This window comes from Nannobrachium achirus (genome assembly GCF_963921795.1).
Source record: "Nannobrachium achirus genome assembly, chromosome: 9".
Taxonomy (NCBI): domain Eukaryota; kingdom Metazoa; phylum Chordata; class Actinopteri; order Myctophiformes; family Myctophidae; genus Nannobrachium; species Nannobrachium achirus.
This window is the reverse complement of record NC_137818.1, coordinates 39,059,498-39,131,586: the sequence shown is the minus strand read 5'-3', so window position 1 is coordinate 39,131,586 and position 72,089 is coordinate 39,059,498. Positions and strand designations below refer to the sequence as shown.

The 72,089-nt window shown below is 41.1% G+C and overlaps 5 protein-coding genes and 1 pseudogene across 9 annotated transcripts in view; 5 read left to right on the top strand and 1 right to left on the bottom strand.

Annotated features, from left to right (window-relative positions):
• pkig (protein kinase (cAMP-dependent, catalytic) inhibitor gamma) overlaps positions 1-7,236 on the top strand; it is a 28,244-nt gene extending 21,008 nt beyond the window's left edge. For 3 of the 4 annotated variants that reach the window (XM_080733465.1, XM_080733464.1, XM_080733466.1), the window contains exons 2-3: positions 5,108-5,292; positions 7,101-7,236. In XM_080733465.1, the coding sequence (XP_080589591.1) occupies positions 5,136-5,292; positions 7,101-7,180 (237 nt within the window). In that variant the 5' untranslated portion in view covers positions 5,108-5,135 and the 3' untranslated portion in view covers positions 7,181-7,236. The other variant, XM_080733467.1, reaches the window with a different exon arrangement.
• Positions 7,237-9,497: 2,261 nt separating this feature from the next.
• Positions 9,498-29,763, bottom strand: ada (adenosine deaminase). The gene is made up of 11 exons (XM_080733253.1): positions 29,545-29,763; positions 23,795-23,856; positions 18,205-18,327; positions 16,604-16,747; positions 16,267-16,382; positions 14,608-14,732; positions 13,458-13,529; positions 12,762-12,863; positions 12,286-12,353; positions 11,400-11,529; positions 9,498-9,934 (listed from the first exon to the last, which is right to left on the bottom strand). The coding sequence occupies exons 1-11, from the start codon at positions 29,707-29,709 to the stop codon at positions 9,830-9,832; spliced, it is 1,212 nt and encodes a 403-aa protein (XP_080589379.1). The 5' UTR covers positions 29,710-29,763; the 3' UTR covers positions 9,498-9,829.
• A 17,343-nt stretch (positions 29,764-47,106) lies between these two features.
• Positions 47,107-52,253, top strand: ccn5 (cellular communication network factor 5). The gene is made up of 5 exons (XM_080733045.1): positions 47,107-47,208; positions 48,524-48,740; positions 49,693-49,941; positions 51,346-51,602; positions 51,708-52,253. The coding sequence occupies exons 1-5, from the start codon at positions 47,146-47,148 to the stop codon at positions 51,993-51,995; spliced, it is 1,074 nt and encodes a 357-aa protein (XP_080589171.1). The 5' UTR covers positions 47,107-47,145; the 3' UTR covers positions 51,996-52,253.
• An 8,058-nt stretch (positions 52,254-60,311) lies between these two features.
• On the top strand, positions 60,312-61,313 carry LOC308290836 (P2Y purinoceptor 1-like; the record flags this gene model as incomplete). Its single annotated transcript, XM_080732748.1, has 1 exon — positions 60,312-61,313. The coding sequence occupies one exon, from the start codon at positions 60,312-60,314 to the stop codon at positions 61,311-61,313; it is 1,002 nt and encodes a 333-aa protein (XP_080588874.1).
• A 2,804-nt stretch (positions 61,314-64,117) lies between these two features.
• LOC308290835 (P2Y purinoceptor 1-like) lies at positions 64,118-65,096 on the top strand (annotated as a pseudogene). Its single transcript has one exon. The product of its transcript is annotated as a P2Y purinoceptor 1-like (transcript).
• A 4,008-nt stretch (positions 65,097-69,104) lies between these two features.
• On the top strand, positions 69,105-70,115 carry LOC308290834 (P2Y purinoceptor 1-like; the record flags this gene model as incomplete). Its single annotated transcript, XM_080732747.1, has 1 exon — positions 69,105-70,115. One exon carries the CDS (start codon positions 69,105-69,107, stop codon positions 70,113-70,115), a length of 1,011 nt encoding a protein of 336 aa, XP_080588873.1.
• Positions 70,116-72,089: the final 1,974 nt, after the last annotated feature.

Here is a 72,089-nt window from a genome sequence, read left to right as displayed (position 1 = left end):
TGTGATCGGGTCCCTGCTTCATCTCTCTCTCAACTAAAGGGGTCCTTGAGCTGAAAACGTTGAAGACCCCTGAATTAAGGTTATTCATTGCTTTTCCTCTCAACAATAAACAAATGTCAGCATGCAATTTGACCAGTGACTTTCTTGACAGAAGGTCACTAGCGTCTCTCTCCCATGTCACTTTACATCTTAATTTGCATGCGTAAACAACCTGCCTCATGCCCTCAGTGCAACACAAACAAGTTCATTACCGTGCAGATGTTTGCTCTTACAAGGACTAACATGGTTTTAGCAAGTGGCATCATTAAACCCTTCCCTCCGCAGCTGAGACCAGGCAGAAGAGTGCATTCAGACGGAGTCTAGGGTAAACACATGGTGAAGAGAGGAGAACTTAACTCATACAGTGCCAAACGACTTTTAGATCAACTTTCTCACTATGGACTTCCCTGCCAGACGACTTAAATCGACTTTTACTTAGAAAAAAAAAAAAAAAAAATGTTTGGACCCCATTAAATCTAGTAAACATGATTTTAATCGCGATTTTGCATGTTCCACCCCCATACAACCCCATCTTTCATACAGGATAGCCATCTTTGCTTACATAACATGTAAAACATAATGGCTATTATCTCAAGAATGCCTGAACGGATTTCCAATCTGTTTTTTTTGTTTGAAAGCTGTGAACAGCCTGCACAAACATGGTGCATGATCTGTGCATGGGCGTGCATGATCTGTGCACTATAAATTACATGGAAGTCTATGGAGAGGGCTGGCAGGGAGAACCCAAAGAAGGCATATTTAATTGGCAGTAACTGAGTTAACACCATCATCATCATTATCACCATCCCTCCATGGAAACCTGTTAATGATCTCATGGAAGGATCTGATCCACTTGCACGGGCAAGCCAACTAATTAAACAGGAGAATGGCAATTAGATAAAGCACCCATAATAAGCAACATAACAACTGGGCCACTGGTATGGAGCAAGTGGAGCATAATATGGCACACAGCGTCCCTGCTGAAGTAGACAGGCTGTGCTACTGTACTGTATGTGCTGTGATGTTTGTTTCTCATTGTTAGTCTGAGGTGGAAACAGAAACTTGGTCCATGGCGTAATTAGACAGGCTGGCAGTAGGAGAAGGTTTTACTTGTTTGAGCATGCATGTTCTGATCTGGACATTGGAAAATGTAGGCCTGACTTTGTTGCTTTTGGTGCTGTACACGTTATGAATGATGAAACTGGGCCTCCCACACCACAGTGACTTGGCTTACTAATGGGTTTACAGAGTAGCAATCTAAAGTAGGCCTAGAATCCAACCAAATATAAATATAATCTGCAGAGACTGTATTCAGGAATACAGTGCAGTGCTTGTTTTGTGGTCGGGACATTCAGGGAAACTATTAGCTCAGGGCTTGACATTTCCTGAGGCAGCGCTTTTACCTAGAGATGTTTGTAAGGCTGTATGCAGGCCAATAAGGTTTTCATATTCTCCAACAGTGACAGTACAGCTGCATTGCCTAACCCCCCCTATCAGTGAATGACCCTGGGCACTTCCTCTTCAGCATGGTGTGCTCAAACATAACAGAGAGAGAGAGGGAAACAATTGTGGGATCTTTATAGTTTATGATAGCATTTAGCCTTATGATACTGGTGGAATGGTTTGGGAACCGACTGGCCCTGGGGTCACTGTGTCATTTATTTATTTATATATTCAAATAATAAAAAAATGTTTTAACGTTCTTATACCGATAAATAAGAATGCAAACGGAACACAATCAATTGATTGATCATTAGAATAAACATGATGGTCAGATCAGTCTGACCACTTAGCACGGCAGTTAACACAAGATTTTCAAGCAGGTACTGGTCCAGAAAAGGTTGAGAACCACTGCTCTATCGTTTTGCTTCTCTCCTATTGTTTCTTTCAAGTTGAGGGGACATTGTTTATCAGTAGATGTATTTTGTTTAGCCCAATCTGGCTAGCCATCGTCAAAGAAAAGGAAAAAACAGCACCCTCTCTGTTTTGTTCCTTTTCATTTGCGTAGCATCAGAGAATCTGTTCTTGAGAGATAATGTTTAGCCTAAATTGGCGTTAGATGCCGTTCTCATGCTCCACAGACACGGGGTAATTAAATTGAACTGAACACTCCAGATTTTAATGTTGTGAACCTGTGCCGGGCCACGAAGGAGATCTTCAGGGTTCATCTGTGATGACGTATGTGCAGGACAGCTGCGCAGCGCAGCGGAGTCTGATAATATTATTGGCTGGAAACATACAGTAGTTCTTTTCATGTACTTTTTTTTTTCTCCAGTCACTTGTTTCTTCATGAACTTTTCCTCTTCCTTTAATGTATTATTATTTAACTTTATTTTATTTAGTTTCTTAATCACTTTGTTTTCTTCTCTGGACCAGCTTTTCAGTTTTTTTGTTTTTGTTGCACTTCCTCTTTTCTCAGGCCAGCTGTATAGACTTACACTGTAAAATCCTGAATGTTCATTTAACACTCAAATGGACCTTTTTTACAGTCCGTTTTGGTTCCATTTGTACCCTCTCTGAGGTTAAACTAACTCTCAGGATTGTACTGTGCAGTGGTTGGCAGGATCCATGACCCAGTTAAATATGGACTGAGAAACAGGAAGAAGAGGAGGAATGAATAGCTAATGGAAGCTGGATATGCTCGTCGCTGGGGCTCCCTCTGGCTCCCCTCCTCTACTAGGCCTTTGAAAGCTTTAAAGCCAGTTCCCTGTGGCTCTCTATTGACCAGTCCACCTCCTCCCTGCGCCCTTTTGCACTGCAAGTTACCTTTTGTGACGGACCTGACCAACTGGTCAAAGTAGGGAAGAGACTATGTGAGTCTCAGGAGCAGATTCTTTTTTTTTTTTTTTTTCCTGTTGTAATTAGGACGGCCAATTAGCACAGATGTCAGCAGGGCCATTAGTCCCTGCGTAGAAATAGAAATGGTAATTGCGACCAGCCTCGGTCGGTATATATGTTCCTTTTTTTCTTCATTAATTCACTCGTCAACAGTGGGCTCCTGAGGTGCTGAAGTGGCCCATTCTGTGTGCGTTTCACGTTCAGCTGCCTTTATAAAAGGGAAGGAGAAAGATAATGGACAACTTCAGTTGTCTATATAAAAGTAATAATATAAGTAAGCCTTGCCAAGCCATTGAGGCCCATAGGGCAATCTCCTGTTTCTGTAGCGTGAGGCAGCTTGATGTACAAGTACACCCCCTGGACATGACACAGTATGTCACAGGGACTTACCACAATCCAACCCTTGATGCTGCGTGCCTCCCTGAGGCACAGGGTCCCATTTTACAGAGTCTTTGGTATGACCCGGCCAGGGATTGAACCCCAACCTCCCAGTCTCAGGGCGGACAGCCAGACACTCTAACCACAAGGCCACTGAGCAGTTGTCTATATACCGGTACTAGTCCATATTTAGACAACATAACTTACTTTATTATATCATTATATGGAATTTACTTAAAATGAGAAGCCATTACAGAGTGACTGTAAATGTAGCTAAATGGAATTGCACAATTATGACATCACTAGTGAGGAAGTCGTTTTTTTGGAGCTGTGTGAAGCACAGGCTCCCTATACGTGGCCGTGTGGGTCTGTCTGTGTGTCTGTGTGTCTGTCTGTCTGTCTGTCTGTGTGTGTGTCTGTATGTAGCCTGAACTTCCTAAACTTCGGCACGCCACTAGTCCCACAGTTTTGCCACCACACACTCGCGCCATATGTCAAATCGACCGGCTTACTCGGGAATCGTGGGCTATTACTTTTCTAAGAGAAAGGTTCTATAGTTTAATTGATATTAATTTATTAGTGAATTAATTTTCCCCATTGACTTATAATGGGAATCGCAAAAACTCACATTCAATTATTTGTCTCTCGCAAACCATAGGGGCTAGAGTTTCAAGACTTGGAGAGGAGGTTCATAATGATTTCAAGGATTAAATAAAAAATAATTGTGTCATTTGGCCGCATGGTGGCGCCATAACACCCCACTTTACGTTTTGGCCTGTAACTCTTGAACCGTAGGTCGGAAAATTAAAAATATTTTTTCCCTGGATTCCTTGGGTCATGACGCATCTCCCCATATAGGCCACGCCCATTTGCGCCATGATAGATTTTCCGCCATCTTGAATTTTCTCCAAAACACACTTTTTGCTCCTTTTCCTACATATTTTCTTCAAATGTCACAAAAATCGGTACACATGATCCACACACACACACACACACACACACACACACACACACACACACGCGCGCACACACACACACACACACACACACACACACACACACACACACACACACACACACACACACACACACACACACACACACACACACACAGCTCCACTTCACACGGGTGTGATTTTTTTTGTTTTACTTAACATTAACAAAAAAAAATAGCTGTACTTCACTGTATTGAGTGACATACCTGTTCTTCGCAGAAGTTGTACATTTCTAGCATTCAAAACCAGCTCCACAATGCCTTGGAAGCCTTTCTAACTGTGAAATTAAAATTATATTGATGATGTTGTGTTTTTGTTCATGACCATCATACGATGTTTTGGTGCTCCAAAAATCTACAAGCTCAGTTAACTCACAACATGTAGCTTGTAGAACGTGATGTGAGCTCATATACTGTAACGGTTGCCACGCAGTGTTGATTGCTCCCAAGATAGTGATGCACTAGGGACTAGGCCATTGTAGGGAAGACAGCCCAGATGATTTTATTAGGGAGAGTGTTTTTTGCAGGTCGTTCATTCCGAGTGTATCAAAGGGTGCGTTCGGAAATGCGCACCGGGTGTGTGCTCAGTGTAGTGAGTGCAGTAACCTCAGTAAAACTATGCCTAAACCTAACCCTAACCCCTAAACCTAACCTTAACCCTAACCCTAACCTCAGTAAAACTATGCCTAAACCTAACCCTAACCTCAGTAACCATGACGCGGGTGATTATCTAACACACCAGGGTGCGCATTTCCGAACGCACCCTTTGATACACTCGGACTGAACGACCAGCAAAAAATACTCTCCCGATTTTATTATTGTTTATTTTGTAACAACCACCCTCCTCCTCTCTGTCAGGTGTAATGAGAGCGCTGGTCATGGACAGATGATGGACGTAGAGACGTCATACTCGGACTTCATCAACTGTGATCGCACGGGCCGCAGGAACGCTGTGCCCGACATCGGAGGGGAGCAGGCCGCACCGGCCGGAAGCACCAGTGAACTGACCAAAGACTTGGCAGAGATGGACCTGAAAGCTGCAGGTGGGCATTTCAAATTATATATAAGCTTGGCTAATGTGACCCTGGGCGACCTGGACAGACGCAAACGGACTAAGCCAGTAGGAGTGGTTGGCTCCGCACCGCTCCAAAAAGGTCAGGGCGCTGTCAAGTGTCTTGCTCAGGGGGGACACTTAGCCTGGGCAAGGTGATGGTTGAACCGATGACCTTAAGATTCCCAGACAGCGTGACACTCAACTGACAGTGAGGCTTTTACATTGTGCCAACAGGTGTATTGTGCCTACAGCAACACCTTGAGCAATACAGATGAGTATAACCTACTATGGATTGTTGTAATGATTCGTAACAGAACTCGTGATAGACATTGCTTCCCCTGCTGGGCTTTATCACCCAGTACCTCTTCTGCCATTCTCTTTTGTTTTAGAGTTTGGAACAGAAAGGCTTCAATACAGCTCAGTGGAGGGAAGTAAGCATTTCCCATCGTGGTCATTGGGTCTATTAGATTCTTCTGCTTTTTCTTGATTTTGAAGTTTCCCAAAACAAAAATTAGCTTATTTTAATGCAATAAATCTAGTTGATAAGAAATACTGTTTCAGTGATGTCATGTTGCGTTGCTGGAGGAAGTTGAAGTTCCTTCCTCAGGATTCTCATGTAGTCAGATTTATAGCCTGCTGTGAGGCATTGTCAAACCATCTTGATTGTGTGTGTGCATGTGCAGGGGTGTCGCACCAGATTCTGGGCCCTGGGTACAAGGATTCACTGCGTTATTTTGTACTTTAACTATTGACAAATAGCAGATATACGAGCTCACAGCGCGGCACCGAGTGACGTGCTGCAAGCTTGTAGATCTGCTATTTTTGAAAAATCGTGAAAATGTATTTGAAGGTTTTTTGAAAAACCTGTTTCTATGTCAGTGGTGCTCAAACCCTTTCATGTGAAGGACCCCGAAAATTATGTGTATTTGGCCACGGACCCCGATCTCAAAATATTTAGTTCCAGGGACCCCCAGAAGCAGAGTTACAAATGTTTGCTTAAAAAATACATATATTCAAAGATTTGCACACATTTTCACGTGTGGATGCGTGTCTGTGTCCCATCATGTGCTCAGATTATCCGATAGAATGAGGTGTTCACAGATACAATAAAACTCCTGTCCTGCTCACAGATGCATCGGCGTTGCCCTGATAATATCAAAAATGTAATTTTTTACATTTAGGATTTTTAATCTGGATTATTATCTCACTACTGTCTCAGGGACACTGGAGTCGAGTGCAACCACAATATTACAAGGAGACAGACACGAAATGAATGAGTGGACTTTTGATGATTGATGATTTAAAACACAATTTAAAAACATATGTAGTGTGGGGCAAGGTTTAAGTTTAGAATTATATTTATGTTTTGGTTAGGGCTAGGCAAGTAGTGGTGAAGGTTAAGGTTTGGATTAGAGATGAGGTAGTATCATTTTGACTCATTGGAAAAAAGAGGAAGCTGCTGCATTTAAACATTTGCTCATAGAAATGACTGCACTTCTCCTTGAGAGAATAAGGTACTCCTTAAAAAATAGAGAAGCACAATTTGATAAGGTTTGGCTGCATGCCGTTACCTGAGTAGAAGGACCTAAAGATTAGGACAACAACAATATTGGAAACCGACTGTCTATCCTAATGCACGTAAATGGTTTTCTTATTTCTATGGAACGCCTCAGTTTTATTTATTTTATTTATTATTATTTTTTTTTTAAAGAGGTAATAATTTAGGAAAATCAGGTGTCTTTTTGTATGTATTTTGTATGCTCAGTGATTGACAGGTTTCCTGCGTTTCTCCTCCAGGTGTGTCCGGGGGCTCGCCCCCCCCTGAGGGCGAGGTATCTACCAGCCCAGAGGCCCCGGCGAATGGAGACCCCTCCTAAACACCCTCCGCAGATGGGAGGGGGAGAATGAAAGAGGGTGCGTGGGGGGAGGGCGGGGGGAAAAGAGGAGGAGAGAGAGTGAAAGTAGGAAGGACTGGAGAAAAGGGAACGAGAAAGAGAGAAAGAATCTATTGGTTGTCCCTGAGCAGACACGCTCTTCCCACAGGCCCCTCTTCATGCCATGGCGAGGACACCTTCTCTCTGTATATGGAGCCTTGTTGGCCCAAATGCATGCTTCTCTTAATCAGAACAGATAGTAATGACAGGAAGAAAATGGAGTGGAACTGACAATGGAGAAGCTGCTCTTTTACTCTGGTAGTGATTTGTATCTCTTGGCGTGACGAGAAAGCACAGGAACTCTGGATTTAGCTTCTCTGGAGCCTGACTGGTGTGGAACAATATACATTTATATATATACACACACACAACGTTGTTCCAGCCTAATATGGAAGTCCATCTAAGGAGAGCGTTACATAACCACCGGTTTGTCATTTTCTTTGACGTATGTATGTTTTGTGACCCTCATTAATTTTCATCATTTACTCTTCTTTGTATAATTCTTTTTCATTTTTAGCCCTTTTCATTTTTCAAGTATCCAGTATAGTTGCAATGGAGTCTCTACGGTATGGAGGTCATATTTATTGCAAAATGTTCAGTGATAACTTTGTAATAGGAATTTTCTTTGTGTAATAAATCGCATTCGTTGCATTTAATGTTGTAAGGTGTATATGTTTGCACAAGGGAACTTAACCACTTAAACCCTATATACATTGTTTACCAGGGTCCTCCAGGCGAATGTATTTGGTCCCGTCCTTTTTTCCTTCTATATACCAAATCCTTTCATTGAAAATACCAGATCTACAGGCTAACAATGTGACACGTTGCAAGCTTGTAGATCTCCTATTTTTGCCGTATGTGTACCTTTGCAGAATGTTGGCCTATTATGACAAGCCCAGAATAGGGAGAATAGGGTTCATGTGGTTAATTAAGATTTCTATCAGGTTTGAAAACCTTAAACCATATTCGCGTTTATTATAACCCTAGAACTGGTTGGTCCTCGGCAGAGATTAATGAGAATGTAGCACAGAGTGGTGCAGGAGCCATAAATATTATTGAATGCCACTTTTGTGTACATTAGGGTGGCTACAGGAAGCCAGTGTTTACATTCCCATCTAGAATGCCCTCCTGTTCACATTTATTTCCATATCCAATAAAGAAACAGAACATGTCAAGACTTTATTTATTTTTGAATCTGAAAAAAAAACAACTAAACATAGAAGGGTCTCTGCATGTGCCGAGCTTCAGATGGTGTCCAGTTCAAGAGCCCCCATGAGGTTATTGTGGTCTAATGTCATGAGGTACTGTAGTTATATATGTAGTTATATATGGCAAAGAGGAATAATAGTTTTCATACACCAAAGGATGTGCTGGATCATTTTCAGTTACATTTTAAAAACTTTGCATCAATAGAATTGCATTCATTAATCATTCCCATACCATTATGATGAACTGTACAACCAATTCAACTCACTTTCCTCCTTTTGAGGTAATAGTTGTATGCCACCTAGTGTTCATACTCAGAACAACAAATAAGAGGCATGGGGTTAAGGATGTATGTTAGTATGACTTATTTGGGCAACCGGAAGAGGTTACACACTAGCCTACAATGTGTTTTCCCCACAGGCCAAGTATTTTCTTTTTTTTTTAAATCATGCACAATAATAAATCAAACTTCACCAAATTCTACAGTATGAAGTACACACCCTTCATCAGAGAAGTTAAGAGATGATATGATTTAAATTCAAGAAGGACAAGATTGAATTAGTTATGACAAGGATGCTTGACAATTAAGCCTCGCCCCAAATGATCTATGGTCTTGAATAAAAAGGATGTTACTACTGTGTTATATCACATGTTGCTGCACCAGTAAACTAGCGTAGCAGGTAAGCATCATAGTCATATAGCATATTAACTCAATGTCTGATGAGAAGGAAATGCTAATGGAAAGATAGTAAGTCACTTACTATAAGTGCCCGATGGGGTAGTGACAGCATGGTGAGGGAAGATTGAATGGTACTCTGGCTAGGGATGAGGAGAGAGTCTGCAAATGAGGTTGAGTCTGAAGAGATGGCTTGTCAGACTGTGATGGGTAACTGAAGATGAGGTCATTCCACAGCTTTGGAGCCAGGAGGGAAAGGGGTTTTGGCCTTCTGGAGCGATGGCCAGTTTATTGTATGAAATGGAGCCTTGCAGAGCTTGTACATCTAATAATTTTGAATATCCACAGCTAAAAATCTAAAATGACACCCAGTTTTAATAGGTTAAGACTATGATGACTTTTTATTGTTTAGTTAAGACCATGATATAGCTTTATAAACTCCTCAGTAAACAAAAGTAGTATCAAAAAAATATATCAACACTGCTAAACACAAGCATTTTATAAATATGTACTGTAGATGTTGTCCCAACAGTCAGTTCAGTTCAGTACAGAGATGTACAGTGCTGGTTCTGCAGAGCATATAAAGGCTGGTGATGTTTATGTGTGTTTTCAAAGGAGGGAGACATTCCTATGTGTCTGGTGGGGGTGGAGGAGGTACGGTTGGTTCCTGTGATGACTTGCATTGCTCCCTCATGACTTCAGTGTTCCTATCAGAAGGCAGTGCTCTGCACCATCCCGTAGGCCTCGTACAGCTGGTTGAGGAGATCCTTCTTCTCTTTCTCAGGCAAGAAGCTGGACTGAGCCGAACAGATATTCTACAAGACATGATGAGTAGAATTTAGACACTTACACTGTCAATGCCCCTGGTGGATGAATTTGTTAATGCTCTATACCAGGAGTTCTCAAACCTTTTTGGGCCGTGACCGCCAAAATAAACATATTTGAACTGGGGACCCCCCACCCTGACAAGCACTTGGAATTGTAGGTATTACATTTAATGTGACTCGGTTCCGCAGATAAATATTGTGAAAATAGCAGATCTACATGCTCACAACGCCTTGTGAGCAGCATGTAGATTGGCTATTTTCACAATGTTCACCTCTTGCTTACTTAATATTGGCCAGTCCTGTCGAATATTCGACTATTCGAATACTTTGAGGTCGAATAATTCGAATACAAAAAATCACTATTCACACACACACACACACACACACACACACACACACACACACACACACACACACACACACACACGCATAGAAATAGAAATAGTAGTCATAGGTAGACCAAGCACCTATTCAGTAAAAACTATAAAAATCCAAAACATAAAAAAATGCATACATACTGTACATGTATGGTCATTGAGGGGAGGAAAGTGCTACGGTAAGTGCTATGGGCTAAGGTGGAGTCTGAAGAGGTGAGACCACGGTAGAAGCTAGGGAGTGGGTCTGCAGTTCTGTTTTACATTTTGTGTGCTGCTGCGTGTGATTCAAGGTGTATCCTGTGTCCAGCAAATTAACAAGAGCCTGTGACCCAGACTTTACCAAGCATGTATGTATGTATGTATGCAGGGTTGAATTAGTCTTGGGTCGGGCGCCCCCGCCGCCCCATATCTTACTGAGCAGCAGGGGTCTCGCCTCGCACTCAAACGGACATGCATTGATCGCAAAACCCCCAAGTTCAGACCTCGCCAACGCTTAGTGTCACAACAGGGTGTTTTAACAAAGAAACACGCCTATATGCATATCAATAGCATGTATGTATGTATGTATGTATGTATGTATGTATGAAGCCCTGCTTCATCATACAAGACTGTCATACAAAACTAGTGAAAACAAGCACACAATGCCTCTGCTGTTTTCACTAGTTTAGTACAATTTATAGATGATAAATACTAAATGAACGGTTTTGGACATATAAGGTTTCCACCCGACAACGACGATATGTTATAAATATAAGGTGCTGGGAGTGAAAATTATAACGTAGGGGTGCCTCGGATAAAAAAAAATATTTATGGGGTGCCCTGAGACAAAAAGGTTTGGGAACCCCTGATGCACAGTATGTGCTGTTAAAGTGTCTCAATTAGGTCTTTAGTGGCACCTGATGTAGTCCAGTTTTTCTCTCACTGGTGCTAATGTTCGTCTGTTTGTGCTTATTTCATTGTATGCTATTGTTTATTTTTTATTGCATTGTTTGCTATTTGTTTTTAACTTGTACAACACTTTGGTTGACTTGTCAAGTTTAATGTGCTATATAAATACATTTGGCTTGAGGTCTCACCAGTCTTTTGAATTCCTCCTCAGTAAATCCCATGTATTTGTGTACAGTGTTGTAGTCTAGGTTCAAGGTCGAGTTGAAGATCAGGGGGTCATCCGTGTTCAGGGAGTAATTGGCCTTGTCTTTTCTGAACCTGCACACACAATATAAGCAAATGAAACAAACAAACAAACAATAAAAGTGGAAACTCTAAATGAAAGACTTGTATACATTGTACCAGTAAGACTCCCTAATCGGGAGATAAGCGACCGTAGGTGGCTTATCTCCACAAATAGGGCAAAAATGTGTTTTTCCAAAATCTTCCTGATCCATGTTGATGACATGAGTGTGTAGTGATATTCGTGATTTTAGGGCAAAAACTGTAGGAGCAGTGTCCAAAAATGTTTTAAAAATCGGCCTGAAGGTGGCGCTACAATAGGGCCAAGTGAGAAATGAGGGGTGGGGTCTCCGCGTTGCCTTGGCGGACGAATAGGTACCGGCCCCGGCTCTCCCGGACGCTCCTAGCCCGAGTTACGGCATTTTATGTGCGCTGCAGTGGCAGGGGGTCCTCCACTGGGGGCGCCACCACTTTTGCATCCGTTCTGGAGCACCAGGAGTCGGTGGTCCCCGGGAATTCCCCGTGAGCAGCCCCGTTGGGGTGCTCATTTGGTCATTTTTGCACATTTGGTCATTTTTTACATCTGGGGGTCCCCCAGGGGGTCCTTGGAGGTTGTAGTTTGGCAGTCAAGGAGTGTGTGTGCAAAATTGGGCATGGATGGGGGCAACGGTTGTGGAGATATGAGCAGGGCAAAAGTGTGACGGACTGACTGACTGACTCAGCCACGGACAGCTGGTGGAGGTTTCTACAGTAAGTAGCTCCCTACGGTCGCAATTAATAATGTCAGCTTACATGATGGCAGGATGCTTGGTAAAGTCTGGGTCACAGGCCCCTGTTAATTTGCTGGACACAGGACACACCTGGAATCACAAGCAGCAGCATACAACATGTAAGAGTGAATAATTCTACTAAAACCAAGACAAAACTCATCTAACATTGACAACCTTTGCCCTTTTACTGGAGGCACATTTCTTACCACTAGGTGTCACTGTGTCATCACAACAGTATCCCTCCTATGTTATCATGCTTCTGTGATTACCAATAATAATGTCATTCCAATTTCTGATGTGATATCATATTATTGTGCAAGATAAACCATGCAAAAAACATTAAATATATTACATATTTGAACTGATAATGATAATAATTGCATTGTAAAAGATATTGGAGGTATTTGCATTAGGCATGACCTTGTCAGAGATATGTTTATGATAAACTAACTAGTTATATTGCACATAATAAAAATGGTTCACCGTAAGTCATTATACCTCAAAGTGCATGTTCTGGGCAAGCAGTTTTTTGTACAGGCCTTGGTCCTCCACTGTTCTGTATCCATGTCCAACCCGTTCTGCTTTCAGACACTCTACAGCCTAAAAATCATATTTGATGTATATTATATATACATATAGCCAGGGTTGATTAAGTAGTTTCATAAAAGTTGAAACCAGATCAGGCAAGCAATTTCTGAAGGCACACTGTCTTTGGTTGCACATTTGGCCTGTGACTTTGACATATACAGTAAGTATATTCATTGCCTAATAGTATACTTACAATCGCATAGTGGTGGCAAGAAACGTATTATTTAGTCGAGTGCTGTACTTATACAATTTTGAGGGACATTTACTTTAAACTTGTGCTCCACTTCACTACTAATTATATGACAGCTTTATTTACTAGTTACTTTGAAGACTTATTAATACAATGATTTAAGCATATTCTATCTATACCATGGCTGCATTGTGAGCTTGTAGATCAGCTATTCTTCCACCACCGCATTACTCACAGAAATTAACTGACAGAATGTGTTCTTCAAGCAATGACCAGAGTTTTCTTTGCAAGCCTCAATATCGTGAGATATAGCTTTTAATTAAATAGGTTTAGGCATTCAAATATTGTGTTGAAATGGGTGCTAAGGAAATCTGTCTTGCTCTGCTCATTGTGTCGGGGAAGGAAGGCGTACGTACCTCTTTCACCACAGACGCTGGGCCCACCTCTCCCGCATGAACCGTTCTGTGGATCCCACAACGCACTGCTTCCTGTCAACATCAGCGGTCATGGAATCAACGACAGTGCAATCACCAGAGCGGTCACGCCAAACATCTGGTTTTAAAATCAACGATGACATTCCAGTTGTTTTTTTAAATTAGACTAGGTTACTCATGTCCTCTGAATGCGCTCATTTTCCTCATGTAACACTTGTAGCTAAATGTAATAACATCATTTTGATTTCCAAATTTACTATTATCACACTCACAGTGTATTTTAAAGATATCACTTAATATTATAGTGGACTTGGACTTTGCTCTGTGCTCAGATGTTTGGCTTTTGTCACACTAAAACCTAAAGCAGATGTTGAGATGTGATCTGTCATGTCAGATTTACACAGTTTGTTACTTTCACAATATCACACTGGCTAGTTAAAAGCAGACACTGCATCAAGTACAGTCCAAATACTTAGCCAAGTTGTCTTTAGTCCTTAGTCCTCCATTTGCAGTTCCCTTTGGAGGGTGTTCAACGCTAACATGAAGACACCAGGGACTGGATTTGCAAATGTCTTTTCAAGGTTTGTTTAGTTTTTCCATGAGTGGGATTTGCAATAAAAGAAAATAGGTTTAGACAATCCCAGTAAAGAAGCTAACGATTATTTGCATGTACCATTTGACATAGACATGATGATGACTTGTAATAAGTGATTAGGTCTTTGCACACAGGGTCCGATTTTCTGTGCAGATTTTTTTTATTAAATATTATCCGAATGTGTGGACAAATTCGGCCCCGGTGTGTATGAGGTCATAGAGACATGTGTCTCATGCGGAAAATCTGACCCTGTGTGCAAAAAGGACTTCATACAGATCATCATCATACAGGCAAAACTGATTATGTAGGTTTTTACTGATATACTCCATAAGTACGATCTAAAGGCAGACATCTTATACTTACACTAGTAGGATTTACAATAAAAAAAAGGCAGAGATCTCCTTATTCTAAGCTTTGTGCAGTTAGCTCACCTTCAAAGCATATCAAAATGAGTAAGCAGCAGTTACATGCTTTTAGTTTTATTTTTCATACAGTTCAGCCTTAAAATCTGAGGTTTGGCATAGTTGCACTGCTTACCTCGTAGGCCATCCTGTGTCCTGGGTAAGCTTCACAGTTGAGGGACTCGTCACCTGCCAAGTCAATGGCCACTACTCCATTATGATGATACTTCTTACACAGCTCCACTACATCCATGGACCAGCCTGTCAAATCCAACACGTTTCATGAGAATTAAGCCAATTTATACCTCATCGTATGACTTGGTCGCTCACCAATGTTCAAGTAAAAGAATAAACACTAAGCATTGCCATCAAATTAATGTATCCTAAGGGGGATATGAGTCTGTCCATTTTATTGTAGATGGAAGTATCCAAAATATTATTTATTAGCATATTATCGTTGAGAGTCAGTCATCACACCCTGGAAAGGATTCCGTTGGTTTTACAGAGCCCCTCTAGTGTTGAGAAAGGAACAGCTCATCATGCAGTTTTGAGAAAATAACATGGCACCATGGAGGTGAATGAGTTGCGGTTATAGAATACTTCCAACAATACGAATACTAATACTAATAGCTGAAGGTGTTCATTCATAAAGACATATCTAACAGGGAAACAATTTCCAAAAACAATTTATGTTGATAAAATGAATTATACATTTTAGTGAATGTATCTTAAGCCGTACCTCACAAATACATTAGGTTAGATAAATTAGATTTCATGTAATGTACTATTTGTGTTTTAGATTATATACTGTATATGGTCCAATTAACATCCCATATTGTACACATATTGTGTATATAATAAAGTAGACCTACAGTATATTATCTAGCACTGTGGTAACAATTGCATGAACTATTGGGGAATCTTTTGACTGCTTCTCATGCAAAATTATCTTCATAGTCCAGTGTAATGCTTTCATTTCAATAAGTTCCTAATGTAGAAGGATATGAAAATGCAGGACAAAACACTCTCACAAAAAGATACTGTCTGCACACACAGAATATAATGCTGTCCCATGTTTTATTCAATAAAGAAACAACGTTTCACCTAGATACGTAGGTCTCAGGTTTATTAACCTGATGATGCCCTTCCAGGGTGGAAAGTTGTTTGTTTGTTGAATAAAGCAGGAATTGGATGCATTCGGAAATATGCATTGAGAGGTGAGAGCGTTGGTGTGCTCTCTGGACGTTCGTAAATTCAGTGCAGTCAATGCCTTGCCATTGGAAGTGCCCTGCTCGCCGCAAGTGTGTGCACTGACTGATTCCCGACTATACTCAGAAGCAGGGTTTTCCAGTCCATTGACTCTGAGCACTAATAAAAACAACAATGCTGGAAGAAAGGAAGTAATAGCGAAATGCCTATTAGGCGAGGTTAAATGCAACTAAACGAGGCAGCCGTTGCTGCCAGTAAACTGGTGTTTATTATCTGACACCCAGCACGTTAAGCAAGTGCAGGAAGTAGTGCGGTACAATACAGACGACAGGCACAAAGCAACAATACATTACCCTCCACAGACAAATATGAGTTTTACAGACCGTTCATAAATCAACTGAACTAAGCGTGCACCACTAGAGCTCTCTTAAAACTGGGCAGATTCTCTGTGCGTATATCCGAATGCAACCATTGCTTTTCTTTCCTAATCCAGAAGGACCTCTAAGGCTGAGGCAGAGATAACAGAAAGGAGGAGCTCTTCTGTCACAAGGCCATTTGGCCAGACAGGTAAATGAACGTTCATTACTTGGCATGTGGCGCATGCAGCATAGAATGGACCTGGCTTTAATATTAAAGGCCTTCTCCCCCTCTCCCAGGCCTTCATTGACTAGCTGCACCACCTCGTCTGGGCTGAGGTCACCTCTGTGGACGAAACAAAGACACAGAGTCATACGTTTGGATTGAGAGAGACGGCAAACGGAAAGCATGAACTACAAGGATATAATTATGTATAATAAATCTGTATAACGTAATGCTGAAATACTAAACACTATGACTGACTGTGTACTAGCTCAATTATCAATATCTTAAAATACAAGGTTTGTACAGGAGGCTACAGGAAAGCATTGTGACTAAATACTTACTCTTCCTGGTTCCAGGGGATGGGTTCCACTTGGGTATTAGCCAAGAAGTGGGGGCTGTATCTGACCTCAACATAAATCACCCCCTCTTTGGCTTTGTCTTCCACAAACTCATAGGCTATTCTCTTGATGGCGTCTCTGTCTCCGCTATCAATGTGACAAAGCAAAAAGCAGATGAAATATGGCACTGCGATTTATCACATTAAGAATATTTGAATCACTTGAGTCACACTCACAATAACTATTATTAAGGGGATTAATACATAAATTCAACAAACCCATTTGGCCAATATATATTAAAACTGACTGTGTGGTTCTAGCATTTAGTAGTGTGAATGATTGCCACAGAGAAGTCAATTCCTGAGCCCTTTCCCCAGCATCCACCTGTTAAACAACAACAATCCTGCATGAACTAACTAAACACAGCTAGCAAGTTCCCTGTGTAACTGAAATGGAAGAGGAAGCAATATTGCACACAAGCTTTTCAAGAGCCTCGATAAAGAATGGCCCATTCAGCGAAAAACAAGGTGATGTTTCGCTGTTGCAGACAGTCATGAGTTTTTGTTGTATTTTTCCACCCAGTTCTAGGGCCATTCAGTACCTGAATCTGTGTTTTGGTCCTTTCTATACCAATCAGCCTAGAGCTCTTTTGTGGCAGGTCCCACTCAAGTCCTGATTTTTACAAGTCTGACATAAGTTTAGGTCTATCAGCTCTACCCCTCCCCATAATTAAATATCCACACCAGTTTAGCAGTGCCCGCCAGTTACCAAGGTTATACTACAGAATCGCATAACTACATTAGTACTGTAACTATAATAGAACTACAGTGGGTTGTGAATCAAAAATTAGCTTTTTCAATAACTATGAAAATAGAACAGCTATAATGTGTTTTAGCCTCTATTTTCACTATACGTTGTACAACAAAGTATATAGGGCTTAAGTGGTTAAGTTTCAAAGCCTCTTGCATTTTAGCATTGATTCATACAGTATGTGAAATCTTATTACGGTTTTTGCTTTCAAGTCTGCAATAACAGCACAGGAGTCCAAGTCAAGTCGCAATTTCGGTGTGAATCCTGTTTGTTACTTCCAAGTCCAAATCAAGGCTCAAATATCAAGTCACCAGTGACACTGTATAGCATTCACAGTAAGTCTAAATATAAGACTGGTAATACCAAACCATTAAAACTCACTAGAACAGTATGTCACAAATCTCACAATATGTCACTTAATCCTTTTTATGGTCACATGGCAAGTAGTAGTGGAGTAAAAGTACAATATTTGGATCTGAGATGTAGTGAATTAGAAGTAAAAGTAATGGAAATTGGAAATACTCAAGTATATAACTCAAGCAAATAACTCAAAAGTGTACTTAAGTACAGTACTTAAGTAAATGTACTTTACAACACTGCAGACAGGGTAGGCCTACTATATTATGGTAAATTGTGGTTCAGAATGAAAGCTTACGATGACACATTTTGTATATTAACCTTTGGAGCCACCTTCTCCTGCACAGCATGGAAATACCTTTACTAATTCTGAAAGTAGAATCAAAACGACATAGAAGTTATCTTTTATGAGTTCCTATTCATAATTCCAGACTTACGCAACGACATGCATGTACTCAGCAAACTTCCCAAGAAACTCGGTGAGGGTAGCAGGCTTTTGGACAATAATGATCTGAGTCATCTCCTCTACAGTATCTGCTGGCAGAGTGATGCCTCGCCTCCTGGTAGGAAAGAAAAGGATAAATGTAGTTCAAGAGAAGCATAAACTCTTAACTTGATGCCCGTGGTTCATTTGTAAAGGAAATATACATTTAGGAGTTTTTCTCTTTCCCTGTGGTTTTAGGCTTTATTGTGGCAGTTTGGAAAAAGCTCAGAGTGGTACGGTATGTGTCTGGGAGTGAGAGGAGGAAAGCACTTTCAGGCGTAAATAAAGGTGTGTGTGTGTGTGTGTGTGTGTGTGTGTGTGTGTGTGTGTGTGTGTGTGTGTGTGTGTGTGTGTGTGTGTGTGTGTGCGTGCGTGCGTGCGTGCGTGCGTGCGTGCGTGCGTGTGTATGTGTGTGATACGCAGGCATACGCATGACAGAGTATCTGTGCAATGCGTGGGAGATGCTTGGGAGATGCATGCCCATGCATGCATAGACACAGCCCCATATATCTTGTTACATGCACACACACACACACACGCGCACGGAAGGATAGGATATGAGACTTGGCCTATTGATGGGGAGAATGATGGTAAATCACAGTAAAGTGCAAAGCACACCACAGATGAGATTTCTGTGAAATTGACGTACAAGTACTGTATACCACTAAGAAAAGCCCTCTGCATTATTAAAGATGCAGTGCCATGATTCTTTTCTCCCCTAAAATATCAGGTATTATGATTATACAAGGAGGAAGATTTAAAAAAAAAAAGTGTACAGAAAGAGTTAAAATTGTGTTTTATGTGGCCACACCCACCAGTTTCTTTAAGTATGCCTGGTTGTTGGGTGGGTGGTGACCCAGCTGAAGTTAGCCGAACCCAAAGTGTTGGGTGAATGGTAAAAGGGGAGGGGATGATTATATGATGTAATTTAATCTGTGTTTTTTGTGTCTTTTAGCTTTCAGGAAGTAAACACAAATACACAGGGACACATTACATTATAACCCCAACTGGTGGCCTATTAGAATAATGTTAACTTCATAGACACATACAAAACAGAAAAAGTACAAAACTATGGCACCACCTCTTTAATATATATTGGACCAGTTACCCATATATGGAGATCCCTGATACCCATATATGGAGATCGTATATGGAGATATGGGCATATTGGTTGGATTGGCGGTTCTATCAAAACATGTTGTGTACATTGTGCAAGTACAGTAACGGCAGGGGAAGCAGCTAAGAACATTGGCAAAAATCTGAGCTATCTGTGTGCAAAAGGCCCCAGATATGCTTATTCGGTTACTCGTTATATGAAAGTCCTATAAATTCTATGATGTCTGACATCATACATACCATCCCTTTTATGCCCATATATATGCCCATATATATGGAGATCCCTGTCTGTAGAACCAACCGTGTGCTGTGAGACCCCAGACATGCGTCCGTGAGTGTCAGTAACTGCTGAAAAATGTTGTTTTGTACAACAGTACATCAGGGATCTCCATATATGGGCATACAAGGGACATGGACAGAATGTGATGTCACAATGTGATGTCACGGATATCCAGGGTTTGATTTTTGATGTGATGTCACAATGTCAACAATGTGACAATAGCTATAGACTATAGACATTGAGCCGTTACGTGTCTACGTGTCTATGGATCTACGGACAAGATGAGATGGTTTTCATAGTTAACTGCGACCTACGGTCGCAATAACATGTTTGATATTGCATGATGTTTTCTGTTTTACTGGCCTGGTGCCTGAGCGTTGTTTTGATAGTGTGACTTGTATGTAATAGCAGCGTGAAGCAAAGGACTATCATCTTATCTTTACATATCTAGTATGTATTACTAGTATATCTAGTATGTATTACTAGTATCTAGTATGTATTACTAGTATCTAGTATCAATTACTAGTATCTAATATGTATTACTAGTATCTAGTATCAATTACTAGTACTAGTATGTATTACTAGTATCTAGTATGTATTACTAGTATCTAGTATCAATTACTAGTAATCTAATATGTATTACAAGTATCTAGTATCAATTACTAGTATCTAATATATATTACTAGTATCTAGTATGTATTACTAGTATCTAGTATGTATTAGTAGTATTTATTATGTATATGAATTACTAGTATCTAATATGTATTACTAGTATCTAATATGTATTACTAGTATCTAGTATGTATTACTAGTATATCTAGTATGTATTACTAGTATCGACGACTAGTGTCGACGTTCTGGTGACATCGTCCAGACGCAAGTCAGTTAACGTCATTGGGTAATTCTACGTAATGACATCATCACTCAACGACATCACCATGTCATCATCACAACCCGGCCCTTTAAAATGAATCCACAAACGACTTTTACCACAACAACTCCAGCTGCCCCTAGCGTCTTATTCTGAAATGTGTTCGTCAACACTGTTGAACGGTGTTCAAGGATCTGCTCTGGCGCCGGGAGGATTCAGTTTACCATATTAGGAGATCAACAGTCATCAACAGTTGGCCAATCAAGGAAGACATCCCAGCTTATCGGCCGTGTGGATTGGTCAAGCCTTCCGTGACGTTTGTGCCACTGAAACCAATAGAAGCAATAACACCCTCATTAGGAGTTCATTGTTTCTCAGAGCAAGGATATATAAATCTAACGTGATTTTCTGAGAGACATGTTTTGCTGGGCGGTTCATCTGACTGGAGAACCAAAAGAAGACCCTAATGCTGCTGTTACCGTTGGAGACAAGGTGTACTACTTTGGAGGGTTCTATGTTGGCAACACGGCTCAGATGGATGTCCACGTTTTCAACACAGTGTCTTTACGCTGGAGGAAGGTTCCAGTGGTGACAAAAGGAACGGGAGAGCTTCACCTTGAGGGTCCATTCAAGCACAGCGGCCACACAGCTGTGCTGATAGAAGATATTGTTTACATCTGGGGAGGGTGGAACTACCCTAGAGAAGATTACAACAACGTTCTTTATGCATTTGATTTGGACGCCCACCAATGGTTTAAACCCAGGGTTTCTGGGTCTGTTCCAGAGGAGAGGGATGACCACTCAGCCTGTGTCTTGGGGAAAGTCTTGTTTATCCATGGAGGAAACATCAGGCTGACTGGACGGACTAATGACATGTACAAGTTGGACACCACCACAATGGTCTGGTCTGTAATTGACACCAGAGGCACTCTGCCACCTGCTTCACAATGTCACTCTGCCACCATCATCGGGACAAAGATGTTTGTATTTGGGGGCTGTGGGCGTCAGGACTACAACACCATCAGAGTGTTTGACACAGAGACCAACTGCTGGCTGAACATCAATGCATCTGCACAGCTTCTTCCAGAAGAACGCTGCCATCATTCAGCTTTTGCCTACAATGGAGAGCTTTACATATTTGGTGGTGTTGGCAACAAGGACCAGACCTTCAGTGATCTGTGGAAATTCAACCCAGAGAACTTCTCCTGGAAGAAGGTTCAACCCAAGAGTAAAGGACCGGGTTCAATGCATGACATGTGCTGTTGCATGGTGGGAGATCGTATCATCCTCTTTGGCTCATACAGCAAGCCCAATGACCTGTTCATCCTAGACCTGAGTCCTAGTCTGAAGACGTTATGCAAGCTAGTGGTCATTCAGTACGGTCTGGAGCAGGCAGAACTCACACACGACATCAGGTGGGAACTGGCAGCCATGACTACTAACAGAAACTGACAATGAAAAGCAGTCCACTAAAGAATACAAAAAGATAAATGTCTTGCTGGCACAGATTCATAAACCACAGATCAGTCCATGATGTGTGTCCACTCGGAGCCCGATTGGCAGGGCTGTTGTAGGCTGTTTCATGGCTGTACTAACTGTGGGCTACAATCACGTTGATCCACGTGAGACACCGCCAAGCGAGCACCAGCACGTGAGTCGCTGTGTCGAGCGTTGTGAAGGTCGCATGAGCCGGCTCAGCACCGTTAGAAGTTGTAAACCAGGGGGCCAGAATAGTAAACCTTCATCCCCCCGACTTTCGGCACCTCTGCGGCGTGTACCGCTACGCGGTAAAGGATATATTACCAGTAAGACTCCCTAATCGGGAGATAAGCGACCGTTGGTCGCTTATCTCCACAAATAGGCCAAAAGTTTGTTTTACCAATTATTACACTCTATGTGAACATTTACATCAACAAATCCCAAGTACTGGTTTTTAGGGGTGCTGAGTGTGGCGCAGCAGCGTGTCATGCATTTTCTGCAGGGCCTTGTCAATTGCTTTGTGTTCTTGCTGCTTTTTGTTGTTGTTGATCCTCTGGAAGCAGCTGTCGGTAGGACCATATATGGATTCTGTTAGTGTGGATCTCCTAACAGGGCATCATCTGGGATACAATCCCTTTTATGCCCATATATGGAGATCCCTAACAGAATCCCTTTCATGCCCATATATGGAGATCCCTAACAGAATCCCTTTTATGCCCATATATGGAGATCCCTAACAGCATCCCTTTTATGCCCATATATGGAGATCACTAACAGTTAACAGAATCCCTTTTATGCCATTAAAGGGATTCAGTCCCTAACAGAATCCCCTTTATGCCCATATATGGAGATCCCTAACAGAATCCCTTTTATGCCCATATATGGAGATCCCTAACAGAATCCCTTTTATGCCCAGTTGGTTGCTAGGGTAAAAAAACATGGTTGCTATGGTAAACAGTTGGTTGCTAGGGTAAAACCATGGTTGCTAAGGTGGTTGCTAACGTACACTAACAGACCAGCAACAACAGACTGTTGCCACAGCAACGTACACAAAGGTTTGTGTACACATGTGGTGTGATGTCATACTGAAGATATATGACATCACACCGTACACAAACAAAGGTGTGACGTGTGACGGACGGACGGACGGACGGACGGACGGACGGCCGGTGGAGGTTTTCATAGTAAACTGCTCCCTGACGGTCGCAATTAAACAGGGGGCAATATGGGCCAGTGATATTAAATTGCTATATACACCATAATCCGTGACAATGGTAAATATGTAATTATTAGCCTACAATATAGTGCTTCTTACCTTTTATTAATAGCCTATGGCCTCACTAGGATTCCATATAGACACATCTTGACCAATGCCTCCTCACACAACCTATTACCAACCCGTATATAACTCACTGATACCCAGAACAGGAGACAAAAATAAATACATCATTTAAAAGCTGTACTGTAACTTTCCTCTTCTACCCAGGATTTGTACCCGGTTTCCTGTGCATGTGCAGTTTTTAACCATTTAACCATTTAACCATTGAGCTGATAGAGCTTGCCTGCTTGCTCAGGAGATAAATTGAATCAAATATGTGTCAGATCCTGTGTCCAGGTGAGACATGACCTTTGACACAATCTAAATGTCTCAATAGAAGAGCAGGGAGACAATCTACAACCACCCCAATTGTATACGCTTGTTATATTGTGTACATTTTATTCATTAAAAGTTATAGTGCCACTTTAAGTGAATCAATGCCAAACAAAGAAACAAAAAAGGATAACAAATTAACTTACTTGGCAACATCAAGAATAGTCTGTACTCTGATGGCGCCATCAAGATGCACATGCAGCTCAACCTGTGAATAAGAATGTCGAACAATACATTTATCTACTGTATCAACACAAGTTATTTTCAATACAGATGAATGGCACCACCTCAATCTCAACGGCCATGAGCTCAACAGTCAACAGAACACTGCCTTGCTGTCTGAATGAAAGGGCCAGACAGTCTGACAGGGACGTAGTATAGTGAAAATAAATTAGTTTCTACAACAGCCACAGTCAGAATTCCGACCACGACCGGTGTTTTAAGGTTGAGATTGACAGTACATGTAATCCCCACCTATCACAACCTGAGGGCAAAATGTATTAATTAAACTAACTTTTATTCAAAATCGATTTAAAAATTCTAGACAAATGATCCGGGACTCTTCAGATTCCTAAACTAATAATAAAAAAAGTTTCATGCTTCTAAATCACTGTTTTCTGCTAAAAAGCAATTAACCTAAGACAGGCTGTACAGTGGATTTGCAGTGGTTATGTGCAATTTGTGTGCATTTGTGATATGCTACATTATCATTGGATGAATTACATACAGTAGCACATGTGCATAAGGTTATCAAAAGGGGGGGGGGAAATAAACAGTGGCATTTTAAAAATAATTTTAAATAAATACATTAATGTGTCTCCTGGAAATGTGATGAGATGCTTTGGAATTTGCACACCGAACAAACAGCAAACTAGCTTACACATGCAACATTTGGAGCTCTTGTGTCAAGTCAAGTGAATGAGATATGGTAAAGAGCAATGTGAAGGCACCCAGAGAATTTCCTGAGAACAATAACTCCTGCTGTGAGGCAGAACTGATAACCATAGATTAAAATTCATATAAGTCACAAATTCACTGGCCACGGAACTGCTTCAGATGCTATGGTAGGGTTGAATATAAATTATCTGCCTTTGGTGGTAAAGTCCTCGATGATTTATTTAGAATAACATTATCATATCTCACTTTTTATCTGATGTTTTTTCTAGGCTATGACTCTATGTCCTACGCACTTTGCCCTTTATCAATGGATTATTAATCGTCTAATTTAGTCTAAAGGACACTTATCTCCCTCTCTTGAAGAGGCATGTCTTGTTGTGCTCTATATAATGACTATACATTCTTTTATGCATATTACCTTCACCAAAGAGGTTATGTTTTCAACCCATTCATCTATCATATCTTTATTCTCGAGTAAAGTTTTCCGGGACTTATCAATTCAATTCAACAGAACTTTATTGCCATGTTTCCATCTACTTCCTGATGTTGCGCGGCTCAGTTGTTCTTAGAGGCTGCATACGAAAAGACTCGCCCCCACCTGCCTCTGATTGGCCAACCCACTTCCGTTTCTGTGATGCATGTGGAAGCGATGCAGAATCCCTCGGTCCAGCGATGCATGCCCCAGAGCCGAAGGAGGCGTCTACCTTTCTATGGGTACCGCACCGGCACACCCCTACCCACCCAGGAGGTTGAACATGTATGAATATTCATGTAAAATAAATATCTCACGTTAATGCTATAATTTTGCGTGTTAATTTGAAAACAGGGCAAGTCGATGCATTTCTTTCCATGTCTTGGCTTGTTTTTACTTTCCTGGGGCCACTACTGCCAGGGGTAATCTGTTCGTGTGTTTCCTCAACCCACCAGGCTTGAGTTAAGACCCGCCTCGCGGAAACACGAGGACTTCCAGGAGTGGCTGAAATCCTTGCCGGACACATGGAGGGTGGATAAAGTCAGACCTAATAAAGGCATGAAGACAATATAAAACTTGTACTGAGAAAAGCCTGCATTTGCACAATGCACATCTATTAATTTGTCACTACAGTGCTCAAGATAAACTGTGCTAAAAAAAACTTGAAACTTACTTTGTACTGTGCTTAAAAAAGGGAAAACTTTGTAACTTTGCTAAAGAGAAAAACGTACTGAGAAAACTAATAATTTGTCACTACTGTGCTCAAAATAAAAACTCTTACTGATTATCAGTTAAATTGTTATAGTTTGGATATGGCTTTGGGCGTATTATGCTGCGAGTACTATTGTAATGGATCGGTAGGTAGTAGGTACAGTATTGCTTTGCACTTGAGCGAGCAGCACTAACGTTCATACCCACTTTCATACTTAAGATTATTGAGAGGGGCGTTTCCGTGATGTGGGTCTTAACTCAATCCTGGTGGGTTGAGGAAACACGCAATCTGTTCACAGTCAAGGGAAGTAACCTATGTTGGGAAATGAAAAGGTATGAACTTGAAATATCACTGGAAGGTCACCACCACCTTTTCTTTCTGGCTTTATGTTCCTTGGCTGTCTGACCAGGAAAAGGGGTAAAACATGCAAGCATAAATCAAGACACATGTTGTTCTATCTACACATGGGAGGAAAACCACACTGCACTTAAGGTGAGAAGTTATCTAATCTCAGCCAGTTACAATCACATGACAGGAAATAGGAGTGAAGGAGAAAGCTTAGGACGTGCAATCAACTGAGTGAATGTATGGAATGTAATGCGTTTCCGCTCTGAAATGATGGACATTGATAAGTTAACATAATAACATGTTCTATCCAACAGTCCTTATGCCATTGGTAAAAACAATTAGTCAGTGATTGATTTAACGTTTACAGACCAGCTTGGAAAAGAGGAGGAAATGTCCTGCGTGAGAGGGTTATGAGATAAAATGATGCGATGTGATAAGCCAACACCAACTCGGGACTCCTGAATCATTGCCCTCCACACAGGGTGTAATTAATATCGATACTTGTCGATGCTTGCTGCGATACTGTATCGATATTGAAGAATTTAAAAAAATATATATATATATTTTTTTATGTTTGTTTCTTTGCTCAGAATGCACCAAAAGTAGAGCTATGTGAAAGTGAGGCATTTAAGGAACAGTCTCGGCCATGGGAGCATGAAGGTGCACTGCACATTTATTAGTCTAATCCAGGCCATTCTCTTTGAGATAAAGTTGTTTGGGACCAACATATTGGATGGACAGACGGATGGGCAGATGGATTGACAAAATCCACCTAACCACCTTGCTGTATATCAAATAGCGAAAACAGCTGATTTTCTATTATCACTGAATGTTCGTCTAATTTCACAAAATATTCACCTATATTTTTGCAAAATGTTTGCCTATTATGTTTGAAGGGACAATAGAGTTCATGTGGTTAACCATCCTTCTAATTCTATGGTTTTAAAACATATTTTCTTTTTCTCTTCAAATTGCGTGATTTGAAGACACCCCCCCCCCCCCCCCCCCCCCCGATTTCTGCATTGCATGCCTCCACAGGCCATTTATAATGTCAATATTATGATTTCAAGTTTGCATTCTGGTGTCTGATGTGTCAATATCTGTCTGTCTGCTTTGTGAGTGCTTGCATGTGTGTGACAGGGTCAATGAAGAACTAATAAAAAGAAGAGTGTAGAAAGCAAATGTTTATAGAAATGAGCATGTTTACAGTTGATGCTGTTAGTTTTCAAAATTCCTCTTTTTGTTTACAGTGCATCTGACACTGTGTTGATGATATAATGCACTTGACAACAGCACACAGCTTTAGAGTTTAGTGTTACAATTGCAAGTCAAAAGAACATTGGCTGACCCATTTGTTCCCAAATGTTTTATGCCGAGACCCAAAAGATCATTTTGTTGGGGACTCAATCTCAGAAAAATTATGAATTAAGCACTTAAGCCCTAATTAATAGTGAAAATAGTACATCTACAGGTTTGGTGTGAGCTTGTAGATCAGCGATTTTTTTCACAAAAAAAACTTGTTCAATTTATGGAATTAGTTTTTTAAGCCTTTATTGATAGGACAGTAGACTGACAGGAAATGGGGAAGAGAGATGGGGAGTGACATGCGGCAAAGGTCATCCGGATCGGGAATCAAACCGGCGACACGCCGTCAGGCATCAGAGCCTATGTGGTATGCGCCTGGACCAGTAGGCCAGCGGGCGCCCCTAATTTATGGACTTTTCCCCCTGATTTTTGGAAATATTTTGTTATAATTTACCCACGATTGTTCCGCCAAACCCAAAATGGGCCCCAGTGTTTGGGAACCACTGGGCTTCAGGACATCCTGGGAGTTGTACTCACGTTGGGGAGGTTACTCCCAACACTAGTTGTATAGGCTACTTCTACTCGTCATCATGCATCTTTACTAACTGTGTAGGTCCTGATTTATACTTAAAGGGATAGTTTGCATCAAAATGACTTTTTTCTATTGATTTTACCGATTACTAATCCCAAGAATAGATTTATAAAGCCACAACAGTTCAAGGGTCAAAAAGGTCAAATGCCACAAAAAAGAAGCTGCATCAGCCATGCCTCTTAATAAAATAAATCATATTGCTGATAAAATTCTGTTATTTTTCAAAAATATGGTAATGATAATGGTCCAAAATTCTGTAAAAAAAACAGTTTTTTGTTAAATAAAAGATGTACAGCACCCCCAAACGGACTGGGGGAAGGTGTCTTCCAAAAAGGCAGGGAGAGTCCATGCAAACCATGTATATCATTGCTGTTTGGTGTAAACTTTGTACTGTATGTCCAAAAAGTAATATGAATATAGTGAAAATAGCCTATCCACAACACATCTGAGCTTGTAGATCTGCTATTATCACTAATTTTGTGCAACGCTTGTACAGAGCATTTATTTACTAAATAACGAAAAGGTTTGAAATATGGAAAGTTTTCTGGCCAACAGCAACCATATATGATTGATTCCCAAGTATGTGTATTGTTTCCTTTATATCTGGGTGCCTCTAAGCCTGACTTATAGTCATACGCAATTAAATTAACCACTTACTGTAACCCTATACTTCAGTGTTGGCCAATGTGATCAATGTGTGTGACATGTTATTAGTTGTAGCACATGGCTATCTCTTTGCACCAATGTTTTACTGTACATACACACACACACACACACACACACACACACACACACACACACACACACACACACACACACACACACACACACACACACACACCTGACACCTTACTGCTAGTCTTATCTCTGAGGATCCAGTTTTTTCCTCTCCTCTTATCAACTGTCATGGGCATGCTGACTCAGTGCCATGACTCCAAACTGTCCAAAGGCCACTATTTGCACAGTCTATGTTCGTTAAAACTGATCATTTTAAAGCAAAGTCAGCCTACATGTACAATTCTAATGGGATGCCACCCCTGTGAACATTGGAGAACTGTGGAAAGGAAAGTAGGAGGCTAATATCTTGGTAGTGACAAATTATTTTCAAACGACATATTGAGAAATATGTGAAACCACCATGAACTTCTTGCGCAAGATTAGGTAGGCCTATAAGGAAATACATACAATTTCAGTCTAATAAAATGTTTTTGATTTTCAATTTGCCATCATCATCAGCAGCATCATCCCCATCATCATCATCATAACCAGTGCGCATATCAGCTGGCTGTGGGCGCTGCCGCAAGCAAGTTCAATTAAGGCACTAACAAAGGATATAGATAGCACAAAAAGCAATTATGTCAGGCAATAACTACGTGCTGTTATGAATATGATCAAACAAGTGAAACAGAAGCTTTTTCTATAAATAGCCTATAGGCTATTATTGCATTTAAACACCAACCCAATTAAGTGGCGTTTTGGCCGGGATATTCTAAGAATGATTCCATGGTAAATCAGTAATTCACTACCCTTAAATGATTAATGACCACATGCTTACAATAAGTAACTGTACCTTAGGCTTGTTGAATACCACTTGTTCGGATAAATCAGCCATCGCGGAAGCGTTGGTGGGTGTGAGGACAGTAGAACTACAGAACGGGCGCCGCGACTTCAAGCTTCTCCCGGCGAGGACTCGTAACCCGACGCCAGTCGAAGCCCTACACAGTGTTATATACATGCTGTGGACACGCCTTTGTGGACCATCCAACAGGACAGGAGGAACTGCCGCACTTATCCTTTCATAGAGGGGCATTGGCTGGGCTGCAGTGCAAGCCGGCTACACTTTATACACAGAGAAACTCTTGAATGAGAGCCTATAAAGCTATCTTTACAAGGATTAACGAGCTCGTTTAGCTGCAGCTTTGTACACTAGCTGACATGGACTTAATGAAATTAGCCTGTGCCAAGCCGTTACGCAACATGGACTGTACGGTAGCTACTACTAGACTACATCATAGACCACTGTTTCCCAAACAGTGGGTCGGAACCATTTGTTGGCCGTGGACACATTTTTATGGGTCCCCTTTTCTTCTCTCCCCCCCCTAGATTTGTATTATTTATAGGCCTATTTATTATTATTAGACTAGGCTATTCAAAATATTTTCAAAAACATTTTTGAATAATGTGAAGGGACGTGTTCTGAGCTTGTAGATCTGCTGTGTTATGCAAATTAGCCTACCTGTAAAATGACCAACTTGAAGTTGTACTTTGCCCTGTTATGTGGGTTGACTACTTGAACTGGATACAGATGTCCTCCTTCAACTAGCACCACCCAGCGGTAATGTCACTGTCTCAACAACATAATATGCAGGTAAAGTTACATTCACAAAAGAAACAAACACACACACACACACACACACACACACACACACACACACACACACACACACACACACACACACACACACACACACACACACACACACACACACACACACACACACACACACACACACTAAATAATAAAAGGTGGAAAAATCAAGGTAGGCTACTGAATGGATGCATGGGTCTTTGTGGGAAGAGCTGATGAAATTGTAGTATGAAGTAATTTCATTGATTGATTGATTGATTGATTGATTGATTGATTGATTGAATGAATGAATATTAGCAGTTCGAATAGGAAAAGCACAGGACAGTACAGTTCAGATACAAAGTCTACTGTTTAACCCAAGAAAGCACTATGTCTTGTTTACATTGGGGTCCTTTGTATTTGTTTATTTATATTAGCCTAGGCTACTGCTTGTTTTATATATTGTAGTTTTTGTTAAAGGAATATTTCACTTTCAAAAAAACCTTTGATCTTTTAATCGTCTAATCAGGCTTTTATGAACACCCTGAACAGATTTTAATTTGCTTGATTCAGTATTTAGATATTTGATGAAAATTTGAGAGAAAAGATAATGGGTGTTTGAATCTTTCATGGTTAAAATGGTGTTTGAAGTTACAATCGGTGTGTGGGGAGGGGCCCTGTAGGAGAAGGGCCTGGTAACATTTACATCAAATATCTAAATACTGAATCAAGCAAATTAAAATCTGTTCAGGGTGTTCATAAAAGCCTGATTAGACGATAAAATGACCAACATTTTTTTGAAAGTGAAATATTCCTTTAAGTATGTATTATACGTTTATTTCATGTGTTTTGTTTTGTTTGTCTTAAACCAAGGACCACTATGTTTTAAATAATGCTTTTAAGTGCTATCCTCTGGATCTTTATTGCCTCATGTTGTGGGATGATGACCGAATGATAATCAAATCAATTAAAACTAAAAGCAGTGCTCTTCCGAGCACAGGTCTCCACCAGGCTACACAAATCGGCCTGTTATAGCGCCACCATGAGGCTGATTTAAAAAATGTGGGGCAGAGGTTCTGAATTAGCATCCAGGGAGTGTGTGTGCTCAGTTTGGCAGCGATCGGGCCAACGGCGCCGGAGATTAGCTGGTAACAACCAGGCCACACAAATCGGCCTGTTATAGCGCCACCATGAGGCTGATTTGAAAAATGTGGGGCAGAGGTTCTAGATTGGCATCCAGGGAGTGTGTGTGCTCAGTTAGCTGCTCACAAACTGCGAGGACGCACGCACGCACGCACGCACGGACGGACGGACGGACGGACGGACGGACGGACGGACGGACGGACGGACGGAGGGGAAAACATACTCTCCCTCAGCCTTCGGCTGGTGGAGACAATAAAGTAGGCTAATATAGCTTATAAGAGCTTGTGTGTGTGTGTGTGTGTGTAAAGAGAGAGAAAGAAAGAGAGAATAGCCTAGTGGTCCCTAAAGCTTATTGTGCAAGACAACGACTGTGAGAGTGAGCCAGACCTTTTTGACCAGGCTCATTGACGTAATTTGGAAAGTTTCGGTACAGGCTGTAAGCCACTTGGCTCATAAAGGACCTCTTGACATTTCTAGCAGCTCACACTGTTTCCATGGATATGAGCACTTGTCAGTGAGCCGAGTATTGAGTATAAATGTCTTATTATATCCAGCATAAACTAGAGATATCTTGTATTTAAGTGGAAAGGTCGTGGGCTCCCCAGGCCACCTCGATCCTCCTGCAATCTGCCCATTGATATCTTGAGTGCAAAGAATTTACATTTTGGCCTGAGGGTAGCACTAGTATAGAGGACGGGCTGAGGGCTCAACAAAATCAATAGTGTGTTCATCATCTGGGAAGCAAATGCACCCAGAAAGCTTCAGTCTGCCAATTCATGGGTTTCAAATGTAGTCCTACACTGACCAACACAGGCGTTCTGAACCCAATCAGACACATTGAAACACCTGTGTTGGTCCTCAACATGGCCTGTAGGAGTACATTTGAAACCCATGAATTTGATTTTGAGATATTGTGAGCAAATCTGCAAATTGATGGACCGACCGACCAACAGACAAAACAACAGAAATATCTAGCCATATTTGAAGCAAAAAATGCCCTGACCCCCCCTATTTTTCTCTAATCTGCTATTGTTTTATACTTGTGATGATATTGAATGTTTTTTGGTGCTACTTTATTTGTTGATGAATTGAATACCTATAGGACCCCGATGGAAATAAGGCTGCAAGTACCTTTTGGGTGCAGTCCTTTTAGACAAAGTGTTTTGACTGTACTTTGCATTTCTTTTTGCATTTCTGTCCCAAAAAATAGTTTGAAAATATACATATTAGGAGTGTTTCTACAAAATGATCATAATAAACACTATATTGTTCTGTTTCTGTCTCTCTGTGCATTAACCAGGGAGGGATCAAGATCTGCTTTGTAGAGTAGCGTTACTCCAAAAATCTGCCATTTAACCTTGTTGGTTACATCAACAAGATAAGAGAGGTTGTGAAAGAAATCATAGCCATAAATCATGTAGTCTCTTAGAGAGCCTTGAGTTTGACTAATGGGGTTCAAAGTCCAGTAAATTCCAAGAGTTCATGCAAGGACTTCCTAGTATCATTTTGAATACTCTAATATGAAAAGGTCAAACAAGCCCAACGTGCTCTTGAGTCTTGTTTAACACAAAACAGTCTTTGTTTTTGTTATATGGTTGAGGTGTTGGCCAATGAAACTTAACTTGTAAGAGTGAGAAAGAGACAGACAATTATGAAGATTATATATATATATATATATATATATATATATATATATATATATATATATATATATATATATATATATATATATGTATGTATGTATGTATGTATGTATGTATGTATGTATGTATGTATGTATGTCTATGTATGTATGTATCTCCAATCTATAACAGAATGATATGCTTATTTCATAAATAAATTATAAAAAAATATATAAATAATTATCTATTAAAAATTATTAAATAAAACAAGTCATTTATTATTTTCTTTGTTGTTTGTTATTATGCAATGATGAGTGCTGGGTAGTGTAGTTATCCAATGTCAAGGGTGTTTTTTGTCTCCACCAGGCTGAAGACGTGGCTCCCTGTCCATCCATCTGTTCATCCGTGTGTCAGTCCGTGTATCTGTCCGTCCTTCCGTCTTTGGACAGGTAATCCCCTGCACCGTTGGCCCCATTGACATGAAACTGTGCACATACTACTCACTCCTTGGATGCCAGATCAGAACTTCTGCCCCAAATCTTTCACATTGCCACCAGCAGGCCGAAAAACTATTTTTGCGAAACAATGAATTTTTGTCCAAACATCACGCAAATTGTTACACAGTATTTCTGTAATCATGTGATCAAGATTCTTCATATTCCATCCTGATTGGCTATCATTGGCTTACAAAGTTTGCAGGAGTGGTCCATTTTGAACAAAATGCCTCAAATCATGAATGCAACGTGCCAGTGCCGTGAAACTTTGTTTTTTACCTATAACTGCACTGATTTGCATGAAACTTTGTAAGCACACTCCCTAAAGGCCAAGGAAAAAACGCTGCCATGCATTTTCACAGCTTTTTAGCAAAATATATATTTTTTATATTACTCAAATATCACGCAAATCAGTACACATTATCTCTATAGTTATGTGATCAAGACGGATCTGTCCGATGTTGTATAGTCCATCCTGATTGGCTAAGATTGGCTAAAGTTTGCAGAAGTGGCTCGTTTTGAACACAATTATTCTGAACATTGCTGTCCCACAATAACCTACCTGACCTGGCGGAGACCTGTGCTCCGAGGCACACTTTTTCTAGTTGATAATGTGATGAGACGATACACTGATAGACAGGCAAAATCAATGAAAAGGACAGGTCAAAGTTGATAAGCTGAGGCAAGCCGAGAGATCATGTATTCTTCCTGAAGAATTTTATCTATAAAAGCTGGTATTGTAGTAACTCTCTTATTGGGGTGTAATTCACCATGGGCTCTTCTCTCTAAGGTGATTGGGTGGGGGTTTAGGGGTGTCAACAAGGAAGAGGTGTCCATTATGTGTGAGTGAGAAGTTGCAATTCCAACAGTAAAACCGCTGCACACAACTGACTTAATGGCTTTGCTCTCTGAAGTAGAATAGACCTAGTGCGATACATCTCACACTTCTATAACATGATTTTGCAACAGGCAGGGGGTTCATCGAATGCATTGACACAAGTACAAGAAAGACCAAGAGGGTGCCTTTTCTTCTTCATTCCTGGTTGGCATAGTTGTTGATTTGTTGATTGACCGACTGTTTATTTTACTGTACGTTAGAGCGCTCTCCATGGTGCTGAATTCTGAAAAGCTTTCTCTTTCTTTTGACATCTCTTCTTAGTGGAGCAGGGGCATTTCTAACATGTTTTACATTTTCCTTTATATCTTACAGACTATCTTAGTCATCTTTTGATATATATATATAGCACTACAGTAAAATCAATGACCATACATGAAGCTGTTTTTTTTTGTTTTTTTAGGTTTCTTTAGAACTTTGATTATATTGTGTTTTCTCTAGATAGATATCCATTTACATTGTTATATTGCTGTTAATGTACTGACCTATTATCTTGTTTATTATTGTGATGTTGTATCTGCTTATTGTAAGTCGCTTTGGATTAAAAGCGTCTGCTAAATGCTTAAACTGTAAACTGTAAACTGTTATACAGAGTGTATGTATGTGTGTGTGTGTGTGTGTGTGTGTGTGTGTGTGTGTGTGTGTGTGTGTGTGTCCGTGCGTGCGTGCGTGCGTGCGTGCGTGCCTGCGTGCGTGCGTGCGTGCGTGCGTGCGTGTGTGCGTGTGTGCGTGCGTGTGTGTGTGTGAGCACGCACTCTGTGGGGGTGGGGACCCATCATAATAGTCTGGGCCCACACTAACTAAGTTACATAAGACGCATTACGACAGTAATAATTAACAACACAATAACACAATAAAAACATTTTGGGCTATACTGTCCAAAATGAAAGAACAGTAACAAATGTTTGCGTAAACCAAGTTACAATTATTTTTGAAATTAAGGCAACTCATAGTGTTGAACTCTCTCTCTGTCTCGTATTTGAGTTTGAGATTTTACTAGAATTAAAAGGGGTGAAACATATGGAGGGGTGGTATGGACGTATGGTATAGAACTTCAAGCAGTTAATTAACCTGCTCTGCTTAGATGCAGGGCAACACGTGGGGGAGTAGATGTGGAAAATGGGTAATTGAGAAAGTGTTAAGCTTATTTGGTGTTGAGGAAAAGGGAGTGGACCAAGTATAGAACTGTATCAAGTGTATACACTAGTATAGGGTTTAAGTAGGTAAGAATACACATTACTGCAGCTACATGAAAAGGAATAGCCTACTAAGTGCATCACCATTTAAAAAGTATCTGTAGGCTTTTGAAAGAACAATAAAACGACAAGGAGACAGGGAGATAAAGAAATAATTACAGAGAGAAATAAAAATGTGAAAAAGCTGGGTAATCATAATAACAACAGTATAACAGTAAGAGGACTATAACATCCACACATGGAGTGACATGAATGAGGTAAGCCTTGATGTTGGCCACTAGAGGTCATCTGGACCATAGTAAATAAGGAAGACTAAATCATTATAGAAGGAGATGTTCTGTACTATGGCCCGCCAATTCCTCAAAATGTTTATAATTACCTACACTGCTAGTGCTGTGCCCGTACCCATATGCTGGTTCAAAGCTGACCTGTTCTGGAGAATGTCTATTCCAATGGACTGTACACTAAACACCAGTAAGACGCCCTAAGGGGTGCACATGAGTGCTTTGGCATGTTTACCCTTCTGCTGAGCTGGTCGAGTCATTACTGTGATGTCAGAACAGGTCAGCTATATCCATATTATGGAGTCTGTGAGGTCAGATGTAGAGGTATTGACTAGCTCCATAAATGGAGATCTACAGTAGGTGAAGATCCAGTCGTCTCCATGTATGGATATCTAGGGTTTGATGAGGTCAGTGTTGTGATCTTCATAATAGATCCAGGTGATGACCATATATGGAGTGTCCATATATGAGCATTGCCAAGTATGGGCTTAATATATGGGAATTCCCAGATATGGGCTTATTATTGGTGACATCAGGGATCTCCATATATGGGCATGGATATATCCAGGTGATATTAGTCAGCAGTCTTGACAGTCAACAATGTGATGTCAGAACAGCTACATAGACATTGAGGCGTTACTAAAGTCTGATTAATACTTGTCAACGACACCGTTGTACAATGTCAATGAAGTATAAATTGGGCTTCAGAAATGTGCGGTCCTCCCTTAAGAGGGTAAAGCCATTTCCTCACCACAGGAGATGTGATGTCAGTGAGTGCCAACATGCACACGAACACTGTGTACTCAAATGTGTGTTCACCCTGCTTCAGCCAGTGGCTACGCCCTCACTAAAATGATCACACCCACAATTAAGTGGAAACATTTTACATGGGAGTGAAATATAGTGACTAGATTATATAATTTGATTGAGACCAATCTGAGACTATCTCATTATTCATATAATAATAAGGTCTCATTTAGCCTACAGTATCTGACACCAGGGATCTCCATACAGTATGTGCATAAAAGACTGACAGATACAGAGATCTACATGGGCATAAGAGGGACAAGGGCTGACAGATATCTCCATATAGGCATAAAGGGGACATGGATTGACAGAGATACAGAGGGCATATCAGTCGGATTGTCAATGTCAGGGCCGCACAGCAGCCTGAACCTCTAGTGCAGGGGTCTTCAACAGGGGGTCCGGGACCCCTAGGGGGTCCACAGAGTTACTACAGGGGGTCCTCCAAATCTTTGTGTGATAGAAACTTCTTTTTTTTCCTCCTGTTTTTATATTAACCACTTGAATCCTAGTGTAGCGTCCATATTCTGAGAACTTTAGCCAATCTACAAGCTCACAACGCCTTGTGTGTTGTGAGCTTGTAGATCGGCTATTTTCGGCAAAGAGCTTTGGTGTAGAGGGGAAAAAGAGTACAGAGTGAAAATCCAACTATTGACGGTTCAAGTGGTTAAATATCTGAAAACACAAATTGACATGAATAAAAAATACACTGATGATTGTGCTGTCAAATGATGAAACTATATAGAAACAGGTCGTGGGGGTCCCTGCTTCATCTCTCTCTCAACTAAGGGGTCCCTGGCCTGAAAACGTTGAAGACCCCTGCTCTAGTGCAGTAAATAAGGCTAAAATGCTTCATTGCTTCCCGCAGCTTACCTGAAGCTCTTTGCTGCATGTCACACTTGACATGTCAAAGTGTGCTTCCAGAGGGGGCCTGCCATTATCCGGTGACCCCCCTGACCCTGTCATTTGAAAAATATAACGGAAATGTGTTCATAATTGGCGCCATTATGTTCAAATGGTGGACTTCTGCAAACGTTGGAAGTCGATATTAGCCAATCAGGATAGAATATGAAAAATCTGTAAGACCTGTTTACCGATTTGTGCGATATTTGGACAAAATCTGTGGGAGTACTGTCAAAAATCGGCCTCCTGGTGGCCTCCTGGTCGTGGCCCTTCTGAAGAATTTGGGGTAGAGAGTCTGCTCTGGCATCCAGGGAGTGTGTGTGCACAGTTTCGCTGCTAGCGGTGCCGGAGATTAGCTGTTCACAGACGAACGGACACGGAAAATGAATTGACTCCTAAGTATTTCCTAAATTAGAACACAGCAACTCGCTTTCCCCTCTGATTCACTCTCCTATAGCTCATTTCCCTGTCACACACACACACACACACACACACACACACACACACACACACACACACACACACACACACACACACACACACACACACACACACTTAATGTTAACGTTTTCACAGAAGGTAGGGTGTAGATCAGAGTAAAGCAGGCTCTTGGTCCAGTTAGGGCCTGGGATTGATGATATCAGAAATCTCCATATATGGGCATAGAAGGGATTTTGTTTCTGGGAATGCCCATATATGGACTTTTTATTTATCTTATCCTTTATTAATAATAATATGTATCCATATACAAACAATATATGTTATGCCTAGCCTCGTACCCGCCCTCTTCCGGAAACCATTTCATCCTCCTGGATAACGGAAGTTGATCGTTTACTAGGCTATGTTATGCCCATACATGGAGATCCCTATCTGAACCAGCCACACAAATATGGGCCATGTCTTGGCCATCTGGCCAGTGATGTATCGATGACATCAGGGATCTTCATGTATGGGCATAAAAGGGATTCTGGGGAATACCCATATATGGACTTTTACATAGGTGATATCACCTGTGATATCACCTGTGATGTCACAGTGACAAGGGAACCAACCCATAGACTGTAAAAATGTGTACTGACTGACTGACACAGACAGACAGACAGACAGACAGATGGAGACAAGTTGCAACACCTGTTAATTCCCAAATAGAGTGCCTTCACCACTACTTTGTGGATTGTTGAGCTTTGTTGCTCGAATGTAAGCGCAATAATAATGTATTACTCACTACAGCTAAAGATTGGACGGGGAGCGTAAGCCCTTACTAGACTGTCTTGCTTGTACACATTAGATTGCATTATTTTATGTCTTTTATAAGTGATACCACTTCTGTCCCCAAGGTTAGAGGCTCATTCTAAACTGATTACTATTGCTCCCAGCCAGGAACAAGAGAAGCATGATCTATCAAGTACATTGACTAAGTATAAGCCCCTTTCCAAACGTTATTAATTTAACTATTCTCACAGCATTCAATTTTTGACATTGTGTCACAATCAATCAATGAATCAATCAATGAAGAAATGAATGAATGAAGAAATCAATGAATGAATGAATCAATCAGAAAAAAAATAAGATGAAAAAAAAGAGCAAAACACAAATTTTCTGCTGACATCTTAATTCTCAGCTTACCATCACTGTCTGTTCCCACCACTCTAGTCTAGGGGCATATTCGCTCAATGGAGCAGTAGAGGCTTGCCTGGTAAAGAAAAGAAGAAAAAAAAAACATGAATATTCGGTGGCCCTCCCGTGTTAGCATTTTAATATTGATGTCCCTATTTTGGGCATGTCATTATATGAAAATGTTCTAAAAAAAAAAAAGAAGAAAAAAAATCAAAATGCAATGCATTGTGTGGATCAGCTATTTGAGCTATTTTCAATTCTTTGAAATGGGGCTTAAGTGGTTAAATGTCTCCAGTTGTCTACAAAGTACAACTCCTAATATACAGTTATATACTGTATTGCACGTTGGTGTCCCTTGCAGAAAATAACAGATTCTCAAGCTAACAGCGCTCCCCACCTGGAGTTACTGTAGTACACAATCTCAGCTAAAAACATTGACACTACTTGGCGTGTTAGGAAGTGGTTTCATACATGAATAGGTTCCCTGTTCCCTATTTATTTGTTCTCAGTTATTTTTAGTAACTGCAACTAGAAATGGATGTGTTATTGTTGGTTTAAGTGTGTCAACAGCTATTTTGACTTGGGCTTGCTGCAATCGGCTCTCCACAAACAGCTCCGGCTCCCCGTTTCAGGGCGGACGCTGATATATTTTTCGGTAGGAAGCCTAGATCTAAGTCTTCTTCTTGAGGTCTAGACTGCCTCAACGTCAAATATTTGATGTTGGGTCAGATCAGTAAGCATGAGGTCATTTTATTCAAATTCCTCTCTCACCTGATCCAACGATACAGTCTATTAACCTATCATGTTGCAGAATGATGATGGAACCCAGAGTTACTGCAAAGGAATGCTCAAAATCCCAATGTCAGCTCAGTGATCTAAGCTCCAAACAAGCAATGGGCCAGTGAAGTTGCATTGTGTTTCAACCTGGTGTACCGTACCTATTTTGGGCATGTCATTATTAGTCTTACATAGCCAGATGATCAGAGATATGTGCCTATTGATATAGTTTGGGAAGTCTAAATTCAATGTATGGGCTACAACGGTGGAGAAACCAGTGTTAACAAACCTACGGCCACTGTTTTGAAAACCAATCCTGTTACCGTCAAAATACAAAGGGCCACCCTAAAGTCTTTGCATGACACACGGTTACTATACATATCCCTCTAAAACTCGGTGATACAGGCAATTTAGACATTTCCTCCAAAGATTCAAATACATTCTAGAAAGAGTGAATAAATAGTGACTACATGTAGATCTTGTAGATTTATATATTTGAAATAAGCCTTAAGAGGTTCAATCATAATGTACTTCCTTGAAAATGAGTCGAGTCAAAAGTCTTTGAAAAGTAGTGGAACGAAAGTATCCAAAAACACTAATACTCAAGTAAAGTACAGATACTACATCAACATCTACAACGTGTTCTCAAGTACATAGTCAAGTAAATGTACTTTGTTTCCATGCACCACTGTGTACGACAAAATATAAATCTGGCTTTAGACTCTTTGCTGTCAGCAGATCTGTCATGGTTCGAGGGTGTGTGTAGGTGTCTGGACCATCTGTGCTCTTCCTCTATGCCTGTAGACAGTGGAGTGACCTCGGCCTCACGTACGTCAGGAGGTGACCTTTGGTCAGAACGATGTCCTTATCGGAGGCTTGGGGTGTTCCTGTGGCAACACTGTGGGATTTTCACACATCCAGTCGGAATCCCTGGAATTTAGGTATCATTTCCTAACAGGGAAAACATCTTGGCTATACTGCAACTGGACTCCTCCATGATGGAAAGTGTGTGTGCGTGTGTCTGTGTCTGTGCGTGTGTCTGTGTCTGTGTCTGTGTCTGTGCGTGTGTCTGTGTGTGTGTGTGTGTGTGTGTGTGTGTGTGTGTGTGTGTGTGTGTGTGTGTGTGTGTGTGTGTGTGTGTGTGTGTGTGTGTGTGTGTGTGTGTGTGTGCGTGCGCGTGCGTGCGTGTGTTTACTTGTACAAAGTATTACAATAGTTCAAATGTAGGATCAAATGTATAGAAATAGTTGTTTTATGGTTAAAAAGGATTTTGAATTATTATTTGAGTTGGTGTTACAGTATAATTAGGAATAGATTCAGGTTGGGGTTAAGGTTCTTTTAGTTGTTTAAGGGTTAAGGTTCTATTAGTTGTTTGGGGGATAAGGTTATAGAGTTATGCTTTAGTTTGACTATTTGTGCACCGGTGACATGTGAGTGGGAGCATGCATATTTCCATGCATTCTCATGATCTTGAGAAGCTTTCTCTTCTCTTCTCTTCTCTTCTCTTCTCTTCTCTTCTCTTCTCTTCTCTTTGGGGAGATCATTATAGGCAGATCTGTTGTTTAGAATTTCAGTAATTACTGCAGTTAGTCTACAGCCAGTATTACAGTAAATCATGTCTCAGTTCCTAGTTTCTCAGATATTTTTAGACTTAAAACAATTGAATTCATTGTGTAATACATTGCGTCATACACCAGCTGTATACCCTGTATCTAATTTCAGAGGATTTCAGAGGAATGAGAGGATGCACCTGGACGTACAGGTTCTGTAAATAGTGTGCCTAGTGCTCATTACATTATGTAAACTTTGGAGCAATTTCCCATCTGTTAAACCACTTGCACCTTCACCCTCATTTAATCCTCGCCTTTGAAATCTTTACAACCGGGTTGTTTAAAAATGGGCTCTCTCCCACCTTTCCTGCCACTGCTCAATTTAATATCGTGGAAAGATCAAAGATGAAAAACACAACATGTTTTAAGGCTTCATGCTCTGCATGCAGTGGACATTATTTGCTGTGTGAGAATGTTGACCAGCAGTCACCAAGCTCAGCAATCTGATAAGATTTCAAAGCTGTATGTTACTGAAAGAGCACATTGTCTAGAAAGTTGACTTAGAGAGAATTTTGAGAAATGACTGTAAACCTTGGATAAATGCCCCTCTAGTAAGAGGAAACTGAACAGAGAGAGAGAGAGAGAGAGAGAGAGAGAGAGCGAGAGACAGAGAGAGAGAGAGAGAGAGAGAGAGAGAGAGAGAGAGAGAGAGAGAGAGTATTAAGGTGTGATGTACATTATTAAAGAATGTTCATTCAGTCTTTGTTCATTCACAGTCAAGCAGATGATCTGAGTGTTTATTGCATATTCAGTGAATGAATACATCTGTCTGACCTCTGTGGAGTGTAGACACTGGCAGAGATTCAGTTATGCCCGTCATGTCTTCGCCCAGCGCCTGCCTTACTGGAATAATAATGAGTCAAATACAACTCACTATACCAATATCTAGAACAGTACAATTTCCACATGCTTTTTAACTTAAGGCTGGGTTAGACTCCATGTGCTATTTTTGAACTGTTTTAATGGACATTGGTCGACGACGTGCCTGCTTCATTGTGGAGATACCTGCAGATCTGGCAGATGCTATGCACCACTGCTCGGAAAGCCGAGACCACTGGTTTCAGGGACTCCTGGTGCCAAAACCTCAGACACCAATTACCAAGTGCACTTTGAGACATTCTCCATGTTATGTATGTGTCAAATATTGCCCTGGGAGACGTTTTGACTATTATTTGTGACTGTTACAGCCCACAGCCTGTTTACTCTGACTCACATTCAAATCAATCATAGAACAACTACTGGGCAAGACCCAAACCCACTAACCTTAAAGCTGGCGAACCTGAATATTGTCTCGGTTTGAATATTGTCTCGACAAATGGTTTGGGTGAGAGGGAAAAAAAAGAAACACATTCCACAAAAAGCATGGTCTAAAACTGTAAGGCAATGTTGGAACATGGTGTGTGTGTGTGTGTGTGTGTGTGTGTGTGTGTGTGTGTGTGTGTGTGTGTGTGTGTGTGTGTGTGTGTGTGTGTGTGTGTGTGTGTGTGTGTGTGTGTGTGTGTGTGTGTGTGTGTGTGTGTGTGTACCTACCAAGTCCTTCTGCTCCAAAAGCAAAGAGCTAGAAAAAAGCTAATAGAAAATATGTGGAAAGTTTTATCCCCAAATGCCCCCCCCACACACACACACACCTTTTGTATGCAAATCTTACAGTCTATGATGCAAATGCTATCCTCATTCTACACCACATGTGTGTCCAAGGTAACCCCTGATCTTTGGTGACATGATTTTAACAACTTGATAACTGCAATCTAGCAACTAGTAAGACACCTCAGGGCGACATGCGACCTCTTGGCCATCTGGCCAGTGATGTATATCGGACCTGTTACCCATATATGAAGACCCCGTACCCATATATGGAGATCCATGTAGGCCTACTGTATATGGAGATATGCTGTGAGATCCCAAACATGCTTACTCAGTTATTCATTATGTTAATAAGTCCTATGACATCTATGACATCTGACATCATACATACAGCCATACATGGAGATGTCTGTAAAACCAGACGCACAGATATGGGCTGTCTTGGCCATCTGTTAGTGTGGTATGTGGCCGATGTGGCCTCCATATACATGTATGTATGTATGGGCATTCCCATATGAAGTCCTGTTAGATATGGGCTTAATATTGATGACATCAGGGAACTCCATATATGGACATAAAAGGGATTCTGTTAGTGTGGTTCCCCTGACATCATGGTGAAGTCAGAGCATGATGTCAGAGTGGCAAACCCATAGACCTTACAGAAGTCCTGTGATGTCACAGTGATGTGTCAGGGTCAGGTGGTACCCCGTCCGTCCGGACGGACGTATACGGACAAGCTGTGACGGTTCTGATAGTAAACTGCGACCTACGGTCGCAATAATAGAATCCAGAACTAAAGTATTTTAATTCAAAATATAAAACACAACAAGCTGTTGTTGATCACTTTGTAATAACCTTCAGCATGTGTGATTTAATCATGTTTGTGCATTTTGTCATGACATAATTTCTGATTCCCAACATGAATCAGCAAAGACTATAATCTGCAAATTATCTATAATCTGCAAATGTCTGCCATGCGCAGCAAAACGGTCCCTCTGCCAACATATTTTTAGGTCATTGGATGTTTTCTGTGAACATATGTTAGACATTTTTGCTCCATAGTGACAGATTAGGTGGAGCAAATGTCTTTTTCCCCCAGTACTTACATTAGCGCTTTCTTTTCTAACATTTACAGGACAAATAATATTTTCATTACTTTGCCCTGCAGTCTATGTGTGTTTGAATAAACATGGAATCCAAAAGGGCTTCCGTACATACCATCTCAAAGGAAAACAATATTCCTTCAGGCTGAATGGGGTCATTGTATACGTCTTAGGGGTTTCTCCAAAAGGCCAATGTCCACTGTCAGTCATTGTGATACTTTATTATCTCTGAGCTTTCCAACATGCAGTATGTGGGCTTTGGAAGGATTTGGTAGGCCTGCTGGGCCTACGTCTTTTGGCCTAGTTTCTGTTACCTGATAGAATTACACTTTACACACTGATTGATAAGGGCTTCAATTCATATGGTTTTGGCTCATTGTTTCCATTGCATTATTGTCAATCGCTTGCCAATACAAAAGCACAGTAAATCCCATTTGAAATGTCTTTCAAGATCAAATAGGGTTTTTAGCCCGGCTAGCGGCGGGGCTCTAAGGATGGCTTTGCTTGTAGGTCGGTCGGTCCATCCGACACTTAGGCTAAGTCCCAAACAGCATACCTTGAAAACTATTTGATGGATTGCCATGGAACTTTCTGTGCAACTTCATGATCCCGGGTGAAGATCACCACCATTAGGTGTTGCATCAAGATTAGGCCGCAATCTTTACTAAATTAAATGGGTATTGTTTCCCTTATGGAGTGATATATTCTTTGTAGACCTATTCTTTGTTGACATTGATGATGCAATAGCGTATAACTTACAGCTAAAGTTCAGACATACTGTACTTATACTGTCTACCAGTCTAATAGAAGTATCTCTTTTTCAATGGATACACTTCAGGAATTACAGGATAGTTACATCACAATATGTCTGTATTTAGTTATTCTTTAGTACTTTTACAATTACTTAATACCTACTAAAGCTAAATACAGTCAACAGTTCTTCTTTAATGGTTGCTTTAGGTAATATTTTCTTTCTGTATGTTACTGTCACTTTTTTATTATTTGTCTTTAAAGAGTATTGTGGGATATATTGTAGGATTCTTCTTCTTCTTCTTCTACAATTTAGGAGATATATTTCCATATTCTATAATGCCTTTTACAGTAGTTATTTTGGGGTTGTCCAAGCGCTATCATTGTTGAACAGCATGAAAAGCAGATGGAAAGGTGTTGATGAATAAGGGCCAACACTGTACTGTCTGTCCACCTGGGTCCCACCTGTCCTGGACATGCATACTTTCCTCCTTTCGACCTCTGTCTGTCTCATTCTATTTATAACCCATTCCTGCCCACCCAAACACTGTGAGAACCAGATGATCATGAAATGCGGGAATGTTTTGACAGAGAAACCCTGATCTCTTGCCTGCCTGGCACAGCAGCTGTTTTACTGTAGATATATACTGTACTGTCTTTATTGCGACCATAGGTCGCAGTTTACTATCGGAACCGTCGCAGCTTGTCCGTGGACGGGTAACGCCTGACACTGTGGTTCCCGTGACACATCACTGTGACATCACAGGTGACATCACAGTGATGTCAGATACTCAGTGCAGGGATCTCCATATATGGGCATAAACAGGTGACATCACAGTGATGTCAGATACTCAGAGCAGGGATCTCCATATAGGGGCATAAAAGGGATTCTGTTGGGGATCTCCATATACAGTATGGGCATAAAAGGGATTGTATCCCAGATGATGCCCTGTTAGGATAACCACACTAACAGAATCCATATACTGTATGGCCAAGACAGATGGCACGGTCACTTTTCGCCCGTAGGCGTCTTACTGGTATATATATACAGGTAACAGTGCTTTCACTCTGAAGGTATGCCACAGTACAGCTATATCTCAATCTGTGTAATAATGTTGAATGTAGCTAATAATTAAGTTTAGGCTTTGACGTTACCTTCACACAAGAGCCACATTATGAATGGAAGTAGATGCTTGTTTATGACTACTATTGACTAAATATAACTGTTTACCAGTGCATGCTGTCATTACTGCATGTCTCCTTGTGGCCTCCAAGAAGCCCTCTGACAGTGTTTACTCCCAGAGTCCCTGTTTGACTCCTCTTGAGGAGCAGATTCTAATTCACAATAGAAGAGATCCCAGTGACTCAAGTTCATGCCAACCCCAGACACGCTACACTAACTCCATGGAAACCAGCGGGAATGTGAGGGATTAAATCCCCTTTCAATCGGCCTTAAAATAATAGATTATAGTTCCAGGAGTTTTTGAGGTTTTGGAGGCAGCAACCAAATCGTGGAAAGATCGGTTCTATTTTGGTCCTTTGCTAAAAAGCTTGGCAGCCACATCCTGATCTGACCCTATGGAGATCACAACAGCTTGTAAAAACATCAGCAAGATAGAATCTCATTGATCTGAATCAGAGTGGTCACCACAAAGCTCTGGGGCGTGTTTGACAACCTGGATAATATATTTTTCTCCCTTCAGTTCGTGTTAAACCGGGTAAGCTTAGAACACCAAAAGAGTGGAAAGAAGGGAGGGGGGGTGAAGAGAAAAAAGAGGGAGGTGTGGTGGGTGGGTGAGTGAGTGTCTGGAAGTGGAATTGGGCAGCAGGGAGCAGGAATGTGAAACATTTCTGATGCTGCTCCAGTGGCTGTTTACACGGCAGTCAGCCTGTGACATCAGAGTACGGACTTTATAAATGTCAGCGGTGCACAAGAATGAGCATTGAGCAAACAGCTGTACTGCTAGCGCCAGCATTGCACTCACACAGATCAGTTAGCCAGATAGACAGACTGAGCAGCTCCACCAACAACACGAGGCCCCATGGACCGACCACTCTGTGACAATGTGATAGCCTTGGCTTTACTGCTTTGCATGGGTGCACAGGTGAGGCCACTCTCTGTCTTCATTACTTGTGAATGGGATCATGTCTCTGTGTGTGTGTGTGTGTGTGTGTGTGTGTGTGTGTGTGTGTGTGTGTGTGTGTGTGTGTGTGTGTGTGTGTGTGTGTGTGTGTGTGTGTGTGTGTGTGTGTGTTCGGTGGGGGTCTGTGATGTCTTCTTTAACATGGAGCTTATGTATTATTGTGTTATTTTTACTTTGGGATTGTAAACAACATTTAGGTGAATGTTTGCACTCTCAGTGTTGAATAGGCCACACTGAGTGAGGATTGTGTGTGATGGTAACACAGTTATCGACAGTAGTATTGTTTGTATTTATGTGAGCGTTAAGATGGCCAATGCACTTATCCTGTTTTCTGATAGATATAGGTTTAGTAGAAACAAAGTGAGAATGATACAATTCTTCACCCCCCCCCCCCCCCCCCCCCCATACAGCTGGTGAACCCGTTATATGGGATGCTAAAGTCATTGAGGGGATTACCCTATTCTTCCGTTCTGAATAACTCAGACTGGGACCATCCAGACAGTCCGTGGGTTGGTTCCATCAGACACGCTATTGAAAACTGGGCCCTGATTAGACAGTGCTGGATACAATGTTTCCTAGTACTATCTGCTCTCACAAAAGAGAGGCAGTTTGATATTGATAAAATAAATCTACCCTGGATGATGATGATGATGATGATGATGATGATGATGATGATGATGATGATGATGATGGTGATGATGGTGATGGTGATGGTGAAGAAGATGATGATGATGTTGATGATGATGATGATGATGATGACAGTTGGTGGTGGTGGTGGTGGCAGCAGCAGTGGTGGTCTTTGTGATGATTACAGATAATAATCCTGATTAAGGTAACAATGGTGAACATTAGAATTGGTGGTATCAATATCATCATCATGATAAAAAACATACATTTTGTGATGTTTCCACATCACAGAATAATCGCATTGAGTAAATCTAAGACAGCTTGAATGAGGGGATAATATATAGATGATTAAATAAGAAAAATAGGTTGCGCATCAGCATTGGGGTTTCTCAGTGGAGTGCTTGAAAAATATACATATAAGTATACATAAAAAGTAGGAATTAAAAATTCCAAAAAGGTAGCACATCCAAAACTTTAAATCAGGGGAGGACAAAGTACTCATATTTCCACCTTTTTATTGGCACACACCAACAAGAACGTTTTGGATATTATATAGATGATCTTGACAACAACTAAGCCACTCCCTGCCCATTTTCCAAGCTTCCTATCCTCTGACTCTGGCCTTGTGTGTGCATGTTATCCCTGCCAGGTTATATGTCAGCAGTGTGAGCAGCCATGCCAGTGCACCAGTCCAGTCCCCCAGTGTCCCACGGGTGTCCCCCTGGTTCTCGATGGCTGCCAGTGTTGCCAGATGTGTGCAAGACAAGTAGGCGAGCCCTGCAGCAAGGCGTTTCCCTGTGACAGCCAGAGAGGTCTACAGTGTGACTACAGCGCAAGCTTCCCTGGAGAGTCCGGGGAGTGTGTCAGTGAGTGCCAGTCTCCCCTGACCACTGATCAATCCGGCTGTTGCTGTCCATGGGAAAAGCTATAGTAGCGTACCCAGGGGGGTCAATCTGCTATTGAAAAATAGCAGATCTACAAGCTCACAGCGTGGCACTGAGTGCCGCACTGCAAGCTTGTAGATCTGCTATTTTTTAAAAGTTGTAAAAATGTGTGCAAATCTTTGAATATATGTGTTTGTTAAGCAAACATGTGTAACTCAGAATTTTGCTTCTGGGGGGTCCCTGGATCTAAACATTTTGGGATGGGGGTCCGTGGCCAAATACATATCATTTTGGGGGTCCTTCACATGAAAAATTTGAGCACCACTGACATAGAAACATAGCTTTTTCAAAAAACCTTGGAAGGATTTTAAATATTCAAAGACTTGCACAAATGTTCTAGATTTTTCAAAAATAGCAGATCTACAAGCTTTTCAATAGTTAAAGCACAAAGAGTTCGGTGGGCCCAGAATTCGGTGCGACACCCCTGAGTGTACCCTGGGAGGCTGACAGAGCCCCCCTGGGTCCCAATTACAAACAGACAGTCGTGTTTAGGGCCTGTTCATCCGAGCATGGCGGGCGCGGCTGGGCTTTGACTCCAAAATGTCTCAGCTTCTATTTTAAGGGCTCATGTTGACACACCTCCTCTAATGACTGCCTTTTGAGCATGATAGATTGCAGAGACAACACACATGGATTGAAAAACAGACTCCTCGTCTTCTCCATGGAGAGGCCTGGTTTCCCATAAAACCTAACCATTGGCAGGGACAGCCACTCCAGTGTCCTCATCTTTTCCTCTGTTCTTTCCTCTCTATTCCCTCCCTGGGCCTCCCCATTTCACTTCCTAATTGGGTTTTCCGAATGCATTCAAGTCTCCAGTTAACCCTATCCTGGTTCCAAAAACTAAGTAGAGGTCTGTGCTCTTAATGTTCCACAGGTCAGGAGGATCTGAGCTGTGAGGTCAACGGAGTCACTTATCATGACGGTCAGGCGTTCCAGCCCTCCTGCGATACCTACTGCCGCTGTAGGGGTGGAGGGGTGAGCTGTGTTCCAGCATGCTCACTGGAGGTCCGTCTCCCAACTCCAGACTGCCCCAACCCACAACACATTCTGCTACCGGGGAAGTGCTGCAAGGAGTGGGTCTGTGAGAACCTGGAAAACACTGTTATTCAGGATGCAATCACAGGTAGATGAATGGATGGATGGTTACACTGTTTAGGACAGGAAGGGAGGGACACATCAACTGTCCTCTCAGCCATGTTTTTGTTTTGTTTTTGCTTATAAAAACAGAGAGATTTATCGATAGGTTGAAAAGACCAGCTTTGATATGGATCCTCACATGTAAGATGCAATAAGATTACCCTGGATTACCTGGGTAGAAATGTCTACCACTGAGCTATGACAGAACACCCACTTGGGTATTGCGTTTCAGGCAGTATCACTTTTCAACCAATAGTGGTCCTACCCGATCACAGGAGCTACATTTCTTAATGGAAGAATGGGAGTCCAGTCCACCTCCATCCACTGCAGATTATTCAAAATAAGGTTTTGCCCCCCCCAAGATCCCAAACATCTTCCTGATTACAGCCAGATTGACATTTACAAGACATTTCTCGATGTCATTGCGATACTGAAGCCAGATGTTTTTTCATGCATCACTGGATGCCTCAATAACAAACGTTACTCACCCTTCATCAATCTGTGAGACAATATTATGCTTCCTACATTTATATGAGGTTTGTCACTGATGGTCATGTCTGGAAGCTTTTATTGGAGTATTTTCTGCGTTTCATTGGGGTGTGTCTGGCCAAATGAAAACTCTCCAAGTCCAAATATAACCAGCATTTTGCCGGAAAAGTCAGAACACGATGTCCTTTTCCCAGCCACCCTGTTTCTTAAAGTTTCATAACAACACCCGCAGCTGAGCTATGTAACAATTAAATGCATCGAGCCAAGTGGGGACTGCAAAAGGAGCATAGGAAAATAAAACCACTTTAAGAGCATCTGGAATTCCTGACACTGTCTGAGTTAAACTACATGTCAATAGTTATGGAACATCGTGTTCTGCTTGGGAATCTTTTTTTAAATCTGAATTCATGACCTAAGAAGAATGCTATACAATGCCAGAGGATGAGATGATCATTATTTCTTGTATATTTTGAGACGTTATCTTGGATGAAACACGATAATATTCTTAAAATGGTCCTGTCTTTTAAGCCAGCTGAGAGTCACTGAAACACAGTGACCGTTGTGAGTTGTTATAGGCAAACACACGTCAGATGAGGTCAGCATCTCAACAGAGAACACAGAGTAACATAATTCTGTAAGGTCCCCATTCACATGCTGCTGGTTTATTGCGCAATTGACTATTTTTAATCACCCGGCACTGCTGCTAATGTAATAATACCCAGAGCTCTCCCCACCCAGTGTTTTTGAAAAACTGTACATTTCCTATCTCTGAGTATGTCATCAGACATACATGGACAACAGGACTAATGTATAATTACGCAGTGCAAAAAATAGTGAATGAACATACCGGTATGTGAATTTGATTCTTATTCTAATTGTGCTTTTACTCATATTCTTCTAGCCTCGAGAACTGAGCGGCCACCAAAGTGGCCAGCTTTCCCAGGGAGCCACCATCCCAATCAACTGGTCCCACATGTCCCCTCCACCCCCACCTGTACGGAAAGGAGCACTGAGTGGAGTGCTTGTTCCCGGACCTGTGGGGCCGGCGTCTCAACACGCGTGTCCAACCAAAACCCAGCATGCAGGCTGGAGATGCAGATGAGGCTTTGCAAGGTTCGGCCTTGTCATATGGTCCAGCCACACCATATGAAACCTATGGTGAGCTACACAACATGGACTTCAAACTCCTTCCTCTTCAACTTGTGCCCCTTGTTTGCTTTCTGTTCTCATCAATCTCTGCTTTCATATGTCCTTTTCCTCCAGTGGGGACGCCGTGGGCATTGCAAGGCCAACTACAGGTCCCCCACACCCATTCGGCTTATTCACCAGGGCTGTTACAGCACCCAGCACTACCAGCTCCGGTACTGCGGACAGTGTACCGACTCCCGCTGCTGTACCCCTTACCACACGCACACCGCTGAGGTGGCCTTCCGCTGCCCTACTGGCAGACTGCTGCGGCGGGCTGTGATGATGATCCACTCCTGTGTCTGTCATTACAACTGCCCCAGCCGAGCATATACCAACCCTGCCCTGTGGGGATTCAGGCCCTGACTGGCCCAAAGCACTAACTGACTTATTGACTCAATCGTGTCCAATCAGGACACGATAGACAGGTATGTGTAATCTGTTCCAGCTGGAACCAGCAGGGTGTTGTCTTACACTGTAAAGTTTCGAGCGTTCACTTAAATCTAAGAGTTAAATGAACACTCAGGATTTTACTGAGTAGCATTAGACTTGGTAAAGGTACATTAAGTAGCTGGTAATGAACTGTGACCACATTGGGATGAAAAAACCCAGCGTGACAAACTTCGTCTGCACTAAGAATTCACTGCACCAGTCCTGTCCCCTCCTGCACCTTGTGAAGAAACGATGAAGGGACATTTCCTTAATAATCATTTCAGCGTTCTAAAAAATACTCTATACTCCAGTCTAAATACTATACAGACTGTGGAAGACACTTGACCATGAACGTTATTTGGTCGTGACAATGTTAGCTTTGAAGACATATTTACGCTAATGTAAATAAATAAATAAATAGTGTGTGTGTGTGTGTGTGTGTGTGTGTGTGTGTGTGTGTGTGTGTGTGTGTGTGTGTGTGTGTGTACGCGCGCTGTGTGTGTGTGTGTGTGTGTGTGTGTGTGTGTGTGTGTGTGTGTGTGTGTGTGTGTGTGTGTGTGTGTGTGTGTGTGTGTGTGCGTGCGTGCGTGCGTGCGTGCGTGCGTGCGTGCGTGCGTGCGTGCGTGCGTGTGTATATAATGTTAGGAGGACTTTAGGAGCGTATATCAAACAGATGTGTGTAATCGTTTGATACAAATTCGTCTCATACTGTAAGTGTACAATGACACCAACCTATGTGTTGACAGATACTGTATACAGATATGTTTAAATGTTATTTGTAATTTGTATATTTCTTTGTATATGTTAATAGCCACATTGCACTTGTTTTCTCTTGGTTGTTGTTTTTGTTTCTTTTTTTCTTTTTTCTAGTTTGTTGTACATATTTTTCATCATAGCTTTTGAGATTTCACGCAGGATACATTTTACTAACAATGTTTATTTTGTTTGCTGACAATATCGGGGCTTTTATGTCACAGTATTCCGTTTTTTTTGTGTCAATATGTTTTATATTTTCCTTGTTCATAGTTAATCCATGATATTTGTATTATGTTCTGCTGTCAGAGTTGTAATTTGACCCCAGTTTACAGCACTGTATATAAGGCTCCCTTTTTCTATATTGTGACTTGTTTCATTCATCACTTAAATTTGCACAATGACTCAGATATTGTTTTGCCGTGTTCGTCCTGCAACAAATGAAAACAATTTTAAGAAAATAAAAAATGAAAAATACTTGTATTTATTGTGTTCCCCCACCCACCCACACATAGACGGTGAGCCACTGGGGTTAGTCGGTATCAACTGAGGGGATTAATGCTCATAGTGATTTTTGTCATGGTATACATGTCTAGAGTTAGAAAATATGTGATAGCCTTGCACTAGTGGTAGCTTTATGGGTGCTATCATGCATTTTATTTTATAACACTAGGCGAAAATGACATGGGTCATTGTATGAAAACATACTACTTAACCCCCTTATACAAACGTTTTTCAACTACTTCTGAGACCTCTAGGCATGCTTAAGAACATACTAAAAATGTGGGAATTCATCATTTTCAAGATGTGTCCAAGATAGCTGACTGGACTTAAATTGCGTTGTGATACTGTTCAAATATAGAAAGGTGATATTGGTTATCTAACCCAAGGTTTTAGGGTTCAATGAATGTGGCTGAATCAGTGAAATTACCATCAGTTATTGCTATGAAAACCGGCACATCTTGTCCGTATCTCTGTCACGCCTGACACTGTGGTTCCCCTGACACATCACAGTGTGTCACAGGTCTATGGGTGTGTCGCTCTGACATCATGCTCTGACATCACTGTGATGTCAGGGGAACCACCAACGTAATCCTTTTTATGCCCATATGGAGATCCCTAATGTCATCAATATTAAGCATTAACAGGAGGTGTAGAATCTATTTCTAATGTTATAATTTATATTCAATTGCCAGTCAGTCTTAGGCCTATGTGCTAAAGGTCAGGTCAAGGTCTCTCACACCTTATCACTCCTTATCCAGGTGTCCAAGCAGGCAGCAGCTATGGTCACTGGTTGACATGTAGAGTATTCACCTCACGATTGACATGACACAATTGTTGACACGTTGCAGGTATGCTGGAATCAGCTAGAACAGCTCTATAATGTAATTGAGCAACCCGATGGGATGCATGTTATAGTCATTCCTCAGATGCATTGAAATACTGTTGCAAAGTTCAGCACTGGAAATGCATGCGTTTGCATAATGGAGGGCTGACAGGCAAGTTCAGTGGTAATAGTCTTGAGTGTATCAGCTGCACTCTGAAGTGGTTTCTTCTATCACCTGGACCAAAGACATTTGAACAGATACAGCAGCAGTCTACCTGTGCATCCGACTGCTGATTTTGGGTAGACAACTTAATTCTTCCTATACTTCACATCCACCAGTTTGAATGTGCAGGGAGAGACCTTGACAATAAGTTGTCACCTTTTCTCTCAGGACACACATGATGAAGCACTTCTTCAGTGCTGGTCATGTGCAGTATGCTTGATATCTCACCCAGTGCCTGCTGAGATGCATGTATTCCATGCCAGAGGCTAAGTTAGACTTTGTGTCAGCACCATGATGGATTCTGGATCACTGTCTCTGCTCACCGTCTGAGGAGCAGACTGCCATAAAGAGCAGGAATGATGCTGTCATGATGCATGTGGGTGGAGTTGACTGATGCCTTCCCCAAAATGTGCAAAAACAGTAGTAGGGAGTCTAAGCACTGGTGTGTCTTGGTCGTAAAAGATTAGGGTGTATCCACACACACAGAATGATCACTGCCCTCATCTCTTCAATCCCATTATTGGCTAAATAATGTTGTGAATGTTGTGAATAGTAATGTCCTTTACACACATAATATGTCATCCTGAAGAGCAAGAACATTTAGCAGAGGCTGTTGAGCATGGTGGACACCTTCAGTGCTGATGATAGATACTGCATTTAGTCATGATGAGGCAGACATCACCAAGACTTCCTAAATTCCTATGAGCCTTACATCCTTACTGTGTGCCAGTCAGGAGGATGTGGTGGGTGGATACATGTTGCCATCTTATTATATAGTGTTACTATTATTATTATGAATACCAGTTCTGTGACATGATAATGACAGTTTTCACAAACACTTAACCCATTTAGTGCTCCAGACATGAAAGGGTTAAAAGTCCAAGCTGCCGGCCGCCCGCGGCCAGTCTCTTATTTTGAAGGCCGGAAGTAGATCGCGCTCACAATGGACGACTACCGGCTCCGCCCCCTCCAAAAGCTGCCTCCGCCACTATCACAGCGCGCCGCTATTGGCTTCATTCACTTCAATGGGAAATACGGCGGATTGTACACACATTTTACACATTAAATATTAATTCCGTTTTGGACCCAGAGCTTCGAAATCTCTTCCAATCCATCAACAAGGCCTGGATCTGCATTGGAAAAAATATTTAGACCTTTACACTTTTAAAACAATACGACATAGGAATATATAAGGTCGCAGCAGAGGAATAAGGAACATGTCCATGGTTGCTGGACCACAGAAAGCCGTTTCAAACCAATTTAAATATGAATGGACTGTATTGGCCTAAACGACAATAACCCATGACTACAAACACCTTATTTGTTATGTTAAATAGCAACTGATATGTAATGTACGTCTGTGAATGTCTGAATGAACAGGGGTAGCGACGCGAAGTGTTGTATTTCAACTCTGCTTTCGACTGCAGGCTGTGGGTAGGGGTGTCACAAGGGGGGGAAAAGTGGGACTGACTTACCAGGGCCCACGGTGGAAGGGCCTTAATTATTTTAGACTTTATCGATTGAAAAATAGCAGATATACAAGCTCATAGCGCGGCACTGAGTGCCACGCTGCGAGCTTGTAGATTTGCTATTTTTGAAATCCCACGATGAAGAACATTCATGTGGGCCCACAGCGAATCCTTGTACCCAGGGCCCAGAATTTGATGCGACACCCTCTCCCTCTGCGGCTCGGCAGTCAGGAATCGCGAACATTTCACGCCAGAGATATCAAATGTTATAGATAAGATTTATAAGCAATCGGCATGATAAGAAACATGTAGCCTACATTTGAAGCAGTTTATTCTGGTTGGTTGTTTGTGTAATGGAGAGTAATAGCCTCTAAACTAATCAGTGAAAAGTGAAAACGGCTCTGTATAGGTCCAGCAGACAGGCGATTTCCTCATTCTGCTGTTGCGTCCTTATATATTCATTTGTCGTATTGTTTTAGAAGTTTAAAGGTCTACATATTTTTCCAATGCATATCCAGGCCTTTGTTGACGGATTGGACGAGATTTCGAAGCTCTGGGTCCAAAACGGAATTCATATTTAATGTGTAAAATCCGCTGTATATCCATTCAAGTGAATGGTGCGGCTGTGATTCTCGTCGGAGGTCTCGGCGGAGAGGTGGGGGCGGAGCTCCCGGTAGTCATGAATTCCTTACTTGACGATGTTTGAGATTTACCCGGAAGTGTTGTCGTCCAAAGCGTAAACAGTAATGGAGGATCGATGCCTTTCAGCTTGTACTATTTTAGCGAGAATCCAATGCCATCGATCCTTGGCATCAAAGGTGTTTTTTTGAGAAAATGGACATCAAAGATGAGAAAGACAGTTGGCTTCCATGTTAAGGGATCACTATTGTGTGCACATGGATGCGCGATGATGATGAATCTGCGAGTCCACCCGTGCCAGCACTTTTCAACGGACGGTACGTAGCCCTTGCCAGCTTTACTGTATATACAGTAAATATCGTGCGTATACTCGGGATCCGCTACAAATGAGTTTTAATTAAGTGAAAGATGAATATTCATCAAGTTGTTTCCATTTGTTGTTCTCCCAGAGGTCAAAAGTAACCTTGACCTGACCTTAACATGTGAGACTGACCATTTAAAAATAATGGATTCTACACGTATGAAAACCCAAAAATTTGATTACACAGAGGTTGTCTATACTAGGACAAGCGGATCAAATAGTGGGCATTTTGGATATGTTCTAACACACTTGCAATATATTTAGTTTAATGAATTTCACAATATATTTCTTTAGAATCTATGTATGTAAACATGGTTTAAAATGTTTTGGTTATTTATAAAGGAACCCTTTGTGTTACACCTTTCATGAAAACAAAAGTACATCTTATGTAATGTAGTCTAGTCACTACAGTATGTTGTCACTGCCTGTAATATGTACCATTTCTATAGATGATACTTTTAACAACTTTTTGAAAAACATGTAGTCTGAGCTTTATCCTTGCCATTTTTCAATACTAAAGGGAGAATCATCAGTTTGAAGTAGAATGTTCCATTTGGATTTTGAAAACTGTGTTTTGGCATGTGGTTATAAATGAAGTGATAACACAGAAAGCTACCCCACACGCAATGCTATCACATATTTCCTAGTACTAGGTATGTATACCTTCCCAAAAGTCACTATGAGAATCATTCCCCCCAAATGATACTGATGACCCCATATCTGTCTCAGTCTGTGTTTTGCTCATGGGCAGCAACACAACAGTCTCCAGGGGAACATTATTTGTGTGGCCTGAACTTTACATTGAGGCTATAATGTCCTAAACAACCTGTAAGAAATGAAGAAGTCATTATTCATGATTAACAGACCTTCCCATTGATAGATGCAAATTCACCAGTGTCATTGTATTGAGTTTCCTCTTACATTTGTTGACGTTACATCAGTTAAGGTTAGGCTGCTTGGCATTCCTCAAATGGGAAGTTAAAGCATTAGACTAGTTCACTATTCTTTCAAAGCATTCATCGTTCATCTTCCTCTTTTGCCACTTTAAGTTTTCCAACAAGCTGTAGAACAGATGCAGTCTGACAATGAACTACAATGACTGAGGACGTGCATGTCAACGTACAATGAAAAACATGTAGTCTGAGCTTTATCCTTGCCATTTTTCAAAGACAGAGGGTCAATACTACGGGAGAATCATCAGTTTGAAGTAGAATGTTCCATTCGGATTTTGAAAACAGTTTTTTGGCATGTTGTTATAAAAGGATAGATAGCACAGAGAAAGCTACCACAGAAGCAATGCTATCACATTTTTCCTATCACTAGAGATGTATACCTACCCAAACATCACTATGAGGATTAATCCCCCCAAATGATACCGAGGACCCCATATGTGTGGTCCTAGCTCAGCGTCTAACACATACGCACGCACGCACGCGCGCACACACACACACACACACACACACACACACACACACACACACACACACACACACACACACACACACACACACACACACACACACACACACACACACACACACACACACACACACACACACACACACACACATGATTCTAACCATGTGTCTGTGCTGAACACATCCAACACCAGGATCTTTTCAATCTGATCACATTGGTTTTAAATAGACACTGACACCTAGTGGCCACCATTGGATCTACTGTTATCTGTAGATATCTGTCATCTGACACATTATAAGCTGCCTGTACCGTAACCAGAAGTGCAAAATTAAAATCTGATCCTGAATTTGTCTTCTGCATTCAAGTAGATGTTTTTTAAAGCAATGTCACTATAATTTGGTTTCAAAACAGTGTGCACAGCCTGACATCCTTGTGACGGGGATGTCAGGCCCCGTCACAGCCCTGACATGATTATGACCATGTGACATGGTAGGCTACTGACCATGACACTGACCATGATGCTGACCATGATACTTTCATGACATTGATATGCAAACGTGATACTGTCATGATACTGATACTGACATGATTCTGACCATGAGACTGTCATGATACTGACCATGAATAGCTCCAATGCAATAATTCGATTCATCAGTCCACTTATTTTGGAATTTACCATCTTCAACAAATTTAAGTGATTTGGCTCATTTGGAGATAATTGGATATCTGAATACTGCTGATGATATTCAGACATACATTATTTGTTGTCAAAACAAAAAGTCATTAGGCTATTTGTGACTTTCTGACTAATTGAAGCACAGCCTAGTAGTTGATAAGTAGTCTTTATTATCAAAGAAGCAGCCTATATTATTATTATTACCCTTTATTATTATTATTATTTAAGCACTGTAGTCGTGTCAAGTTATAGTGATGCCTTCCTCTATTCTTATCAATGAAACATTCACATAGGCATAGAAATCATCTGCCTTGTCAGAACTATTTTCATATAGGGCAAATAAATGTATGCAGATGCAACTCGTACAACTCTGTTTGCAGATTGCTTTGTCCTTTTATGACAAACTTCAACCAAAAGATGGCGCTGTTGGAGGGTTTAAGTGAGTCTGTGTATATTCTCTCTAGGAGAAGAGTCACTGACTCAAGCACCTGTGGTCATTTCAACCACCTCTGTTCAAACCTTAAACCATCAAACTGGTCAAAAGAGGAGAGGTATGTCTGGAACAGGGATTCCATGTAGGCTACTGTAAATGGCTTCATAAATGATATTAGTTCCCCTTCCTGTATTAAAATTGACTAATGGGAGTGGTGGCACTTCATCAACAGAGATGGGCAGAATTTGAAAAAAAGAAAAAAGAAAAAAAAAAAGGATTTCAAATACTTGTATTTCAAATACTGCCCATCTCTGCATGTAAAGCAGTAGGATATGATGGAAGTCTCAGAAGAATGTCCTTTAAGATAATCACTGCAGACTTATGGTTCTATGTCTGCATGCAGGTTGCACGCAGTGTGACATTCTCCTCCTTGTTGAACCTTGATGTATACTGTACAGGAAACTGATACAATGCTAGCTTCCTCCTCTTCAAATACTTTGCATCTTTTAAAATGATATACAACTTGATGGAGAAAGGCTCATATTGGAGAGCAACTTTGTAATTTCTCCCCTCAGGTATAATGCATTTGAGTTATGCATTGCAACAATGTGATATATTCAAACTTAACTTCCTATTTATAGAACTGTCTTTGCCAAAGTATGTCAGGTGGCATTTCCTGCTTACAGAAAATGTGGAACAGCCTGTTTGAGTTGTTGCAGAGGCTGTGGTTTTGTGATGTCTGTATAGGTGAGATTTTTGATTCCTGTTCGGAACAGGAATCGTTGTTGCAGAGGCTGTGGTTTTGTGATGTCTGTATAGGTGAGATTTTTGATTCCTGTTCGGAACAGGAATCGAAAATCTCACCTCTACAGACATCACAAAACCACAGCCTCTGCAACAACTCAAACAGCAGCAACTTATTGTTTTGAGTAGAGCTTATAGGAGGCACAATGAGGAACATTTCATGTCAACAAATTAGCTTTGACTTTCCACAACAGTTCTTACCCTCTGTTTATATTGCAGTATTCATCGTTGGTCTGATTGCAAATGGCTTTGGATTGAAATCCTTATTCCATAACTGGGAAAAACTGGGGAACGTCAACATTTTTGTTTTCAACCTTGGACTAGCAGATATTTTGTATTTGCTCACACTCCCGTTTCTGGTTGTCTACCATGCTTTGGGGAGTAAATGGATCTTTGGACACGTATTCTGCAAGATAACAAGATTCTGCTTCAACTTGAACTTGTATGGCAGCATTGGTTTCCTCACTTGTATAAGTGTTTATCGTTACCTGGCAATTGTCCATCCGATGAGAGTAATGGGAAGAATAACTCAGGCACACTCTGTGATTATAACAGTTATGGTCTGGGTCTTGGTGTCCATTCAGATTCTTCCAGACATGTTCTTCACTAAAACACACAACAAGAACAACCAAACAGGTAAATGTTATGAAACTACTTTTAATTTTGATGTCCAAGATTACCTGCCGTACAGTCTTGGATGGACAATGACTGGGTTCTGCATTCCATCACTCATCATACTGGGCTGCTATGGACACGTGATTGTAGTTCTCTGCACCAAACCTAACATTGACACGGTGCTGAAACAGAGATGCTTGAGACTACTGTTCCTCTTGATTGTACTTTTCTCAGTGTGTTACATCCCCTTTCATGTGCTAAAGAACCTCAACTTGAAGGCACGAATCTTGGCAAAGGAACGCCTATGCCAGGATTGGTTTAATGGAGTCTACATTGCTCATCAGATAAGTCGTGGACTTGTGTGTCTGAACAGTGCCATCAACCCACTGATTTATCTCCACGGAAACAAAATACTTCACAAACATCTCAGGCCAAGATTCAAGCGGGTCCGTCAGGGTGTCATGCATGTCTTCCATTGTCATGAGGGAAATTCCACTGGTGTAATCTCAACACAGGTCATTAATGAAGTTTAACACATTTTGTGACTATTTGGCTAATTGTCTCATGTTTTTGCTATCTGTGTTTTTGTCATCACAGTGTACTTTGCAATACAAACTCCCAAATCAATTCTCCAGTTCTAGGCAACACAGAAGGGTATATTACTGTAATGACAATGTTGAAAATGGGTATTTCTCCCCTTTAAGTGAGAACAGCCTCACAGTTCTGGAAACAGTAAAAAACTAAAAACTTGAGGGTTATTGTGTATATACTGTATATATACATTTTATCACCTGTTTTGTGTGTAGAGCACCGTATGGGAGTCTACATGGCCTATTAGTAGTTATTTAACCCAACAGGGTGTTCTTGTGTGGAAGGTATTTTCCCAGCACCACTTGAGACAGGCTGGCAAATGATGAGGCAAAGACCTCAAACATCTCAGGTCTGAGGCCATCAAGAATCCCACGATACTTAACTATAACCCTATTTTTGCCAGTACTCAAAATAGCCATCACTGTAGAGGTTTGTGCCAAACAAACTAGGTGATGCCTAAAACAGAAGTTGTTGAAATTCCCAAATATTGTGAGCTGCCTTTCTTGATGTGGGTGTCTCAACCATTAGCACCTGTCCAAAACAGGACCTAGATACTGTATTCTAGCTTTTATTGCTCCTGTATTGATGATAATTTGTGTTGTATTGTGTTGTATGGAAACATGTGTAGAAGGAAACCAATGTTGGAGCCCTAAGAGGCCAGTCAAGCAAGCAGCAAGCAGGCAGAGCTAGGGGCTTGCTTGGCACTTAAACGTGTTGGCTCTCTTACAGGGAGCTGTGAGAGAGATATGCAGAAGGACAGAGACCTGGAGAAATGCATCTGAGTGATGTCATTGTTTTTCAATAGCAAAGGGGACACCTAATAATGACATCCATTCCAGATGTGTTCTGGCACAAGGGCACATGGTGGACACAACGTGTGGCATGAGCAGCAGGTGTCGAACCTTCTGGAACAAAGGAGGAGTAAAGGCCAGAGGGTGTGTGTGGACCTGAGGTCACTGACCAATTAATCTCTGATGAATATTAATGTATTTGAACCGCCTATATCATCTAAGTTTATCTCTGTGTACACCAACAGTATATGGCTTGTTTGGGGCATTTTCAGAGAGATGTCCACCTGCTAAGCTGACTGCATTCTCTGTCTTTTCCACTGTACGTTTCTGGACTTAGTTCTATGCCTGTGTTTTCTATCTTGTGTGATTAAAACTATCTGTCTGTTACACTTGTCTCATCTCCACTTTGAGGATGTAATGGTACTGGGATTCCCCAAGGGAAAGGATTAAACCTCTACACAGCCATCAAGGTTTTTTGTGTTATCCTTTTAGCATTGCTTGCTTGCAAAATGGTACATGTTGTACTGTTCAATCAATCAATCAATCAATCAATCAATCAATCAATCAATCAATCAATCAATCAATCATTCAATCATTCAATCAATCAATCAATCAATCAGCCATGGGGGGACATGTCCCACCAAAGGTTAGCGTGCGTGCGTGCGTGCGTGCGTGCATGCATGCATGTGTGTGTGCGTGTGTGGTTGGATCAGGAGTTTGGGGTTGGTTTGGGTGTGGTACCACCATGTACTGTTGCACCCCCTCACCATGTAGAAGTGAAAGCTGCTGAATACGCTTGACTAATGCATCGCACAGCAATAATGAAACTGCAAAAAAGTATAGCAAAGCCAAATACAATACATCTCACTTCCCCTTACTCATTACATGGAAAATTACACAATATTGACATACTAACAAGTAACAACTGACAACCAAAGCAATGGTTACGCATTCAAACTCTCTGGGTTCTATCATAGCTAAATGTAAAGTAGGTGGGTGGGTCTACCATTTAAACCTTTAATCGCAATTTTGTTGTCTAACCTCAGTGTGTCGTCATGTCATCAGGTGCTACCAAATCAGTCAGCTCTAGATATGGATCTCGGCGACACTGATGTGAGGGTGAAGGCAATATGTCAGTTGCCAGAAAATGTGTGGGTCTTTGCAGCTATCCAAGAAATAAATATGTCATATTTAAAATGGATTTTTAGCTCTTTGAATGTGCCCCACATCACTGGTATAGACTGACCATATTATAGCATCCTAGAGTGTGCCAATGTGATGGAGAAGGATGCTCCCAGGATCACACATACACTACAGTTACTGTATTGTTTATTGCTGTGTTCTTTTTTTAAACAAATCCAATAGATTGTATTGATTCCTAACCAAGCAAAGCCTTGAAAAAAGGAAAATCAGCATCCACTGAGTTTTAATAGACAAAAGGAAGTGCACTTCTGCCGTCAATGTAAACAAAACTGTCCTTCTCAAATTAGGTGAAACAGATGGTGGCAGGTGAGACATCTACAGCTTATTCAATTCTACAGCTGACTTGAATGCCAGGCTTAAAAGTAACAACAACCTTCATAGAAATGTAATGGTGGAGTCAAAAGTCAATATTTGTCTTTGAAATAAAAACAGAACTTTTCTTTTTTATAATGTTTTGTCCACTAGTGGTTCAAAGGATGGCAGACACTGGACAGTGTTAGTCAAACTAATCACATCCAGTTGGATGTGGCTTTTAGTTTTGTATCCATTTGGAACACATCCTTTGTTATAAAAAGAAATGCACAGATTAAGTGGAAATTATTACGAAAGCTTTTATTATGAGGAACTTGGCTTCTACCCCAACTTTCCTGAAAATGAGGAACAAGAAATGTTGAAAAACCTCAACTCCATGACTCAAAACACCACAGCTGCTAAAGCAACATCATTAGCACCAACCATCATCAACAAACAGAATGAGGAATATTTCTTGTCAAAAGGTTAGCTTTGACTTTTCACATCAATTCTTACCTGGAGTTTATATCACAGTATTCATAGTTGGTGTGATTGCAAATGGCTTTGGGTTGAAATCCTTGTTCCACAACTGGAAGAAACTGATGCTCATTAACATTTTTGTTTTAAACCTTGGAATAGCAGATATTTTGTATTTGCTCACACTCCCATTTTTGGTTACCTACCATGCTTTGGGGAGTAAATGGATCTTTGGAGATGTCTTCTGCAAGATAACAAGATTCTGCTTCAACTTGAACTTGTATGGCAGCATTGGTTTCCTCACTTGTATAAGTGTTTATCATTACCTGGCTGTTGTCCACCCAGTGAGGATAATGGCAAGAATAACTCGGTCCCACTCTGTGATTATAACGGTAATTGTCTGGGTCTTGGTGTGTGTTCAGATTGTTCCAGACATGTTCTACACTAAAACATATAAAAGCCAAACAGGGAAATGTTATGAAACTACATCTAAGTTTTATATCGAAGATTACCTGAAATACAAGTCTTGGATGGACAGTGACTGGGTTCCTCGTTCCATCGCTCATCATACTCGGCTGCTATGGACATGTGATAGTATTTCTTTGCACAAGAAAAAGAGTTGACATGGTACAAAAGCAGAGATGCTTGAAACTACTGTTCATTTTGATTTTACTTTTCTCAGTGTGTTACATTCCCTCATACTCAAGAACCTCAACATGAAGACAAGAATACTGGCAAAGGAACGCCTGTGCCAGGATTGGTTTAATGGAGTCTACATTGCTCATCAGATAAGTCGTGGACTTGTGTGTCTGAAGTGCCATCAACCCACTCATTTATCTCCACGGAACCGAGGAGCTTCACAAGCAGCTGAGGCGCGTCTCCCAGATGATCAGTGGTGGTCGCAAGCAGTCAAATCCAAGCAACATCACAATGCAACCGGTTGATGGGGATGAAAGTCCTTAACTGTAAGTCCATGTTTCTGGACAAGGGCTCCATGAAGACTACTGTTAATGTACTTATTCATTGCCTTTTGAATATGCAGCCCTTTTTTATGACACATATTGTTACTGAGCTTTTCTCTTGACAAAAACAGATGTCCATCAGCATCATAATATGAAAATATGTATCTATAGATGCCTCTTATCTCTAATTGTAAGTAAATGTATACATTTACTGTATATAAATACACACATACTGCATGTACATACAGTACTAGTGCTTCCCAATTTGGGTCATGCCTATTCCTGTTTGCCCATAGAACTGTGTGTAGATATTTGGTATATTACTGTATCTGTATTTGAATTAGGCAACATTTAATCATGTACTGCAGATGAACACAGTATACTGTACGTAGTAATTGTGTTCATCCTCAATCATCCTCAATAATCACTTTTGTTTTTAGTGACTTGTTTTTCTCAAATAATAAATACTAGTCCTTTGCCTGGAGGGTGTGCACATGTGCACAGTATCTAAGGGATTGAATGTAGGAGTCTCAGAAGTAAAGTTTGAGTGCCCGTTGGGCAGATCTTTATGCCCATATTATATATGGTGTTCCAAGTTGGAGTGCCCATTGGGCAGATCTTTATGCCCGTACATGGTGTTCGTGTCCAGGCCAGTCTGTGATGTCAGTACTATGACGTAGCATGCAGACAGACGGTTACCATGGCCGCGAAAATGTGTATCAATGATGTCAGCATGCAGATGGTCAGACGGACGGATGGTCTGACAGACAATGTTAGCTTTGAAGACATATTTACGCTAATGTAAATAATAGTGTGTGTGTGTGTGTGTGTGTGCGTGCGTGCGTGCGTGCGTGCGTGTGTGTGTCTGTATATAATGTTACTGATCTGTAAGGAGGACTTTAAGAGCGTATATCAAACAGGTGTGTAATCGTTTGATACAAATTCGTCTCATACTGTAAGTGTACAATGACACCAACCTATGTGTTGACAGATACTGTATACAGATATGTTTAAATGTGATTTGTAATTTGTATATTTCTTTGTATTATGTTAATAGCCAGATGACATTGCACTTGTTTTCTCTTGGTTGTTGTTTTTGTTTCTTTTTTTCCTAGTTTGTTGTACATATTTTTCATCATAGCTTTTGAGATGTAATACAATTGTTTGCATTATTTCACGCAGGCTACATTTTACTAACAATGTTTATTTTGTTTGCTGACAATATCTGGGCTTTTTTGTCAGAGTATTCCGTTTTTTTTCGTGTCAATATGTTTTATATTTTCCTTATTCATAGTTAATCCATGATATTTGTATTATGTTCTGCTGTCAGAGTTGTAATTTGACCCCAGTTTACAGCACTGTATATAAGGCTCCCTTTTTCTATATTGTGAGTTGTTTCATTCATCACTTAATTTTGCACAATGACTCAGATATTTTTTTGCCATGTTCGTCCTGCAACAAATTAAAACAATTTTAAGAAAATAAAAAATGAAAAATACTTGTATTTATTGTGTTCCTAATCCCCCCCCCCCCCCCCCCCCCCCCCCCCCACACACACACACACACACACACACACACACACATGATTCTTCTGACCATCTGTGTCTGTGCTGAACACATCCAACACCAGGATCTTTTCAATCTGATCACATTGGTTTTAAATAGACACTGACACCTAGTGGCCACCACTGGATCTACTGCCTGTACCATAACCAGAAGTGCAAAATTTAAATCTGATCCTGAATTTGTCTTCTGCATTCAAGTAGATTTCTTTTAAAAGCAAGGTCACTCCTATAACTAATATCCAAGACTGTACATGACTAATTTAAAAGTAGTCCCATTTTGGTGAATAATTTGGTTTAAAAACAGTGTGCACAGCCTGACATCCTTGTGACGGGGATGTCAGGCCCTGTCACAGCCCTGTGACATAATGATACTGTCATGATACTAACCATGATACTGACCATGTGTACTGACATGATATTGGCCATGATACTGACATGATTCTGACCATGAGACTGACATGATTCTGACCATGAGACTGACATGATTCTGACCCATGAGACTGACATGATTCTGACCATGAGACTGACATGGTAGGCTACTGACCATGATGCTGACCATGATACTTTCATGATATTGATATACTGACCATGATGCTGACCATGATACTGTCATGATACTGATACTGACATGATTCTGACCATGAGACTGTCATGATACTGATACTGACATGATTCTGACCATGAGACTGTCATGATACCGATACTGACATGATTCTGACCATGAGACTGTCATGACACTGACCATGAATAGCTCCAATGCAATAATTCGATTCTATTGATTCATCAGTCCACTTATTTTGGAATTTACCGTCTACACATTTAAGTGATTTGGCTCATTTGGAGATAATTGGATATCTGAATACTGCAGACATACATTATTTGTTGTCAAAAAGTCATTAGGCTATTTGTGACTTTCTGACTAATTGAAGCACAGCCTAGTAGTTGATAAGTAGTGTCTTTATTATCAAAGAAGCAGCCTATATTATTATTATTATACCCTTATTATTATTACACTTTATTATTATTATTATTTAAGCACTGCAGTCGTGTCAAGTTATAGTGATGCCTTCCTCTATTCTTATCAATGAAACGTTCACATAGGCATAGAAATCATCTGCCTTGTCAGAACTATTTTCATATAAATAAATGCATGCAGATGCAACTCATACAACTCTGTTTGCAGATTGCTTTGTCCTTTTATGACAAACTTCAACCAAAAGATGGTGCTGTTGGAGTGTTTACTAAGTGAGTCTGTGTATAATTCTCTCTAGGGGTTTGTCCATAACTCTATGGGTTTGTCTAGAAGAGTCACTGATTCAAGCACCTGTGGTCATTTCAACCACCTCTGTTCAAACCTTAAACCATCAAACTGGTCAAAAGAGGAGAGGAATGTCTGGAACAGGGATTCCATGTAGGCTACTGTAAATGGCTTCATAAATGATATTAGTTCCCCTTCCTGTATTAAAATTGACTAATGGGAGTGGAGAGTTCTGAAAAAAAAAAAAAAGTATTTCAAATACGTATTTCAAAAACTTGTATTTCAAATACTGCTCGCATCTCTGCATGTAAAGCAGTAGGATATGATGGAAGTCTCAGAAGAATGTCCTCAAAGATAATCACTGCAGACTTGGTTGGTTCTATGTCTGCATGCAGGTTGCACAAGGTGACCCCTTGCTTGTGGTGTTGGGAGATTAGCTGCAAGATGACTTACTTTGTAATACGGACACCAAAATTGTGTCACTTGAGGATAATGGGGATTAAATAATTGAGATTAATAGTTTAGACTTTATACCCATAACTGTAGTTATTTAAGCCTAGAGTGTTCATTTTTCCACGCTTCTTTCATGTGTTCTATTTTAAAGTGTGACCTTCTCCTCCTTGTTGAACCTTGATATATACAGGAAACTGATACAATGCTAGCCTCCTCCTCTTCAAACACTTCTTTGCATCTTTTAAAATGATATACTTGATGGAGAAAGGCTCATATTGGAGAGCAACTTTGTAATTTCTCCCCTCAGGTATAATGCATTTGAGTTATGCATTGCAACAATGTGATATATTCAAACTTAACTTGCTATTTACCAGTAAGACTCCCTAATCGGGAGATAAGCGACCGTCAGGTCGCAGCGTGATTTTAGGGCAAAATGTGTAGGAGCAGTGTCCAAAAATGTGGTTCAAAAAATCGGCCTGATGGTGGCGCTATATGGGACATCCATATTGATGAGATGAGTGTAGACATACTGTGTACCGATTTGTGTGATTTTAGGGCAAAATCAGAACTGTCTTTGCCAAAGTATGTGCAGGTGGCATTTCCTGCTTACAGAAAATGTGACAAACAGGAATCGAAACTCTCACCTCTACAGACATCACAAAACCACAGCCTCTGCAACAACTCAAACAGCAGCAACTTATTATTTATCAGAGGAGAGCTTATAGGAGGCACAATGAGGAACATTTCATGTCAACGAATTAGCTTTGACTTTCCACAACAGTTCTTACCCTGTGTTTATAGTGCAGTATTCATCGTTGGTCTGATTGCAAATGGCTTTGGATTGAAATCCTTATTCCATAACTGGGGAAAACTGGGGAACGTCAACATTTTTGTTTTCAACCTTGGACTAGCAGATATTTTGTATTTGCTCACACTCCCGTTTCTGGTTGTCTACCATGCTTTGGGGAGTAAATGGATCTTGGGACACTTTGGACACGTATTCTGCAAGATAACAAGATTCTGCTTCAACTTGAACTTGTATGGCAGCATTGGTTTCCTCACTTGTATAAGTGTTTATCGTTACCTGGCAATTGTCCATCCGATGAGAGTAATGGGAAGAATAACTCAGGCACACTCTGTGATTATAACAGTTATGGTCTGGGTCTTGGTGTCCATTCAGATTCTTCCAGACATGTTCTTCACTAAAACAGACAACATGAACAACCAAACAGGTAAATGTTATGAAACTACTTCTAAGTTTGATGTCCAAGATTACCTGCCGTACAGTCTTGGATGGACAATGACTGGGTTCTGCATTCCATCACTCATCATACTGGGCTGCTATGGACACATGATTGTAGTTCTCTGCACCAAACCTAACATTGACACGGTGCTGAAACAGAGATGCTTGAGACTGCTGTTCCTCTTGATTGTACTTTTCTCAGTGTGTTACATCCCCTTTCATGTGCTAAAGAACCTCAACTTGAAGGCACGGATTTTGGAAAAGGAACACCTATGCCAGGATTGGTTTAATGGAGTCTACATTGCTCATCAGATAAGTCGTGGACTTGTGTGTCTGAACAGTGCCATCAACCCACTGATTTATCTCCACGGAAACAAAATACTTCACAAACATCTCAGGCCAAGATTCAAGCGGGTCCGTCAGGGTGTCATGCATGTCTTCCATTGTCATGAGGGAAATTCCACTGGTGTAATCTCAACACAGGTCATTAATGAAGTTTAACACATTTTGTGACTATTTGGCTAATTGTCTCATGTTTTTGCTATCTGTGTTTTTGTCATCACAGTGTACTTTGCAATACAAACTCCCAAATCAATTCTCCAGTTCTAGGCAACACAGAAGGGTATATTACTGTAATGACAATGTTGAAAATGGGTATTTCTCCCCTTTAAGTGAGAACAGCCTCACAGTTCTGGAAACAGTAAAAAACTAAAAACTTGAGGGTTATTGTGTATATACTGTATATATACATTGTATCACCTGTTTTGTGTGTAGAGCACCGTATGGGAGTCCCCATGGCCTATTAGTAGTTATTTAACCCAACAGGGTGTTCTTGTGTGGAAGGTATTTTCCCAGCACCACTTGAGACAGGCTGGGAAATGATGAGGCAAAGACCTCAAACATCTCAGGTCTGAGGCCATCAAGAATCCCAAGAGACTTAACTAACTATAACCCTATTTTTGCCAGTACTCAAAATAGCCATCACTGTAGGGGTTTGTGCTCAAACAAACTAGGTGATGCCTAAAACAGAAGTTGTTGAAATTCCCAAATATTGTGAGCTGCCTTTCTTGATGTGGGTGTCTCAACCAGCACCTGTCCAAAACAGGACCTAGATACTGTATTCTAGCTTTTATTGCTCCTGTATTGATGATAATTTGTGTTGTATTGTATTGTCTTTATGGTGAATTGAATACACAATGGAAACATGCAGAAGGAAACCAATTTTGGAGCCCCAAGAGGCCAGTCAAGCAAGCTTGCTTGGCACTTAAAAGTGTTGGCTCTCTTACAGGGAGCTGTGAGAGAGATATGCAGAAGGACAGAGACCTGGAGAAATGCATCTGAGTGCTGTCATTGTTTTTCAATAGCAAAGGGGACACCTAATGAAATCCAGATGTGTTCTGGCACAAGGGCACATGGTGGACACAATGTGTGGCATGAGCAGCAGGTGTCGAACCTTCTGGAACAAAGGAGGAGTAAAGGCCAGAGGGTGTGTGTGGACCTGAGGTCACTGACCAATTAATGTATCTCTGATGAATATTAATGTATTTGAACCGCCTATATCATCTAACTTTATCTCTGTGTACACCAACAGTATATGGCTTGTTTGGGGCATTTTCAGAGAGATGTACACCTGCTAAGCTGACTGCATTCTCTGTCTTTTCCACTGTACGTTTCTGGACTTAGTTCTATGCCTGTGTTTTCTATCTTGTGTGATTAAAACTATCTGTCTGTTACACTTGTCTCATCTCCACTTTGAGGATGTAATGGTACTGGGATTCCCCAAGGGAAAGGATTAAACCTCTACACAGCCATCAAGGCTTTTTGTGTTATCCTTTTAGCATTGCTTGCTTGCAAAATGGTACATGTTGTACTGTTCAATCAATCAATCAATCAATCAATCAATCAATCAATCAATCAATCAGCCATGGGGGGACATCTCCCACCAAAGGTTAGCGTGCGTGCGCGCGTGCGTGCGCGCGTGCGTGTGTGCGTGCGTGCGTTCATGCATGTGTGTGTGCGTGTGTGGTTGGATCAGGAGTTTGGGGTTGGTTTGGGTGTGGTACCACCATGTACTGTTGCACCCAGGGGCGCAGGAGGCATTTTAAAAGTGAAGGGGACACATCTGGGAGGTATGTGCGCGCGCATAGCGCGCGCGAAAATTTTTGGGGTATCCCCCCCACTTTTGGTGATATCCCCCCCACTTTTGCCCCGAGGAGGGGGGGACATATCCCCTCCACTTGAGCTGAATTACACAGTTGTTTTACGCAGATTTCAAGGCATTTTTTTTCTTGTTACTGTATCCCCCCCACAGTAACAAGAGGAAACGTAACTTAAAATGTGTTGACAAACGAAATTGCATTTCCATTATGCATCTGTTCAAAGGTACTTACATTGTTGCTTGATTTAAAGAACGACGTTATCGTTTTTTGGTTTTTTGACTGAGAATGATGTGAGACTAGCCTACACACACCAGCA

Bases quoted from the DNA above. Each gene is read 5' to 3' on its own strand.
- ccn5 (XM_080733045.1), top strand. From the start codon at position 47,146: ATGGACCGACCACTCTGTGACAATGTGATAGCCTTGGCTTTACTGCTT. The intron at 47,209-48,523 runs GTGAGGCCACTC...TATCCCTGCCAG, and splicing joins TGCTTTGCATGGGTGCACAG to GTTATATGTCAGCAGTGTGA. The intron at 48,741-49,692 runs GTGAGTGCCAGT...AATGTTCCACAG, and splicing joins AGAGTCCGGGGAGTGTGTCA to GTCAGGAGGATCTGAGCTGT.
- ada (XM_080733253.1), bottom strand. From the start codon at position 29,709: ATGTATATAACACTGTGTAGGGCTTCGACTGGCGTCGGGTTACGAGTC. The intron at 18,328-23,794 runs GTAAGTTAATTT...CTTTCCTACCAG, and splicing joins ACTATTCTTGATGTTGCCAA to GAGGCGAGGCATCACTCTGC. The intron at 11,530-12,285 runs GTAAGCTGACAT...TTGTGTGTGCAG, and splicing joins ACCAAGCATCCTGCCATCAT to GTTCAGAAAAGACAAGGCCA.